Below are 52672 nucleotides of genomic sequence, written 5' to 3' on the forward strand. Positions count from 1 at the left end.
TGGATCCCCTATTGTTCACGGCTTCAATGACACCGGCGTCCCCCAGTTTTTTCCCTTGCAACTTTGGCACTTTTTTTTTTTTCCTCGTCTCTTCTCTTCCCTTTCCTTTCCCTTCCCCGTCTCTCTTGTCGTCCGTCGCCTACGCCCGTGTCGTGGCGCTACCTCATTCACGTTCCGTATCCATACACAGTACACCCGTCTGTCTATCTCGATCCATCAATTCCCATCCCTTTCCCTTTTTCCTTTTCCTTTTCCTTTTCTATCTTCCTTTCCACCTTGACGCTTTTCTTCCCTTTCCACACCCCCCAATACGTGGCAGAGACAGCACCACCAGCATCTGCACCTGCACCCAGCACCGGCAGCCATTTTCTCTCTCTCGCCCATCTCCAACTTTACCCGAGGGACAGAGAAAAATCCCAACCAACCCAAACCTCAACCCAAATTTTAATTTCATCGTGGCCACCACCATTCCTTCACCTTGACTAATTTTCTCCTTCTTGCATCATCAAACAGACCGCACGCGACCCCTACGGCAACTACTCCCAACCCGAGCCGGCATCTCGAGACTCGCACGCGTATTATAAGAACGGCAGCGCAGGATACACGTCGCCCTCAGCAGCCAACTTCCCCCCGAGAAGTCCGCGATCCCATTCACATTCGCACTCCAACTCCCACTCCCACTCTCATCAACCACCTGCCGGTTCCATCAGCCCATCCATCAGGGCAACGCCGCATATGACGTCTCCTAGTCTGCGGCATGCTGCCTCGCCCAGCATGCATGCATCTTCCAATGGTGGCGCCGTCGCGTCTCTGCCTCTGGGCAAAGCCGAGCCTTCTCCCTTGAAAGCTCCTGCAAGTGTCAGTATAACTCCAATTGACTACCCTGATAGAATGGGAACTAACTTTCCGCCACAGACTCCCAGCCGCGCCGACCCCATGTCGTTCTCCAACATTCTCTCGAGTGCCGAGCCCGTTGCAAAACCACAGTCGAAATCGCCGCCACCCGTCGAGGAAAAGGAAAAGGAGAAGGAGAAGGAGAAAGAGAAAGAGAAGACTGTCGAGCCGAAGCCCGACCGAGAGAAGCCCCGCTCCGTCGACCCTCCCGTCAAGACCGAGCGCAGCGAGCGCGAAGCCGAGATCGAGCTCCGACCGGAGCCTGCCAAGGAGAGATCAAGCACTCCCCTGGCCCGCAAGGAGAGAAAAGAGCGAGTACCTAGAAAGTCAAAGTCGAGAGCTTCCGATATCAGAGATGCCGAATCGACTCCCAAGAGCAGCCGTCGTGCTTCCTCCAAACTCGAGACACCAACGCCTCGCATCCCCTCCAAGCGTCAGGCCAATGGCCAGCCGAAGCAAAAAACCCTCCCTGCTGATAAGGAAAAGAAGGTTACGGATTTGATTGCTAAGCTCGATGCCGATGCTGAAGACCTTACCGACTCCGAATTCTCTGCGGATCGTGCTGAGTACCAAGAAAGCGGCAACAAGCGACGTCGCCTCTTGCAAGATAAGGACAGCAAGCGCAACGTTGAGCGACGCGACGAGTTTTCAAGAGAGATGGGCCGCCGGCTCGGTACTCATGCCCACCTCGGCAAACGCCGTTACGACGACATCTACTACGAGGAGGCCATGAATGAGGTCAGAGAACGTGAGCTCTTTGCCGAGAAGGAGCGCAAGAAGGACATGCAGCGGAAGCGTCGTCGTGAAAAGTCCATGGCCGTCACCATGGAACAGCAGAAGCTGGCCCTGGAGCGCGCACGATTGGCTGAAGACGAGACCGAAAAGGCGAAGCACCTGCGGGATGCCGAGCGTGCTAACAAAAAGGCTCTGCAAACGAAGCTGATTCTCCAAAAGGGTATCAAGGGCCCCGCCCGCAACCTTGTTGAACTCAATCACGACGGAGGCACCATGGCCACCTTCCAAGCATCCGACATGGAGCCCGGCACGAAGCCCAAGGGCAAGGGTCGCAGCGGTCCTCGGCCAAAGAAGTCAAAGGAGCAGAAGCAGGCCGAGAAGGACGCTGCAGAGGCTGCGCAGGCCGCCATCGACGCCGGCGAGGAGCTCCCGATCAAGGAAGAGGGCAAGATCCGCATCAAGTTTAACAAGAAGTCCAAGGATAAGGATAAAGAGAAGAATAAGGACAAGGATGTGGACCAGGACGAGCCCGACGTCGAGGTCGAAGGCGATGGCGACGTCGACATTGACGAAGACACCATTGTCGAGCCTGTCAAGGAGAAGAAGGAGCGGAAGAGCAAGAAAGAGAAGAAGGAAAAGAAGGAAGAGAAGCCCGAGGAGCCTCCCAACAAGGACGCCAAGTTCGAGACCAAGGGCTTCCTCCAGATTTACGACCAAATTTGGCGCGACCTCGCCCGCAAAGATGTCTCCAAGACCTACAAGATGGCAGCCGAGTCGTATCAGACCAAGGCGTCCAACCTTAAGAAGACAGCCATTCTCGCGTCCAAGGAGGCAAAGAGGTGGCAGCTGCGGACGAACAAGGGCACCAAGGACCAGCAGGCCCGTGCCAAGCGTGTCATGCGTGACATGATGGGCTTCTGGAAGCGCAACGAGCGCGAGGAGCGCGATCTCAGAAAGGCTGCTGAGAAGCAGGAGATTGAGAACGCTCGCAAGGAAGAAGCCGAGCGCGAAGCTGCCCGCCAGAAGAGAAAGCTCAACTTCCTCATCTCGCAGACTGAGCTGTACTCCCATTTCATCGGCAAGAAGATCAAGACGGACGAGGTCGAACGCAGTACCGATAACCCCGAGATTGCTGCCGAGAATAAGGACGAGACTGCGCACAACAAGCATCTCGACATCGCCGAACCGACAGGACCTCTGGGTGCCAAGGTCACCGACTTTGAAAACCTCACCTTTGAGGAGGAAGACGAGGAGAATCTCCGCGCAGCAGCTGTAGCCAATGCTCAGAACGCCATCGCCGAGGCGCAGAGAAAGGCCAGAGCTTTCAACGAGCCCGAGGGTCCCGATATGGACGACGAGGGCGAGATGAACTTCCAGAACCCTGCCGGCATGAGCGACGTCGCCATCGAGCAGCCCAAGCTCATCAACGCGCAGCTCAAGGAGTATCAGCTCAAGGGTCTCAACTGGCTCGCTAACCTGTACGAGCAAGGTATCAACGGCATTCTTGCCGACGAGATGGGTCTCGGAAAGACGGTTCAGTCTATCTCCGTCATGGCCTACCTCGCCGAGAAATACGATATCTGGGGTCCGTTCCTTGTCGTAGCGCCTGCGTCTACCCTTCACAACTGGGAACAGGAAATCCGAAAATTTGTCCCCGAGTTCAAGATTCTGCCGTACTGGGGCTCTGCCGGTGACCGAAAGGTGCTGCGAAAGTTCTGGGACCGCAAGCACACCACCTACAAGAAGGATGCGTCGTTCCATGTCTGTGTCACGTCGTACCAGCTTGTCGTCTCTGATGTGGCCTACTTCCAGAAGATGAAGTGGCAGTACATGATTCTCGACGAAGCGCAAGCCATCAAGAGCTCTCAAAGTTCGAGATGGAAGAGCTTGCTCAACTTCCATTGCCGTAACCGTCTTTTGCTTACTGGTACTCCCATCCAGAACAACATGCAGGAACTGTGGGCCTTGCTCCATTTCATCATGCCGTCACTTTTCGATTCTCACGATGAGTTCAGCGAGTGGTTCTCCAAGGATATCGAGTCGCATGCACAGAGTAACACGAAGCTCAACGAGGATCAGCTCAAACGTCTGCACATGATTCTGAAGCCATTTATGTTGCGTCGTGTCAAGAAGCATGTCCAGAAGGAGCTTGGAGACAAGATCGAGGAGGATGTCTACTGCGACCTCACCTACAGACAACGCGCCATCTACAGCAACCTCCGGAATCAGATCAGCATCATGGATCTCATCGAGAAGGCTACGACGGGTGACAATGACGACTCTGGAACCCTCATGAACCTCGTTATGCAGTTCCGAAAGGTTTGCAACCATCCCGACTTGTTTGAGAGAGCCGACACGACGTCTCCATTTTCTTTCGGCTATTTCGCGGAGACGGCTTCCTTCGTCAGAGAGGGCAACAACGTGGCAGTTGGCTACTCTACTCGCAACTTGATCGAGTACGAGCTGCCTCGTCTCCTCTGGAGACAGGATGGCAGGCTGTACAAGGCCGACCGCGGCAACTTGAAGGCTGGTTGGCGTAACAAGACTCTGCAGCACATGATGAACGTCTTCAGCCCAGAGCACGTCCGCGACAGTCTGGAGGGGTCCGACGCCTTCTCATTCCTGCGCTTCACTGATACCAGTCCGGCTGAAGTCTACAATGCTAGCCACCAGGACGTCTTTACTCGCGCCGTCGAGTTGTCGCAGAAGAAGGATCGCTTGCCAGTCATGAAGATAGCTTACGACGACCCCGAGGACTCCAACTTCACACCCGCTCATGCCATGTTCAAGATCGCTGTCCGCAACAACAGACAGCCCTTGGCTGACATCACTCAGGAGGGCATCATGGCCAACCTCATGAACGTGGCCCGAGAGGAGTATGTTGACAGCGGCTTGGGTCGCTTGGAACAGGCTGGTCGCCCGCGCGCCTCGGCGCCACCGATTGAGGTGAGCTGCTGCAGCCGTGGAACTGCTCTGGAGACGGAAGGCATCCTATTCAACAGGTCCATGCGCAAGAACCTGTTTGGCCCGACGGTTCAAGAGGAACGTGCAATGGTTACTGAGAAGCTTCCCTTTGACCGGTTCCCGCCGCGCAAGCTGCTGCCTGCGCCGGACAACGAGAAGAAGAAGTTCAACAACATTGCGACTCCGTCAATGCGCCGTTTTGTTACTGACAGCGGCAAATTGGCCACTCTCGACAAGTTGTTGACTAGACTCAAGGCCGAGGGCCATCGTGTGCTGCTCTACTTCCAGATGACTCGCATGATCGACCTGATGGAGGAGTACCTTACGTACCGCAACTACAAGTACTGCCGACTCGATGGTTCGACTAAGCTCGAGGACAGAAGAGATACTGTCGCCGACTTCCAGACTCGTCCCGAGATCTTTATCTTCCTTCTGTCGACCCGTGCTGGTGGTCTCGGTATCAACCTTACTTCTGCCGACACCGTCATCTTCTACGACTCGGATTGGAACCCTACGATTGATTCGCAGGCCATGGATCGAGCTCACAGACTGGGTCAGACTCGGCAAGTTACCGTGTATCGCCTCATCACTAAGGGCACGATTGAGGAGCGCATTCGGAAGCGTGCCATGCAGAAGGAAGAGGTGCAGCGCGTCGTCATCCAGGGAGGTGGTGCCAGTGTTGACTTCTCTGGCCGCCGTGCTCCTGAGAACCGCAACCGCGATATTGCCATGTGGCTCGCCGATGATGAGCAGGCTGAGATGATTGAGCAGCGTGAGAAGCAGATGCTCGAAGCCGGCGAGTTCGACAAGCCTGAAAAGAAGAAGAAGACGACGAAGCGCAAGCGGGTGGTTAACGAGGATGTCAGCCTCGACGAGATGTACCACGAGGGTAAGTTGTTCGCTAACCATCCTGAGCACAAAGATACTGACAGATTCACAGGCGAGGGTAACTTTGACGACAACCGCAACGGAGCCAACGGAACCTCGGGTACCGCCACGCCTGTAGCCGCCGAGCCCGAAGCGAAGGGAGCCAAGAAGCAACGCAAAGGCGGCGGCAAGAAGGCCAAGACACTGAAACAGAGACTCGCCCTTGCCGACGGACAAGTCTAGTCCCATCGTCAACAGGCCGTCTGATTCGAATAGAAGACGACGTTAGATAACGAGAGGTCACTCGTAGCGCACAGATGCGCGGAAAACGGAGGTATCGATTGTAGCAATATGGTTTATGGTTGGAACACGCTGGGCGCGCGTGAGATATGCCTGGCGTCGGAGTGGACACGCGATTTGCATCAAGACGACGGTCGCGGCTATTATTATGGATGGATGCCGCGACTCGTTTGTTAGACTTTACAAAAAAGCTTCAGTATGTTTGTATTCTTTCTATTTCTCGCGAGGTTGGGATGGTTCGTGGGGTCTGGTGGTTCGACTCTAGACAATCTTGGTCTCGCGTGGGGGGTTCCTCATAACGGCATTCCCGGAGACATAAGGTGGATGGCGGCATTCAGATTGAGTTGTACGAGGCCTCGGGTTGTTCGAACCCGATGAAGCGTGTATTAGTACTACCTTTAGACGAATAAAGTCGCTTCCGAGATGAAACTCGTATGATTTTGTTGATTGAAATGTCGGAACTGAAGGTGATGGGCTGCCCGGGGCCTTGCTGATGTCTCATGGGTCAACTGTCACAGATAATACCGGATAAGTACACAAGATTCAATGCCGTGATAAAGGAGCAAGTGAAACATGTCGCGACGGGATGTTTGCAGATTTCTCGTTGAAGAGATCCGCGATCGTGTGAGACAAGGCAAGATAAGCGGCCGTTTCGGCCCTCCAGTGGAGGGCTCCTAGAATTGAGACATCTGACGACGCCGTTGACTTGTGCGAGTCTGTTGCGGTCAATCGCATGCGGGTATTGGGATGATTTCATTGTGGAATTCAGGAAATTTTCGAGATTTCTCGATACGTGAAATAAGATGGGACACAAGTGCTGCGTTTGTTAAATCTCCTAGATCTGCGTGTCCCTTTTCTCCCGAGTTCTGCTGTGTGCACGAAGTTGATATTCACATGCTCGCCCATATATCGACACCGTCAATCCTTTACATATAGTCGAACCTGGCCCTGGGTAGACTGCATACATTCGCCACGAACTTATTATTTTACCCAGATATTGCAGCGATGCCGTCCGCTCCCTTCCCGGACCGCGGTGACGCGTCCCTGGAACCGATTGTATCGATGCTAGCGACGTACCTCTACCTCGCATCGCCCCCTTCCTCTCCTCCCTCCTTTTCGGCCAACGAAAACCACAACGACAACGAGAGTGAATCCAACAACAGCAGCGCCTTATCGCAAGCCGTCGCAGCGGCATACACCCAAATCCCCACCTTCATGTCCCGCTTCTCCATCCACGACGCGCCCTCGTTCCTCCGCTTCGCCAACGATTTGTTAACATGGGTTCCGAGCGAAGGGTGTGAAGGGCGTGATATTTACGATGTGTTGTGTATGTTTTACTTTGTGCTCGGCCAGGAGCCTCTGGGTTCGCTGCAGGCGAGGATCGTCCCAGGAGGGACTGGTGACGAGAAGGGATGTGGGAGGAAGAGACGTGCGAGTTGGTTGTCGGATTGGATCGTTGTATATGCGCAGATGATTGGATCATGGATGGATTCGAGTGAGTCTTTGACGGAGGAGAGTTTGGAGACGTTTTGGAGGTGTGGACGATATAATCTCCATGAGGCTGAGGTTCCTGAAGGGGGGTTTAGGAGCTTTAATGAGTTTTTTGGGAGGAGGTTGAAGGTTGGGGTTAGGAGTGTTGAAGGGGTTGGGGAGGAGGGGGTCGTTGTTTATCCTGCTGATTGTAAGCTTACTGGGAGTGAGGATGGGGATGGTGAAGGAGGAGCAGGTGGTGGTGGTGGTGGTGGGATTGTGGAGGTTGAGAGGGGGGGTATTGTGAGGATTAAGGGGCTGCCTTGGACCATTGGGGAGTTGCTGGGCGAAGGTGGAGAGGGGGGAAGAGGAAGAGGAGGGGGGGGGAATGAAGGGTTTGAGGGGGGCATATGGATGCATGCGTTCTTGAACTCGTATAATTACCATCACGTACATGCCCCTGTATCGGGGAGGGTTGTTGAAGCGAGGAAGGTTAGGGGGCTGGCTTGTTTCGAGGTTGTTGTTGAAGAGGGGGAGAAGGGGGCAACATGCCGCCGAGTTGAAGGCATCCCCCAGCGGAAGGAGGAAAGGGTATTGACGGCGCCCAACACGCCAGGTTACCAATTCCTTCAAACCCGAGGACTGGTTATCATTGAGAATCCCCTCCTGGGGAAGGTCGCGGTCTTGCCTATTGGTATGGCCATGGTTTCTTCCGTCAGGTTGAGTGTAAAGGTTGGCGATGTGGTGAAGAAGGGTGATGAGATTGCGGGGTTTGCGTTTGGGGGGAGTGATGTGGTTTGTGTTTTTGAGAGGAGGGCTGGGTTGAGGGCTGAGGATTTTGTGAGGAGTCCACCAGGGGAAGGAGAGTGGTCTAGGTATGGGACTGTTTTGGCGAGGGTTCCTGACGGTGGTACGGGAGGTTTGAGTTGATGGGTGGTAGTCTGAGGAGCTTGAAGAGCTGGGCCAACTTCTTCCTGTTCCAGGATAATTATGATCTACCGTAGATGCTAACAGTTGGAGCAAAGATCTGGTCCACTGGGGAAATCAGCTAGTAATCTTTGTTCATCTGATCAGTACAAAGCTTCAGTCCTTTGATGTTGACTCCAATTATTCCTGACTGCGGTCCTCAATACCATAGGTGATATTGAGGTAATAATCTAGACCATTGTTCGCTTCAGAAGCACAGAATGATGACGGTATCGAGTGGCAATGTGAGCTTTGTCGCTGATATGGTTTGTGTTCTAAGAACATTGAGGACGTCTATCAACACCTAGATTGAGTATTAGTATTCTGGCTTCGTAATATGCCCTTATCCTACCATAAAAGCATGGTTCCTGTCTACCGTTTGAACTCTCATACCTTCAACAGCTTCGGTTCCCACTGGATTGTGTTGACTGTCGTTTAGAGAGACCGCAACAATGCTATTCTGTGTCAACGCTGGTCTCTCTCCAAGAAGCATGTGTTGCTGATTAATCTCGACTTTGCGCAGAACCTCAGATATCAGGTTTAGGGAGATAGCGTGGTGTATTTGGCTAGCCATGGCTTCTATGCTCATTGTTAATCCACACATCGATCATTGTCTTACGGTCAATGCAATACAATACCATCTTGACGAGTTCTTAATGATCTGACCAGCTGATCGATCAACTCCATATCTCCCTCAGTGGTTCTTTGCCGTTCCTTAGCCTGACCATTTGGTGCGTGTAGGAATGATACCAGTACAGCCAAAAGTGGTCCTAGGAGAAGAAAGACGGGCAAGACCTGGCTGAAGCTCCAAGCGTCCTCGGAATCACCAATATCTACTTCAACTCGCGCAAGTACAAGCCGAAAAGTGCCCCATATCAAAGACATGATGAGCCAAAGAAGCTGCGTGAATTAGTCCACTGGGTAACTTAGGCAATAAGAACCAAATGGCACTACTTACATCGGCAAGTTCGGATGATACTGCATCCATGTAGACCTTCGCGACCAGATAAGTCGCAATTGTCAAGTCTAAGGGCCGGAATACGGCTAGTAGCGTTTTTCGAAATGGTGTAGTGCCGAATTTTCGACATCTGACTGCGGTGATCTGCAGACAGGAGACTGCCCAGTGTCCCAGGGTTTCTCTGAGAATGTTTTTGGCTAGTTGTGAGGTTTTACGGAACAATTTGGATGCTCGACCAAAAAAACTGAAAGTCAATATGAGAATAGACGTAGTGGAAGTCTCAAATGCTAAAGTCCACTCAATTGTGCTATTGTCCCGTCGACGGTAGATGGAGCGTGGTGGGGACGATGAGCTTCTGCCGTAGTAGTGTGAATTCGAGGAGTCATGTAAAGCTTGTGCCGTTTTTCGCCAAGAGAAACATCGAGCATTAGAGGGAGACAGACTTGCCGTTTTGCCAGGCGATAGAGAAGCCGACCAGTTGAAATAGCCGGTAGGTATCAATGCTGTGATCAAACCAGCTAAAAGAATAACGATGAGACCTAGTCGGTAATTGCGTTCAGTGCGATGCTGAAAGAAGTAGGTGCGAAGAGCTGATAAGCAGGCCACGTGTGTGATGCTCGAGAACCAGGCTAGATAGCAAATTATTTGCCAGTGATATGCTGACATGTAGCAATTGACATTGACAGAAAACTGCTGAACATTATGCCGAGTCCAGTGAGAAGTTGTATGTCGCACAAGTTCAAGAGAGCCTATTGAGGTACAGTCAGTCTTTGGCGTCAACTTCAATATCGAGCGCCTTGTGAGATCCCATGAGGCTGGGCATATGTACATGTAGGTAAATGAGAAAGAAGGTGTACCTTGGTGAAAGCTATGGCCCAGCCTGGGTGGTGACCAAGCCTTGGACGAAGGCCTGAGAACATGTTGGTAGTCTGGACGTCAATCACATTTGGCTTCCAAATATGCTTTCTTTTGCGCCTTTGTTATTGTTGCCGATCCTCCAGAGGATCAACATTGGGGTCAAAAGCCAAGCAATACTAAATGCACATCAGTATCACCACTGGCCACGCGGTCCCAACAAACCCGATCATTACCTAAGTTGCGGAAAAGGTTCTGTCAGCAAGAAAGCTTTTCATGAGTTCAGTAGTTCCAATGATGCCTCTGGTTCCATCGCTTACTCACCTCGATGCCGCCAACATCCGGATTGGGCTGCAATTGTTCTGGCTTTTCCAAGCAGCTCCGGTCGCAGATTGACACTGCGGTTTCGTCCCGCATGTGGACATGAGGAGGTGAAGTAGTACTCATCGAAACGCCGAGGGCATCCGATGATGCCGGAATAATAGGGGAAGAAGAGAATTATCAAGCGATGGAGATCATCTGCTGCGGATTGTGTTGTTGTTGTTGTTGTTGTTGTATTTAACGCCGTGGCGGCCGGGCTAGAGCCCTTACCGCAGACCTCCCGAAGGGTATATGGCGTGGAGGGCCGTGAGCCAAGGCTACCTACTCTACAGTACGTCGTCTCTTTACATCGTCCTCCAAATCATGCCTTGTGGCCACTACGCGTTCTGTCTGTCCCCGGTTCCCGCTGGTGCCCCAGTTTCATTCTTTCCCAAATCGTCCCTTGGAATCGGGAGGTTCTTTGTAGTCCGCACTCACATCTACGTAGGTGTGGATGCTGCTACCGCAGACAGATCTTCTGGAAGAAGTCCGTCACGCGGAGAAAGGCCTCGAAGCCTCGTGGGTCGGTGATTAATCTCTTGAAGTAGGCCTCGAGAGATCCCATAGGGCCTATGGGCTCGGGCATACTGCGAGAGTGGAGGGTCGGCCACCGTTGCCTCCTCGCCAGCGTTAGTCGACAGTAGACCAGGTGGTCCACGTCTTTCGCCTCTCCACAAGAGCACATCATTAGAGCGTCGTCGTGGTTGAAACGTCGGTGATATTGCTCGAAGTCCCCGTGACCCGATCGTGCCGCCAGCAGGTGATGTAACGTAGCCCGCGGCAAGGCCAGTTCAGGAGGGCTGGACAGAGCTGCCTCAAGCCCCAAGTCCGCGTACCGCGGCCTTCGCTCTTTATACCACCATCTCCTGTGCTGGCTTTGTAATTTTTCCCTTGCAAGCCGCTTGATGCCCGCTAGTGTTGCCATTTGACCCATCCGCGCCGGCAGTGTCGTTCCTTCTTTGGCCAGCCGGTCCGCGGCCTCGTTTCCTTCGATGCCCTGGTGTCCCGGGGACCAGTGCGTCCGTATATCAAATATCCTGGCCGCTTCTTGGATTTCGAGGAACGCGTCTTGTGACGAGTCCGGCGCCTTGCCGCGGATGCCTTGTATAACGCTGGTGTTGTCGATACATATGTGGATTGGATGACCGCGATTGGTGAGCAGAGCCCTTCTGAGGCCGGTTCGCGCCCCTTCGACCTCGGCGTCGAACACTTCTGCTAGTCCGAGTCGGCCGCACCCTTGTGCTATGCGTTTGGAGTCTCGGTAGATGACGAAGCCGTACCCCACGGCTCCGTTCGTCGCCCTGGAGCCGTCCGAGAAGACGATCATATGGCTTTCCGGTACTGTCTTTAGCCAGCGCTCGAAAGCTTTCGCAGCCTCTTCTTTGCATTGAACTACTATCTGATCCTGTGAGCTTGGCAGGTACTGTGATTGAAGGAACGCTGGTCTTCCGCATCTTGGCAGAAGTTCAGCCGTCCGTTGTAGTCTCGTCTGTTGCTGTCCCTGCTGGGAGAGCCGCGCGACTAGCGGGTGTCGGCGATCAATCCTCTGTAGTCGGACTGCGGCCCGTAAGCGGACGCCCTCTAAGGCGACTTTGGCTGACGGTAAGCCGGCGTCTCGGAGGAGGCTACTGGTTGGCGTTGTCCTCCAGACAGGCAGAACGGCCCTTGCTGCCGCTGTAATGACGCTGTCGATCTTCTGCACGAGCCCCTTTTGGCCTGTGTTGACGGGTCTTCCTTGGAGAGGCGGATTCGTGTCTGTCTCCGCTTGGCGTCTCGAAGCCGGCTTCGTGATACCTGCGTACCATGTTTCGGCGCCGAAGAGCGCGATCGGCAGTACGCAGGAGACGACGGCTTTTCGCACGGCGGCCGCTGGGAGTCCCCTCTTTGTGTTCGTAAGCTGTCTCAGATGTTGAGCTGCCCTCTTTGCTGCAGCTACTTTTGCGTCGACATGGTGCCGGAAGGACAGTCTCTTGTCGAACCAGACACCCAGCCAGCGTACAGGTTTCGTCGAGGCCTTGACCACCAAATCCCCCGCCCGGACCTCTGGCAGCTCCGCTGGCTGGCCGTGCTTCCTAGTAAAGTGGATGACCTCGCACTTGCTCGGGTCAAAGGAGACCTTGTTCTCCAAGCCCCATCTGAGAATGCCGGCTGCGCTTCGGTTGAGTATTGCGACGTTGCTCTCCAGGGAGGGGCTGATGGCCAGAGTGGCGATGTCGTCCGCGTACCCGAATCGCGCGTTCGGGTCGTCTTCAAGTATCTCTGCGATGTAGAGCAGAAAGGCAATGGGAGATAGTGGTGACCCCTGAGGCAGCCCGCATGACAGCGGGAAGTACTCCGTTGTGCTTTCTTCCAGTCGGACTCTAGCGGTGCGGTTGCAGCAGAAGCTAAAGATCAGTCTGGTCAGGCCATGTGGCCATCCCTGCTGACGCAGTCTAATGACGAGCCGGTTCCGAAGGACGGAGTCGAACGCCCCTTTTACGTCCATAGTCAGAAGTGTCGCCGTGAGTCCTTTTAGGAGGGCCATCTCGATGTCGTGGGTGAGGCAGGTCGTCAGATCGACGGCTGACCTGCCTTGTAGAGCCCCGATCTGTTGCGGACTGATGATGCGCTCGACAATCGCCAGGGACGCCATCCTTCTGGCTATCAGTCGCTCTAGTCCCTTGCCCAGGCACGAGAGGAGCGCGATCGGCCGCCAGGACCCGGGCTTGGAGGCATCCCTGCCGGCCTTCTGGATCATGACCACCTCAGCTCTGCGGAAGGGCAGAGGAAAGTGGCCGGCCCGCATACAGGACTGGAATAGCTGCCTGACCGGTTCCGAGATGACATCCCAGCATGCCTGGAGGAGGCGTGTTGTGATGCCGTCCACACCAGGGGTCGTTGTCTTTGTTAAGGTGGCCGTCTTCACTTCTTCTCCGCTAACATTGTCCTGCCAAGTAATCGCTCGCCTCGGGACGACGGGTACGTCAAACGGGTCACCCGGTGCGTCATCTTCCGCACTAAACCTGTCGAGAAGGGCTCCCCGAAGCGCTTGAGCCTTTTCGTTAGTATCCTCGATCGTCTGGTTGTCCACAACCAATGGGGGTGCTCTGGTCAGTAGGCTCGCCTTCCGCCAACCCATGATCTGGTACAGGTCCCGGTCTGAAGCGACTCCATCGATCTTTCCGGCCCAGTATGCTCGCTTAGCCTTCCTCACCGTGCTCAGGAACGCCTTTCGTTTCTCCATTAGATAAAGGTGCGCATCTTGCTCCGTCTCCCAGGCTTGTTGGTTGCGGGCAGCACGGTATGCTCTGTGGGCCTCTGCGCATTCCTCCGTCCACCAAGCCGCGCCTTTACCATGTTTTCCTCTCTTCTTGCCGACCGCCTCAATGGCTCGGGAGAAGAGCTCGACGATGTGACTTGCCTGCCCGTCCAGGTCTTCCGGAGTAGGTTGATCCCCCAGATTGGGCATCGCAGCTAGCCCCCTTCGATCAGGTCTCTCAGCCGAGGCAGCGCCGAGTCGGGCACTGACAGTGGCCGTGGCTGCGGGTGGCCCTCTCCCTGTGACACTGGGCGTTTGAGTAGTGGTATGACGGCCACGATGGCCTCGTGGTCAGCTCCCGGGTGTAGCTGTGGGCTGACCTGCGCGTGCGCAAAAGGGATATTAGAGAAAGCCAGGTCCAGGACATGTCCGCAATCCTGGGTTGCCACCCCAACTTCGCTGATAAGAGAGAGATTGTGGCCGTCTGCCCAGCCTGCGATGTCATCTCCCCGGTTCCCGTTCCTCGTCCCGGGCTCCCAAGAGTAGTGATGCGCGTTGAAGTCACCCGCGATCAAAGCTCGCTCCGGGGGTTTGAGTTCTAGCAGTATCCCTGTTGTGCGGCTGTGGGGGTCGCGGGGTTGTCTGTACACGTTGACGATAGTCGTCGTTTTGTCGACCACCAGCCACAGTACGTCTCTCGTGTGGACAGGCCTCTGCTGCTCCACCGTCATCCCTATCCCTTTGCGTGTGTAGGTCAATACTCTTGGTCTGGTTCCTTCGCTGTCCCAGAAGTCGACCGGGACGAAAGAGTCGAAACCCGGGTGCGTGTTCAGTTGCACGTTTCCGTCCTTCCAGCCCGTCCAGGGTTCCTGGACGAGGACCACATCTATCTGAGCCTCCCAGCAGAGCTGCAGGAAAGCCGTGTGCGCCGGGGAGATCTTTCCGACGTTGCCCTGCGCAACGCGTAGCATCCGTGGGGTCGCCGCTCTCGGCTTACGTCTCCGAGTCGAGTTCGAGGTGGGTGTAGGCATTCGCGACGTTGTAGTTTGGCTTCTGTGCTGCCCGTTGGCTCCTGCTTGGCATGGGTAGCACGGGACGGTCGATGGAGGTGTTGTCGGGGGAGTCTTCGCCTTCGCCTTCGTCCGCCTCGTCTTCATCCATGCTGCTGCTGTCAGTGCTTCCGTCACCGAGGCAAACGATCGAGCTTGCGGAGGGCGTTCTCGTGCGCGCGCGCTTGGCGCCGGGTTGCTGGTTCTGGCTGGTGGAGGTAGGGACGCCTGCCGCCTCCTGGCTACTGTCGGATCGAGTAGCCTTGTACAGAGTGTCCGATGCTTTCTGGCCGGCCTTCCGGATCCGAGCCCGCTCCTTTCGACCGGGAAGGGAGACGACGCCGTTTACGGCCGAGGGCCTCGCTGGGCAGTCTGTGTGGCTGGCTTGGAAGGGGCCGCAGCAGTTGGCACATTGGGGCCTGGCCATGCAGGGTCCCGTTTCGTGTGAATCGGAAGGTCTTCCGCAGTTGCTGCAGATCGGTCGTCGTCCGCAGAACCGGTTGGAGTGGTAGCCCTGGCAGCCGGGGTCGTGTCGGATGAGCGTCCTTCGTTTCTTGACGGGCAGAGATCTGCCGCTTTGGTTGAAGAGCCTGAAGGGCGTGACCTCTGATGTGAATGATATGAGCCAAGATATTTCGTTCGTGACTGGGTTGGGCCCAAGGCGGGACGGTCGAGCAAGGACAGGCTTCTGTCCTGTCTGTGCGAAGACCTCATCTTCAACGAGTGTGGCTGGGTCCAGGACGTCCCCGCCAATGCTGTGTAGTTTTGTTGGGCATCGCGGCACAACGTAAGTGTACCACTTGATAGGCGTCTCGACCTGGTGGGCGCCGAGGCATTCCGCCAGCTTTGCCTTACTTGCAAGTAGTCTTTCCTGTATTTGCTTGTTTCGCGGCTTCAGAGAGTAACCTGTGCTGATATGGTAGACGTGGGGAAGGTCCGCTAGCCCCAGGCCAACGGCCTTACAGACGATCTGTCGTACGGCGAACGGTGCGATCTTCCGAGCGGCCGCTAAGCTTTCTTCCGGGACGCGGGCAAAGATGCGGAGGTCCTCCTTCGGCTGCGCCTGCGGCTGATCCTCGGCGGGGAGTGTGGCCTTCGGGCGGGCAGAGCTCTGGCAGCTCTGGCCGCTCCGGGTCGCCGCAGTGGTGTTGCCCGCCATCGGTGCGACGACAGCCGCCCAACTCCGGGCCGCTATTGGGCTTGTCTCGTGATTGATCAGTCTCTTGAGGGTTTGAATGACATAGGCAGTGGCTTCTTTCGCGATCTGCTTTCTAGAACCGTCAAAGCTGGCGACAACGCTGTCGACGGACCGTGCAATGGTCAGAAAGACGTCTTTCCGTGCCTCGTACTGTCTAGCTTCTTCTGCAAGGGCTGTCAAGACGGACCCTGTGGCAGATCCGCTCGGAGCAGATGCGGTAGAGGCTGCGGGCCCCTCGGCCGAGGTAGGGGCGTCGGTGGTGGCATCAAGCTGGCTTCCCGTTAGGCTGGGCCGGGTCGGCTGTGCCTCGACGTCGCGGCGTCGCTTAGCTCTTGAGGTGGGGTTCGGCTCCGGAGGTGTCCCGGAGCCTGGTTCGGGGTCGGCTTGGTCGGCCGACATCAGTCCGGTGCCCGACGGCGGCTGTGAGGCCATCGCGGATGCGGGCTCCGGCAAGGGGAGGTGAAGAGTTTTCGGCTGTTAGTAATTTGGTGGTAGGCTCACTCATTCACTAACAGCAGATGCCAAGAAAAATTAGGCGAGAGGGAAGTTGCGGATTGTGTTGTGCGGAGAGAAGTATGAGAAAGTAAGGTAGTGAGCGGAGCTATTTGTGTCTATAGTACTCCGTAGTAAACAGATGAGCAAACAAAAAGCCACGTTTCGCACATGCTGATCTTGAACCGTCGTGTCCAATCTTGAGGCAGGCTGCATGTAGGGTCTCAGAGTATGTATGACAATAAGAAATCGTGTGTTCGTCTTGATTGGACAAGGACTTTGCTTGTGTGCCTGGTGTCTCGATTCCAAGCCACCAGCGACAGCGTCTCTGTGAAACTTGTTTGCGGATTCGTACAATGCCGCAAAGGTTTTTATACCTGTCCCACGGCTCTTTAAGCCCGCTCAAAGTGATCATACGACCTTGTCGATGTCTCTACTAAAAAGAGTTGCCCGTAAATGCGATTTGATCCAGTACCCTCGTTGCTGATCCTAGGGCCCAGCACAGTCTACATCAGGAACCAGCCTACTCACCCGATGCCCTTGATCCGTCCGTTTCCCCTCCTCTAATTCTCTGCCTCTTGGACATGTCTGTTTGGCTGACGCCGTCTACGAATGAAAGAGCAAGGAACTACTGCACCTACATCACTATCCTTCCACCTCCTCCGTCATCGTCCTTTAACTACCCGCTCTCCGCAGCACGTGAGTGGAAGCAGCTTACAGCTCTGTGAGTTTCACAGGCCTCGCAAGTATACAGGCACGACCATTCTCTGATTCACATCAACGGACTGAACGAAGTGAATATTATTTGAAATATATTCCGCGAAGGGTATCTAAGAATCGAACGATGACAAGCCATACGAGATCCCAAGTGGGACTCTCATAGCACAACCTCTACCTAAGTCACCAGGCCATCACTCGCAACTTTTTCCTGAAAATTTCCAGTCAAGGCAACTTGAACTCAGGAGCACCGCTCCTGAGTTTCCCATCATCGGGCATTTAGCACTTGGCGCCGGAGCCGGATGGAATGCCAGAGCACTCGGAAGAGGACTTGCCACCGGTGACGGAGACACCAGACCACTTCCAGTTGGAGCAGGCACCCTTGGCGCAAAGGATGTACACGTTGGTGCCCTTGGCGGCGACGGTACCCTTGACGTTCTTGACGGTGACATCGGTGATGGGGATACCAGCGGTGGGCTTGCCAGTAGGGCTGCCGTTCTCGTAGTCCTGCTGGATGACAATGCCCTTCTTGTTGATGTTCTTCAGGGTGATGTTCTCGAAGGTGATACCGTTGACCTTACCGGTCTTGTTGGCAATGGTCTTGATACGGATACCGTTGTCGGCCTTCTCGATGGTCGAGTCGCGGATAATGATGTTCTGGACGGTGTTGTCGGTACGTCCACCAACGGAGCCGATGGAGAGACCGTGGGAGCCGTAGCAGTATCCGTTCTCGAAAGTGATACCGGTACCGGAGTTGATGGCCAGGCAGTCGTCCTGGTTGTAGACCTTGGCGCCGGAGATGGTCACGTCAGAGGACTGACCGACATCGAAGGCATCGGTGTTGTGGCCTCCCTTGGAGTCACCATCCTTGTTGTCGAAAAGGATGTTGGAGCTAGAGAACAATGAGTTAGCGTGGATTTCATAAAGCTTGCATTGAGTTACGACTTACACCTTGAGGCCGGAGACGCTGTTGATGGAGAACCCGTGGGCCGGTGTGTTCTTGACGTTCAAGCCAGAGATGGAACCGTCGTTGATCTTGACCTTGAAGAACTTGGGCTTCTTCTTGCCACCGTTGCCTCCCTTGCCGTCCCACCAGCGCTCACCCTCGCAGGAGATGGAGTTGCCGGAAGCACCGACAACGCTGACCTTCTTACCGCCGATGGCGATGAGGGGGCCCTCCCACTCCTTGTAGCCAAAGGTGGTGGTGCCCTTGAAGGTAACCTTGGTTCCGTCCTTGAGGCCAGTGAGGTCGAGGGTCTCGCCGGCGGGGACCTTGATGCCGTTGAGGACGATATCGGTGCAGGAGGTCTTCTTGGACATGGCCGTCTTGGCGTCGGTGAAGGTGCATGAGGCACGGGTGTCGAGCTCGGCGGGGGCGGCGGCAGCCAGGGCGCTAAGGCCCGCGACAACGGAGAGGAACTTCATCGTTTCTTGATTTGTTTTGGTATGTGATCAACACGTGAGATACTTCCGAGTATGTACAGAAATGTCGAATGAAAGACTAGAGTCGGTAAAAAAAAAAAAGAATGTGGTTGAAAAGAGAGTGAATGAAGAAGCACGATGGGGTATCGAGAATAGAAGCAAAAGAGGTGGGCAGAAAAGACGATACTTATATGATGTTGTCGAACATGTAAATCTGTAGACCTCCTCTTCCCCTTTCATTTAGTTGCAGCTCGTTGGAGGCTCGTTGGATCTCCGCAACTGGATACGGTGCGGCTCCCACGCCGGATAGTCGGCATCACCGTTGTCTATCTCCCCGGTCTCTGGAAGGAGCTAAGAGGAGCCCATGATTTCAAAACCACCTTTAATCTGACCTTGCAGCGCCGGAGTGTTGCCCCGAAGGACCGAAAAGAGGAGGCGACTCCCCACACTGGCTTTGATCATCTAAGCTTCAAATCATGTAAGCCCGCGGCGCGAAGCTAGCACGTGGGGAGCAGTATATTAGGCGAATCGGTCGCCCAGTATCCGATGACCCAAGTCTGACGATGGGATCATACCCGGTCATTGTGGACTTGAGACGAACAGGGCTGAAGGGAACCTACACCCAAAGTCGGTGTAAGTCGCCCTACCAGCGAAATACCGAGACATGATCAGAGGTCACCTTCCAAGACTTCTAGACCGTCTGATCGAGTCGATTTCATCACCCCCGACGCGTGGCGGCAATGAAGAAACTGCCTCTTCAGGTAGTATCCCAATCTCAGTGGCATCTTGGCTTCCTCTTGGCATAGGCTTGACTTGCCGATCGATCCGATCATGGACTTCTTGGGATCCAGAAAGCCCCAGAAAATCACGGTCTTTTACCCACCAGCAATTGCGGCTGACCCAGTGTTTCCCTGTGTGAATCTGTTTGAAAGGGGAAGTTTCCATAGAAAATAAATGCCAAGAAGGGAGGTGAGGTAAGGATTCTGCAGGTGTGTGACAAGGCGACATGCATCTGCCAACTTACTCCAACAAGGCATGTTCCTTTCCAGCCAACAACATTGATCGTTGTAAGTAGTTACGAAAACCTGTCGAGAGTTGATTCCTGTCTTTCGTGAGGCTCATTCCGCCGTCGTCTCGTTAAGAACTTGATGACGAACGAGAACGGAGAGCCCGGGCTTTACCGAAAGTGGTGTGATTAACCTTAAAGCCCTAATTGCACTCCAAGCATGCGAGGACCGACGAGCCGCCTGCCTTGTGGGGACAGAGCCTCTCCTTTCGACGGATACGGACTTCCGCGTAAACTTGCCCTGTCAGCCGACGGGAAGCTGTTAGGGGCGAGCAGGCCTCCTATTATCGGTCCCGAATTAGGATTACCTCAAGACGGGCATGTTTGTGGGTGACAAGTTTAGACAAATGAATTTGGGTGAACTTCGGGCTTGATCCGACAGTGGACATTTCCGTCATCTACGTGGACCAGGGGGCCCTTGGTTCCTTTTTTATCGGGTTCCGAACTTTGCGACTCACCTGCTTTTAGCGTCGGATTATGCTGATTCATGGTGGGCTTATGGATTGGATCTAACCTACTCGAGTAGGTTTTGCCAACTCACGGCGCAATTTCGAACGGCAGCAAAAACCGACTTGGTAGTGGTTCATGCAGCAACATTCAAGCTTACACACTTTAGCCACCGGATTCTGGCCATGGAGATTCAACATACATGAAACTGCCGGTCCTTGGAACACTTTATTTCTGTCTCCGCATTACGCTAGAAGGAAAAAGAAAAACACGAAGTCCCTTCTTCGGTCACTGGTGGCACTGGTCTTTGTGAGTTGTCTCTTTCCTGCTCGGCCAGTTGCGGATATCCCGCTACAAATGACTCCGGAGTTCGTCTTCGGTCCATTTCCACAACTCCTCCCTCTTGTCCTTGTCATTGCTCAACCTCGTACCTTTACCGGTGACGCCAACTGGGAAGTAGAAAGTGCCGCTCTTGACGTCCGGGTTGAAGGACGCCCAGAGCTGATTGAGTGCGCCCTTTTGAGGACTGACGGCTACAATTTTAGTGCCGAGGTACACAATCGTGCCCAAGATGAAGTTGGACTTGTTGATAATGGACTGTGCCAGATTTGTGTCGACGACACCCGGGTGCACACTGACAATTTTGAGCTCGGGGTGCCGCTCGGCGAGGGCAGCAGCATAGTGAATGTTGGCCACCTTCGATATCCCGTAGCGATAACGGCTGGGAGTTTCGGGCATCTTGGTCTTGAGCTTGTCGAATTGGTAACTGTCTTTGGGCGCCCAGCCTTCCGCGCCCGAGGAGAGAAATACGACCCTCACGTCTGGGTTCTCGGTCGCCGTCTTCTTTAAGGTGGGCATCAGGAGTTGAGTGAAGAGTGCATGACCCATGTGGTTTGTGCCAAATTGGATCTCGTAACCCTCCTTTGTGAGCCCCTCGGGCGTCGCCATAATTCCAGCATTATTGACGAGCAGGTCCAGCCGAGAAGAAGTCTCATTAAACTGTTTCGCGGCAGCTTTGATGCTCTCGAAGGAGGACAACTCAAGCGGCAGATGAGAAATCGGCGCAACGCTGGAGCCTTCTTTCTTCAGTGCTTCGATTGCAGCCTCTCCCTTTTCCTTCGAGCGCCCTGCGAGGTAGATATGCGCGGGGTTGTGCTTTGCAATCTGCCGGATCGTCTCCAGTCCGAGGCCGGCATTACCACCGGTCACGAGGATGACCTTTCCTGTTAAGTCTGGGATATCAGAGTCGGGCTTGAAGTTGTACCCGCCCATCAAGAATGCCGTCGCCATCTTTGGGTTTGATTAGGTTTATGTCTACGTCGTTTAATACCTGACTGCGTCTATCGTTGGACGAGGTTGATCAGATCATGGGGACAGTTTTCCCGCGCAAACGCGTTAGTCCTTATATACCCTCATTTAGAGTTTCATGTTTCAAACTTGGCGTCCGACCGTCCCGAGCTCGACACCAGCTCACCGACGATATCGGTTGCAAATGTGGTATTGGTGGTTTCAGGGTTCAGGGTCCCCCGCTTTGACCGATAGTTCCAGAGGTCGTTAATGTTTGGGCGATAATAGTCCGATGCGTATTATAACGACATCGATGGACCTGCCGAGGTATGTCGGCGTGAAAATCTGTTTAGGAGGCCGATTAGGGGAGCTAGGAGCATTCAACTATTACAGTGTACGAGCCAGGCTGAGGGCCGTCGGTGGAACCTGGACTCCCAGGCCCTAGCAGCCGCCGCGATGTTACCCCGAGCGGGCAAACGGGTGGACATTACACCCGATGATGGCATTGATTTACTTCATATGTTGCGTCTTGATGATGGATTGCTTCGGAGAAATGGGTCTTAAGGTGGCTCCGGCTCCCACACGAATAGTTTGCAGGGTAACTCTTGGCAGGATCCATTGTCAAAGAAATAGTTTGAACAACACCTGACGGTAGTCTCGCGAGTGGTGAGGAGGATTCGATCATACCACTCTAAACCCCAGAGCTATCGGCATCATCAACATCCTTCTGGCTCCTGAGCTGTCTGATTCCAGTGTACCGCCAGTTGGAGATGTAAGTCTCGAAAGCCTGCTCTCCATGCTTCCCGTTAGATGTTGCGTAAATGCCTATAACAGAACCTAATAGTGTCTTCGTCAGTAAGAATCCACGTTATCTTCAGTTGGTGTGATTTCACCAGAGTAATAAGGGACCAGCTCAGTCCCCTTGCAATGCCCGAAAACTCTGACATTTGAGTCTTGCCTGGGGCCAGCAAGGCCAGCGGAGAATACGAAATGAGTGCTGTTTACAGCCTCAATCTGGAGAGAGATCTTCTGTCCGGCCCAGCCGTCGGGAAGAGGGTAAACCTCGTTCGGCGGATGTTCAGTTGCCCTGTACGGCGTTTCCGAAATGCCACGAAACCGAAGGTGCGGTCGGAGATCCTCGCGCCCCTCCGGCCTCAGCATGACGATGCCGAGATCAAAGTGCTGTGCTTGATCTTGTATGATCGATACACCGACCTCCATCTCTTCCTTTGTAAGTGACTTTGCCCAGTCGACGTCAACGCGGAATTTGAAGAGTGAGTGAGCCATCCGCCGTCCGACGAAAGTCTGACCACGTCCCAAGGCAAAGTCGGCGTCGAAAGCTGTGAGATTCAGGACGGAAGACTTCAGCGCTAATGTATTCCAATGACCCGGTGGCGAGACTATATAGTTTCTGGCCTTTGGAAGACGCCAGTGGATGAAGTGAATGGGCAAACTACTTCCCGGCGGAAAGGTGATGACATCGTCCGCGTTGCTGAGTTGACCTTCCCCCTTTTCTATTATAGCGTCCGTGGGTAGAGGCCAGCCAGAGACGTCGCCAGTGACCGGCGTGAAGACTGGGAACTCGCCCTCTTCCCAGGTGACGGGTGTAAGCACTGTCTCTCTTCCCATCGGCAGGTTGCCGAAGTATGCCCCAGGATCCTGGCCATAGGTGCCACCAGCCCGCGTTGCCAATGCGACTGACCACCAATTTCCATCCGCATCCTGGAATAGATCAGCGTGCCCGACAGCTTGGAAGTAGGAGCTGGTGTCGTTCGCAGAAGTCAACAGTGGATTTCCCGGCGCTGGATCGTATGGTCCCTTTAGACTCTTTGATCGAGCCATTGTGACCATATGGTTCTCGCGTGTGCCGCCTTCAGCGAGGAGCAGATAGTACCATCCATCACGTTTCCAGATATGAGGGGCCTCAGGAGAGCGCCCACCGGTACCGTTCCAGGGCATGATAACGTTTCCGATTTCGCCGGTTTCCAAGTCGAGCGGCGCGTGCATTATTCCTGGGTAGTATGCGGCCGTGTGCGCACCCGAGACGTATGTATTTCCATCATCGTCCCAGAATGGCGACGGGTCGAAACCAGGGAAGCTGAAGTGGACCGGATCTGACCAGGAATCTGAGCTGTAGGGATCTGTCGATGTGAGGATGAAGTTGTCCCAACGACTATCGTTGGTTCTCGGGAGTTGCTGGTTCACAAGAGTGCATAGAACATAAAACTTGCCCTCGTGGAAGCGCAACGTGGGGGCATACATGCCGCTGGTGGCCTTTGGCAGAAATGCTAGACCTGGCAGCTGATCTGCTCGACTTAATGCGTTGGAAACATGTTTCCAGTGAATCAAGTCTCGACTTGCGTAGATAGGTAAACCAGGGAAGGCGAGGAAACTAGATGTGGCACAGAAGAAGGTATTGCCCAATTCTGGAACAAAGATACAGCTCGGGTCCGGGTTGAAGCCGCTGATGATGGGGTTTTGGAAGGTTGAATTTTGAGCCCGGCCAAACCCGGAGAGGGCTAATGTTAGAAGTCCGAATCTCATCGTGAGATCACTGACTCCTGAGTAACATCCAAGCTACTGGCCCCTTTGACAGGTGGTTCCAAGCTGGCTTTCACCACCTTATTAAACTTTAGGGTGCCCCAAGACTCCAGTCAACCCCGCAGCACCGAAGGAAAACCTCCATCGTCTTGTGTCGATTTCCACACCGAGAAGAGATCTCAGCCGTAGTCGACAGCCGTTTACGAGACCACGGGGGAATGTGCGGCGCTTTTCCGAGAGACCGGCACCGTATGAGGCCTTACTCGGGGATTTGTGGTATTAGCCTAAAATCCCGAAGCACTGATCTTGTCCTATTAAGCTCCAATCCAACTGCGGGGGATATGCAGGATCGCTAAGGCCAAGACTGGGGAAGTTGGAGATATGACACATTTCCGTCAAATCCTTCGCTCGTAGTAGCAGCAAGCTATTCATTTGGCTAGAAAAGCAATTGCATATCCGGTGCAGTTTTTGACCAGCATGGGTTGCGCCGGAAACCTTGCCAACGTTATGACTCGTTTGCGGCTAATAAATGTTCACCGTTGCTACGGAGACTTGCTCTTGCCACTTCGTCTCCTTCACCCTGACTAGAGCTCCAAAGAACTCAGCTGAAAGGCCGTCTTGAAGACATTGCTTCATGCCTTCAATTCTTCTCGGCACTGCTTCAGGCCTTTGCGTTGTTTACCATCCTCATCAAAGTTTTCCTCGCCCAACCACGCTTCCAAGCCACCCTTGATAACTGGCCACTCATCATCTGTGATGCTGAGCCAAGCTGTATCTCTGCGCCTCCCCTTGACAACCATGTGTTTTCTGATAATTGTCAGTTGCCGACCGAGAATGAGCTCCATAGATGTCTTACCTGAAAATGCCTTCATACGTATACCCTAACCTCTCAGCAGCTGCGAGGCTCGGCGTGTTCAAATGATTCGCTTTCCATTCGAGCCTGTAGTTACCCAGGCAATCGAAAGCATTCTTCATGAGAAGGTACTGGGCCTCGGTGGCAGCACGCGTCTGCTTAAGTTGCTCACTGAAGATGATGCATCCGATTTCAATGCGTCTGTGGGTCGGAACAATGGAGAGGTACGCCATCACACCCACTGGCTCGGATGATGGATCCGATGCCGGGCCAGATAATATAGTGAAGTACAATGGGTCTTTGGAAACGCTCCACTCCTTGAACGCGGCCTCGCATTGTCCGAACTCGAGAAAAGGTTCATTGAAGAGGTATATCCAACGCCAAGCATTTTCTTCCCGGCCGAGATGCTTGAAGATGGCCTGCGCATGCGATGGTTGCAACGGGACCAGGGAGGTGTATCGGCCGTGGAGCGGGGTATGGGACGGGGCCGTTGCTGGATCGGCGGAGGCTACAAGAGGTCCAACGGGAGGGTCCATGATTTCGGCAGGTCTGTATTGATAGAAGAGAACCTATTGACAAGATTTTAACAATGTTAAAGACGATATCAATGTTCGCAACGAGTTTTAAACTATAAGTATGAGCTTCTGACGATGACTCAGGGGGTCACGGATGTAAATCCTTCAAAGCACGACAGCTTCGGCGCGAAGTGGGGCGACCGGCCCGGTCGCGGGCAAGACATGGATACCAAATACGCCAGACACGCGCAACTTCGGCGCAGCGTTTCCGGAGCAGATGATGTTCGGGTCGGTTAAGCCTTTGTACTAAGCTATGAACAGATTCCCTCGGTTTCATCACCTGGCTATTTTGCCGCGTCATACCACGATATTCTCTCCAGACTTGAAAAGGAGGCTGGCTGGCAATGAAGCTGTTGGCCTATTGAGTCACTAGTAGTGCCTGACTAGCTGGTCTATTTATTCACTCTCAACGTCAAAGTTCGCTCAGGGAATCCGGCGCGGTGATTACTTCCGCTTCAAAACTCACATGTATTGCAATCCCCCGCCTTTCTCCTTCCGTGTAGTAGCTAGGCACCGGGCGTTCAAACTCAGAAAAGAAACAGCGCGATGTAATAAAAGAGAGATATATAGATACTTCCGTCTTTCAGGGGACAGCAAGGAAAACCAATTCATGAACTGATCTCTGTTCCCTCAGCAATTCGCCAGTAACAATGAGCGATGCTACTGGGTTCTGCAGCCTTTCGGCACGGAAGTCGAATGCAACACTGCAAAGATTATTTGTGGATTTTCCAAAGTCCAATTAAGCTTGGTTACAGTTAGTTGCACTCCTCCATGCTTAGGTAGGGAATGGAAAGCGTAACGAGTCTTGGCACACACGTCTCCTCTCGGCGTCTTTACCTTACTAACAACGGCCCTTCTGTCATCCTGAAGGGCGTGGTTGGGCCGAGGCTCGGCATTTGTCCAAGTCTAATCTATGCAGATTTCACTTTGACTGGCCTAAATAATCAGACCCTAAAAGAAAGAAGATAGAACGGCGAGTAAAAGCCAAATCGTTCCATTAAGAACCCACCCTACTTCAACTTGTTATCACTGAACGACCTGGCCATACATTGATCTCGAAATTTCCGGCTTGTTCAAGTTTCACTGCTGACTTGGGCAGCTGCAACGGGGCCTCCTAAGATTCGGGACATTGAGGCCACAGACTGCCTGTGAGTTCTCACTCTCGTGTCCAGCCAGCGTCACAGCGGATGCTACCATTCCCAATGCTTGCATGCCGCCGGTAAAATGTCTGTCTGCCAGCTGGAGCTAAGAGGTAAACGATGGGACTTTGGTACGATGGTTCTTGGCTTCAACTCCTAGACTGATGTGCCGATCATTCTTCGCAGCCGACCGATCACATAGATATTTGACGCATAAGAAAGAAGGTCGCTAGAAGAGAACGCATGTGGGTTCTCCGGATCAGTCTCGCAGCCTCGTTTAGGCAAGTCCATGGCACAGTAAACTGTGTGGAGATGTAAGCTTACTTACATTCAATTGCAAAAGGGTAACAGCCGCTACAGCGATGCTGCACTGAACTGTTGTGCCAATGTCAACATCATAGGTATGGTGAGGAGGCAGGAGCTAAGACGGAAGATTCTATCATCAAGAATCAGATCCTCTGACGTTTTGGCAATCAATCATGAAGCTTGGTATTACTATACAAACTCGTACACTTCCTCCCTCGAGATATCATCTAACCTCCTTCGCGCACAGATTTCGAGACTCCGCTTTCAGACAAGTCTTCAGCAATGGCCCGAGTCACCCTGTCTTCCATCACTTTGTTCTTCCTGGTGGCTATCACAGCTGCGTCTCCTGCTCCTCTTGCAAGCTCTCGAGATACCGTTGCGGTCGGTGACTGGTCCTGGGAACAATGGGTCGAGACTATCATTGCCAACCCTGATAGTGCTCTATCCGTCGATGAGGCCCTTGAAGCCGCGGCTAAATCCGTCGCTGCCGATCTGGGTCAGTCTCTGATATTCTTCATCAGTCCCCAGTTGCTTGAAGTTGAACTGATTGCAGATCTGCTAATAAGGACATTGTGTTAGATGGCTCACTTGAAAAGAGACAGGAGCAGTTTCTCGTATGCAACGATGGCAAGCCTTCCGCATGGGTAAGCAAACAGCAAAACTCAATGGCCCTCCCTAAGTAAGAAGGCTTCGCTAACAGCACTACGCAGGCACCTGATGCCGTGACGTGTATCAATTACCTTGCCGATCTCAATGCCAACTGTGGTACTGTGACTGTCACGGCAATGTGTACGGCTGGTAATGCGCAGATTGTTGGAAGCGGCAGTGGTGCCGGAGAAGTGAGCACGCACTGGTATGCCGGACTCGCCCCTCCAGACTCGCATGAGCATCACATGAAGCTAATACCCTGCACTTCCCAGTAACAATGTTGCCCGTACTGCTGGACGCATCATGGATCGCTGCTGGAGATCCGACAACACCGTTCAGGGTGGCATGCCGGCTTATGAGCAAGGAGCGATGTGGGTTTATGTCTCAGCTCCCCTGATCTAAATCGGAAACGACATCAACTTGGGGATGTGGTAACCGGACAAGGTCAATCTCCAAGTAGTGGCATGGGTACTGTGACATATTTTAATTTTTGATCGAGTGTATGACCCTGCTTGAACGGGCACGATGGGCACGGAACTCCATTGTCCCTACTACTTCACTTGAGACTCCTGGTAATGAAACACAAACATTCTACCAAGCTATTGCCGACTTGATTCTATATCAAATGTCCAGCACAAAGTAATTCTACAGTAAGGCCCCTCAAATATGAGTGAGCCAGTGTACCTTTGACAGGCAGGTAACATTAATGTGGAAAGTCAAAGCGTTATCACACATCATCCAGGTGGACGTCCAGCTCAATACGCGGGTCTCCAATCCAGGAACCAGTTCGTGGGTTCCACCACGCCAGCTTTGTCCGAGATATGATCGAGATACCCCTTATAGTAGCTCAATGGAGCAAAGTCTTCCTCGAAGCTCAACTTGTAGATCTCGCCAGTGATATCAGTCATAGAACCGTCAGACTTGCACTTGAGTATGCATCTAAGTCGCGAGTTGAATCAGCTAGGGGAACCATGATGTTCTAGAGAGTGTCGGGGCAACCAGGTCCAGAACTCGAGAGTTTCGACTCACGCTTGCCATCTCCCCTTTCCCTTCAGGGCATTTCGCATGTGATATGTATTTCTCTCGCAGATCGCCATGCATATGGTTGTTCTGGTCCATGGGTATGTGCCTTGGGGGTTAAGACCTGCCCAGGGAAATGCTCCAAGTTTTGATCTGCCCTGGAGACTCCTGGAAGAGGGTGGAAGTGTCCTAGCATCTATCAGTGCCTCTTCATCATCATTAATCGAATTTCCGAGAAATGGACTCACCTAGAGTGAATTCTCGGCTTGTCCTCGTTAACTTCGTCGGCGTCTGCACCCGACCTTATGGTGGGGTTCCCAGCTACGGAAACCTCGACTCGTTTTTTGAGCGATTCTTGAGGTCGAGGAGAGATTGAGTCTCTAGTACCCGTCGAGATCTCAAATTTTCTCAAGCTTCCCGCAAGTAGAGTCCGGTTGATTGGCAGCGTGGTTCTGTAAGGGTCCAATCTGGAGCCAACGTAGGGCTTAGGGCCTCGAAACTCGGCTTTGGCGGGTGCTGTCTCTCCATGGCCAATGAATGCAACGAGAAAAAGGAACTTCGAAAATTGATACAGGTTCATCTTGAGGTCATAAGCAGTAGTTTTCTCCTAGTGCTGAAGAGACTAGAGATGCATTACACCTGAATGAAAGCTTAATATGAAATCGAGGTCGGCTGCTTCTGTTTCTCGGACTGAAAGATCTGGTTTCAATTGAGCGGGCTTATATCATTAATGTAGAAACGTACAGATTGAGGCAACTAAATTGAAAGCTCCGCTTCTGGAAATTCTCCTTCAGCCTCCAAACTTGGAAGAGCAAAGAAAATAAGGGCCGAGTCGTGTGGGTAGGAGAGATAAGGGAGAAATCCCGAACGGACACATGCACATACAGCTCCCATGTATGGCGCTCAGTGCCAAAACCGTATTACGCGGAGCAAATCGCAGGGAAAATTTTGTGGCACATCAACGTGCGTGATCTTGGCGTCATCCGAGGATCTTGTCGCCGAGGTCCCAAGCAAAGCGCAAAGAAACCTATCTCGGGAGGGAAAGTTTCCCTAGGGTGGCCCCGATGTGGTCAACTCACCCAATTGAGACAACATTGAAGGAAGCCGGACGGAGTACGAAGTTCTTGTCAGATCTACTGTGTAGGTGTGTCACACAATAGTGGCGAACATCTTTTAACACCCGAGCCCCTTGCTATCCGTGTGTAAAAGAATCCATCCGCCCAGCGCTGATTGCTGTTGTACCATCCTGAGTTTGGGGCTTTCCTAAGTTCCCTTGCAATTCGACACTAAAGCATTTGAGGCATCACAAGATGTCGAAGTCTAAGCGAAACCCGTTTCGAGCCCATTCTCAAGTACCTACCTTAGACAGGTGAAGGTCTATTCATCTCTGATATAAAGATGCGAAATGACTTGCATTGCCCACATTTACTTCAGACCGAATATCGTCTCCTTTTCAATCACTAACTCTTTCCGCTTCCCCAAACCGCCTTGATAATTCAACCACTCACTTAGTCGTTTCCTCATCGCCCGCTATGAAGTCCATACAGTCCCTGCTTATTGCAGCCATCATCGCCTTCGTCCCAACGGTATCCGCCGAATGCTTCAAGGACGGCATAACAGGTGAATACGACGTCAATAATAACGCACCCGTCGACCTTAGAATCGTGTGCGCTCAGTTATCGGGCAGCTACGTAAAGAATGAGTTCCGCAGAATCTGCATCATGGACACGAAGGGCAGAAAGTGGGACTTTGAGCTTTCGGTAAGTAAGGATTTACCATGATTCTTTTTTCCGGCATTCACCTTGTTATGATGCCGAAGGGTAGTTCATCTGGCGCGATTCAATTGCTAACAATACCATAGTACGTCGGGAACGGAGACAAACGCGACATTGATATAGAGGAATGCTACGACGGCATGAAAAATGAGGCAGGCTGCGCGCGAGGTGGTCGGAAGAAGTATTGGAACTGGGAATACTCGTGAGTTACTTCCAACCGGGCTCAAATCTTTGCTGGGAAGGCCCAAATTCCAAAAGGTTGCTGAACAGGTGTTGCAGGGCGGATCCAAATGTTGGGCAATGCGTGAATATGCATCCGTACGACTTTGCAAGACCATTCGATGGCCAGTAGGGAAGGAGAGATGGCCGGGTGCAAGGCTATAAAGGGCCTTCCAAGTCCATTCCCGTCACCAGCCAGGAGGCGCCTGTCTAGGTCGACGGGTCAGGTCAAACTGGCTAGGTGGTGGAGTGGTCTATGGCCAACAATAAATTACGCCCAGAGCCTACTCGACGACAGGCTACGAGTTCGAGTTCGATTCCCAGCATGAGCACCAAGAGAAGTAGCCCCACCTGGGGTAAACTCTTTTTTGTGTGGGGTCGTGATAGCATCAATTATCAGGGCCTTACTTGCCCGACACGTGACTTTGTGTATTTGTATTATATTTCTACGTAGCCGGCTTATAGAGTGGCTTGCTTTATCGATCGTAATCCAGGGCGGCATTTACCATTATACTCTGCTTCTAATAGATGCCCAATCTAGTCCATGTTTCTTGACGTGCAAAGTGTGATCACGTTAACTTGAAGATGCTTGGTGTGACACTGACGTAAAGTGAAGCCGCAGGCACGTCAGAGGTCTGGCTCATCGTCCTGCTGAACATGCCTCTATCATGAACAATCGAGGCGATCTGTCTGGTTGATGGGAAAGACCTGATCACTTATCGGTACGAAAGTGAATTATGAGGCTAAAACTCGTTCGATATTTGTTACATGCCCACTTCCCTTCACACTCAATAATTTAGTGACTATTTCGAAGACCTGACCAGCACAGCTGAAATCGCTTGAGCTCAATGTGGCGTAAAGTCGGATAACACTCTCTCCAGGCACAAATCTTGACTTTCTTTTAATCGCTTGCAACGGTACAGAAGGCTGGGTTTAAACAATTCAAATACCACGCAACGTCGTCCTCAGTGATGAACCCCCGGCCCGGCCCCTGTCCGCCTTCCCCGCCGCCGTCCAACGGAGCATCGGAACGACGACTCCGCAGTAGCAATTTACGCTCCCGATCCCCACTTGATTAAGCGCGGGGAGATTGGCACATTGGCTGAGAGATTGGGACATTCATGGGGGATGAACTACAGAGGGAAACGGTTGATTGCAACGTTGCCATTACACCAAGCACAAACCTAATGGTAGTTATGGTACACTGCGAAGCCAGGCTGGTGGTGCGCATTTCCTGCCGTTTCCCTCCAGTATCAACGGAATTGTACGCAGCATCAGGCTAGCCTCGTAACTCTCGGGCGCGTCGCCAGCAACCAAGTCCCACTCATACCACGACGAGCTCTCTCGTATCTCAGAGTGATGGAAACATCATTGGAGGGGTAAACCTCAATCCACGTAGATCCGGCTACTACCTTCTACAACCGCACAGCTCTCATCACAAAGTTATGCCACCATGGTTCGCGCACAAGCTGGGTTCCCCTCACCAAACATCCCATCCGGCTCCGAACCCCCGCGCGCCGAGGTCACGTCCCGTCGCGTCACACCTATGATGCTTGAATGATAAGATCGAATTGTAATAGATTGAACGTATTCTACCGTACTTATAGATGCTCCATTCCTGCAATTGGCGACATGAATCGCACCCCAACCCAAACATCGTGATCTCAAGACGCCAACCCTCACGATGCGGTTTTTCATTACCGCCCTCGTCTCCCTTGCGGCCACAGCGACAGCAGACTTCCTCCCAGGCCTGCCAACAACACCGTACACCTCGACCGGCGGGACCATCCCCTCCTCCTCCCTCTCCAAGATCATAGTCTCTTCCGCCTACGCAGAGTCCGTCGACGAGGCAGGCCAAACTCTCATCCCGCCGACCCTGCACGCCTTCGCAACAACCTTTGCAGAAGACCTCGCCTCGTCGCTGGGTCTCGACATCCCGATCCAGCTGGGCGACGCCCCGGAGCAAGGGTCCATCTTTTTGACGCTGGCAGATGACGCAAGCCTCTACAAAGACGCTGCCGGGCGCGAGACATCCGAGGGATACTCTCTGAATGTGACAATCGACGGCGTACTCATCACGGGCGCGAGCCCGCTCGGAGTGTGGTGGGGTACCCGGACGGTCCTACAGCAGCTCGTTCTCGGGGACGGGGGGCTGAAGTTGGGATACGGCACAGATAGCCCCGGATGGGGAACCCGGGGTCTGATGGTGAGATAATGCTTCCTCCCGAGCCGGAGCCCATCAATGACCCCCGGCCGGATACACGAGCCAATGGATCGCATGCTGACTGCCTGACCAACACATTAGCTCGACATCGCCCGACACTACTACCCACCTGAGTTCCTCATTGAAATGTGCGCCTACATGTCCTTCTTCAAGCAAAACACCTTCCAGCTGCACCTCTCGGATAATCTCTACAATAATGTTGCCATCTACTCACGCGAGCGCATGCTCTCACTCTACGCCGCCTTCCGGCTGAACTCCGACGATCCGGCCCTCGAGGGCCTCAACCGGCGCGCAAACGAGAGCTACACCCGCTCAGTCTTTGACGATGTCCAGGCAAAGTGCGCAGCGCGCGGCGTGACGATCCTCCCGGAGATTGAGGCTCCCGGACACGCCCTCGTGATTTCGCAGTGGAAGCCAGAGCTGGGGTTGTCGAGCGACTTGAGCTTGCTGAACATTTCGAACCCGGAGACGATCCCAATGGTGAAGAAGATTTGGGAGATCTTTCTACCCTGGTTCCATACCAAGACGGTCTCAATCGGTGCCGATGAGTACGTCGACCCGACGCTGAGTGAAGAGTAAGTCAAACCCAATCCCTGAAACTGGCGGTATCATAGTATGAGCTCATCAGCTAGCGCCCTGGTTGCCGAGTACACACGGTTTGTGGACGAGATGAACGAGTACATTACAGGCACGTCCGGCAAGAAGGTCAGAATCTGGGGAACCTTTGCGCCATCAGTGGGCGGAACCGTCAACAAGTCCGTTTCGATCCAGCACTGGGCCAACTTTGAGGCGAATCCGCTCTACGACTTTGTCAACAACGGCTACGAGGTGCTCAACTCAGGTGACTACATCTACACGGTTGGAAAGTGGAGCGAGTGGTATGGTGTAAGTAAACAGACCAAGTTGACCTGTGTCAAGGTGATAACCAAACTGACCTGGCAAAAAGCACGAGCTCAGCTTGGAGTTCATCTTCAACGGCTCGCCCGATGGATCGCCATTTTCGCCAAATATCTTCGATCGCACCAATGCATCAAACAACGCCGCAAGGGACAGTACATCGTTGCTGGGCCACATTGCGCCGCAATGGAACGATTTTGGCCCGAATGCAACGACGGTGACGGAGGGATACTACCAATGGAGGGATGGCCTGCCTGCTCTCGCGGATAAGCAGTGGGGAGGCGAGGTTGCTGAGGCTGACTACCAAGGCCTGTTCTCTGCGTTGCAGCCTCTTGCCCCGGGGCAGAACCTTGATCGGAGAATCGTGTCCACGGGATCGACGATCGTTGAATACGACTTCAAGCAGGGACGAGGTAGCAATGGAACGGCGGTTGAAGATTTGTCGGGCAACAACTACCATGCAACCTCGACGTGCGCAACGAGCGACGAGGGTGCCATTCTGGCGTCTTCGTGTAGTATCACCACTCCGCTGACGCAAAAAGGGAGGAATTACACTCTTTCATTCTCGATCAAGCCCACGTCGGACGCCAAGGGGGCCATCTTCAGCGGTGGAGACAGCGGTTTGTGGTTTGGCAATGGGACTGTGGACGCTGTCATGCTCTTTTCAGGGGAGAGCACGTACGCGCTCAACTACACGTTCCCCGTGGGGTCGTGGACGAATGCGAGCCTCATTGGCAGGGGCAGGCAGACGTTCCTAGACGTTGGGGATGGCGAGCCCAAGGAGTTTTTGACAATAATGGGCTGGAACGGAGCCCGGTTCGTGTGGCAGCCGATTGCGGTGGAGGCACCGTTAGCAACAGTCGGAGGCAGTGGGTTTGAGGGCGTCATCAGCGGGATGAAGCTGGTTGACCATGCCTAGAATAGCCTTTTAATCGGAGAGGCTTATGATTTTTTCTCTAAGCCCCAACGTCTTCGGACTGTTAACCTGCTTTGGATGCTGTGGTCCTTGGAGATGGAAATTCGATGTCATGCAGAACGGGGTTGACTGAGTCGTACACGACGTCGTGACGTGAATATCGCCCACACTTTGTTTGTATCCGAACAAAGCTGGGACTCTGCGTCTGGTCGTAGGGCTCAGGGCGTGCTAGTCAATATGGATGTGAAACTTGGCACCATTATCCGTACCATGTGCCAAAACACATTTAGCTAGTTTTAGCGTCCAATATGTCGGTCCGGATGGCGTGTAAACGGCGTCAAAGGCAGCCACCCTGCGAGCATTTGACAGATTGTGCCAGAAGATTCTTTTTTGCAACGGTTTTTGGTTGTTTTGGCGTGCAGATCTCTGTCGTTGTCTTGACCCCCGGCCAAAACACCAGACACAGAGCGATCCAATATAGTCGATGTCACATTCGAGGCTCGATGTAGTGGCATGGCCGACCCGGGTGACCGATCGGGGTCCTTCGGGGTTTTGCTTGGTACGTGACTGCCAGGGGCCAAAGGGTAGGATTGAGAGGTTTTGGGTGTTGAAAGCCCCGGCAACGGCAACGGGATGCTCGCCGCAGGGATGACCGACGGGCCAGGGGCTGAATCAGGGTCCAGGACGGGGGTTTCTAGTTGCTGTCGGTGGTAAGCTGCCCAACCGTTTAGCAGAGCTGTAGAAGCAGGGCATACGGTTCCGATTCTCTTTCAATAACGAGGGGTTTTCGAAATCTCCAAGGACCGGCGGATGCCCACTCCCTTTCATGCCTGGCACACTTGGGTTGCTGCTAATGCTGACATTGCTTTTTGCGGGAAAGGCTGAAGCGGAGGATGGGTTGGTGGCCAGGACACGGGATGACGATGGTTTCGGCTGATGTAGGATTGGATTTCATCGTCTCATTATCTGCTGAATTGTGGAGTGCGCATGATTGGGGCGACGCAAAGGGAACGGATGAGGGTGGAGGTCGTCTGAGCCAGCTGGCTCAGGTTGACTCCAGGTCAAGTCTCGAGTTGATGGTAGAGACCAGACTGTTGCTGCTGGGGTGGGATAGAAGGATACGAAGCCAAGGTCGATTACGTGTTGGACAGTTGGACAGTGTTCTTCGACTCTCAAACCGAAGACTGATGGGCCCCTCGAAGGATGGTCGTCAAACATGTGAGGCCATGATTTGTCCGTGATAAAATGAAGGGCGTGTCAGAGCTGCGATTGGAACTTGGAAGATGCATAGGAGGTCCGGAGAAACTGGAGTGTTTGAGTACGTACCGAGTAGCCTTCAAGGTGCCTGCCTGACTGTGTGTGCGCATTCACGTGCACAGTACGGGATTACAGCATACTTGCGGGGCTAAGCGGGGCAGCTGCCGGTTGGAAACTTGGAAATCGGAGAGCAGCAAGTTGAGAAGCAGCAGGGCCATTGACTCGGAGCCCCGCTCTTTCCCTTGTTTGGGTTCGAGTCCCTTGCAAACCATCTTGCCGCCCCACTCTTCCGCCCTTTCTCTTTCCCCGGCACCCGAGTACGTACTAAGTCGCGAGCTCCAGGGCGGATCCGCATCTCACACTGTACGTACCTGTCTCCTGTCCACGATACCACGCACAATTCTCACTTCTGCTGTATCTTCACAGTGTCTTGTCCATTCTGCCCATGCCTCCAGTCTCCAGAGTCCACCATCCCTTTTTTGCTGTGCAGATCTCGTCGCATGCCGTGCAGCAAAATACCAATTGTTGGTCCCTCACCGCTCACCTGGTGGCCCTCCCGAAATCTCCCAGGGCTATGGTTCATCGGTCTGCCCTCTCCGAATTTTTGTCGGTGATCGAGCTGCCCATTCCATTTCCTCCACTCATCGATTTTGGACAAGGGCAAGAGGGAGGATTGGCTTGAGTCTCGACTCTCAAAGAGGTCTGGACGTGTGGGGGCCAGGGCCAGCCTAAGTTCTCAAGGATTCCGGAGCCAGTCCCGTCATCGATTTTCCTTGCTGTGGTTGGCCTTCCTCTGTCTCGGTTTGCTGCTCACGAGCAAATGGGCGAGGTCTGTCCACGAGACTGTGAGCGAGGGTGCCAACAATATGGACGAGGAGGATGCCGATCAAGACAAGAATGAATAGTGTTGAGCGGTGACCGAGGGGAGCTTCCTGGCAACAATAGCCAAGGCAACGTCCATCCATTCTCCGTTGGTCAATGACAGTCAAGACTCAGACATCAGTCCATCGGCCCGTCGTCAGTGTTGCATGGCACACGACACTGGAAATCCCGAATCCAACCAGCCAGTCAATAGCGTAATAGTATACGAATACTCCAGTCCAGCTCGCAGACCAGACGATTACACTTTGCCCATCATCGTTACAGGCGCCCCTCAGGTCCCTCTGCTCAACTCTGTCTCTCCCGACCCGATTTCCTATTGTCTTCCAACAAAGGACAAAGGATCTAGGGTCGGTCTGGCCGCCGCCACCATCCCAAAACCATCTGCGCCGTCCCACCATCTCGCCTCGTTAGCCTCCGATCTCTCTTCAGGCGTCAACTTGCAAAACAGTTTTCTCGACCTAACCACCACCACCACCATCTCTACCCAGTAGACTTCCTACGGGTGGTCTGAGACCTTAGTGTAACGAACGGATGGGACACACACAAAATACTATCTAGAACACACGCGGAAACCGGAAACACACCACCGCCATTGGTTTTCCCATCCACGTGTGGCGTGCCATTGCGCTAAGGTCGCCTAGGTAGACCCCTAAAACATGCAACCGAACAGCAGTCTAGATTGCCACACGCACACCGGTTGGGCATGCATCTGAAGTTGACCTCTAGCTACCTTAGCTGAGGCTGCGAAATCCGGCTCAAATGTCGCCAAATTATTGCCCCTCTACTGCAGAGAGACAAACTACACACTTTCTTCGCCGGCCGCTAAAGTCTAGCGCATCTCAGAATCTCCGAGGGTCCCCCATCAACGCAAAACGGAGCCTAACGAGGGACGCCCCTCCATTCCACATTCCACCGCCAACTGCCCGCCAACACTCACACACACACACATGCACCCACGCGGCACGCCCTCCAGGCTCTAGGTCTCCAGTTGCCCTGTGGGAGCCAGGGGAAGGACTCTAGAAGAACGCCTCGAGGAGGATGCAGAAGCCTGGAACCCTGGTTCCCATGGGTTGCAATGGCCAATCTCCAAACCGCCCAAAGAACCGGTTTCCCATCTAGGGCAAGGATATGCGCCGCCTTGGCCCTGGGCCCTGCCTGCACTACCGTCACCCTCAAGTATTCTCGCTACTGCGCAGTGCGCCGTGGCCCCCCCCAACCCTCTCGAACAATGCTCATCCCGGCTTCCGGGATCCCTGCTCCACCTTAGCGGGGAGGGGCGGCATTTCAGTCATGCCCGCCGCCTCACCTTTGAAAGCAAGCATGCTTCTTCTCCTTGATTTGGGTACTTGGATCTGAACTTGATCTGACCTTGCTTACCTTACCTTGACCTGTTGACGACGAAGGACTACGGCTACGTTGTTGACAACGACAAACAGCATTTCTCGTCGTTTGTCGTCGCCGTAACTGACATCAAAACTCCTTGTATCATGGGCAGGGACACCTTCATCATCCCACTCTCCAACAACCTGCATGAAGTATGAACAGTATATCAGAAGGTGCCCGTGAATGGGAGACATTCAAGTGCGTATCCCTTTATCTTTCCTAGCTGTGCCTACGCCGTAAAGCTTTGGAGCATGACGCCTCTGGCGGTTCGACAACTGACAAACTCGACTTTCTAGATATGATTCTTTCCACATTCCCAATGCTGTGTTCAACAGCCCCGACCGACCGATCCCCTTCTCATCCATCTCGTCGTCTCCAGATACTGGCCTCACTTCTTTTGCGCAGCTAGGTGCCTTGCGACTAAACGCATCGCGCGCTCTGATCTCGTTATTTGATCGTCAGCATCAGTATATCGTCGCCGAGGCCACTCGGTCAATGCCCCTGTCGCCAAACACCAAGTACACAAAGCAAAACCATCTTTGGCTCTGCGGGACAGCCATCCCTCGCGACTTTGGAATTTGCGAACATGTTTTGATTGGAGCTACCCACGCGGCGCCCAGCAGCCTCCATCCGACAGCACGTATCACTGATGATAACGAACTTCCCGTGTCTGTAGTTCCGGATCTTGCTGCTGACCGACGATTTTGTAACCGCCCTTACATCGACGCAGCGCCGTACAACCGATTCTATGCCGGCGTTCCCATTCGGTCTCCCAAAGGCATCAACATCGGCGTGTACTGTATCTTTTCCGATACCCCGAGATCTGGCCTCGACATGGAGGAGTTGCAATTTTTGCGCGAAATCTCCCACACCGTAATGGAATATCTCGACGCCAGAAGAGTAAACGAGAGCTACCGCCGGAGCGAGCGCATGGTGCAAGGACTAGGAAATTTCATCGAAGGAAGAGACGACCCGGTGCCGACTGTGAGAACCACGCCTCGAGCGTCTTTGAATGGATTCGAGCCTCCGAGGCTCGCGGTATCGCTGCCCGATGCGGACCCGCCGTCACCTAGATCTTCCGAGTCCCCTGAGCCCGTCCGCCCGGGCATCAATCCCATCAGGGCAGACTCGAACGATTCCTCAACAAAGGTCGAATCGAGCGACTCGGTTGAGACAACTGCCACGACCGCGACAGTTGCTACCACCACCTCAAGTACGGCGCCACCCGACCCGCATTTGACAGAAACCATCAAGATTTTTTCGAGGGCGGCCAATGTAATCCGGAAATCTCTCGAAGTAGACGGCGCCTTGTTTCTAGATGCCAGCATCGGCTCTTTTGGTGGCCTTGTCACCGGTCCACGGAGGGCTAGTGAAGTGGCAGATCATACATTCTCCAGCAGCGAAGACAGTCTCTCCGAGAGGTCCGAAGACGTCAACGACAAATGGTGCAAGAGCTTTGGAAGGTCGTCGACGATGGACGACATTGCCAATGGCGTCAGTGCACCACAACTCGGCCGCTTAACTTTGCGCGAAAAGTTTCTCAGGAAATTGCTTCGTCGATACCCCAACGGCAAGGTTTTCAGCTTTGATGAGACGGGTCAATGGTTGTCCGCCGACTACGAGAGCGACGATGCCGACATTACCCCTACGGAAGAACACGATCTGCCCGCATCTCGCCCCGAACAAAAAGCGGCTCATTCTTACTTTACGAGGCGGAACGAGGCCAAGACGATTATTGATATCTTTCCGGGCGCGAGGAGCGTAGCCGTTGTGCCGCTGTGGGATCCTTCAAAAGAACGATGCTTTGCCGGAGGCTTCGTGTGGAGCAAGAGTGCGACTCGGATATTGACGCCTGCAGCGGACCTGCCTTTCTTGCGAGCGTTCGGTATGGTCACCATGTCTGAGGTCATCAGGCTGGATGCGGTATTAGCGGAGAAGGCAAAGACAGACATTTTGGGCTCCCTTAGCCACGAGCTTCGGTCGCCGCTCCATGGTGTAGTCGCCGCTGCAGAACTTCTCCACGATACCCAGTTGGATGCTTTCCAGGTTGACGTCATCCACACCATTGAGATTTCGGGCAAGACTCTTCTCGACACAATTGACCATGTAGGTTTTCCATGACCCTTTCCCAAGTCTGTGTTGACATACTTACCCGTAACAGTTGCTTGACTATAGCAAGGTAAACACATATCTCCGAGCTTCCAAGTCTCAGCGGAAGAACAACGGCCCAGGGCGCGGGCTGCGACAGGAAGCATCGACATCGATCGAAGCTGGTATGATGAGCTTGGTTTCCGACGTTCATCTTGACTTGCTTGTAGAAGAGGTCATTGAGAGTGTGTTCATCGGTTACAGCTTCCACCATATGGTCGCCAACTCTTTAGCGCGCCACGGTTCATCTTCAGGCCCCCCCACACCGGCCCAAGAAAAGCTTGATGCCATTGCGACGTCCGATGGGCTGGGCCACAGGCGGAAACCATCAGATGCGCCCGCTGCCGCTCTCAAGGACGTCAAGATTCTGGTCGACATCGATCCCAATTGCGCGTGGGTGGTCCACACGAACCCGGGGGCTATTCGTCGGATTGTCATGAACTTGTTCGGAAACGCCCTCAAGTACACAGCCAAGGGATTTATCAAAGTCCACTTGAGGCAAGAGGAGGTCGTACACAAGACATCTCGGTCTGCGTCGATGGTTGTACTCACCGTAACCGACTCGGGCAAAGGCATCACCGAAGAGTTCCTACACAACAAGCTGTTTACGCCATTCTCCCAGGAAGACGCTCTCGCACCAGGTACTGGTTTGGGTCTCAGCCTTGTCAGACAGATTGTGGCAGGCCTCGGTGGAACTATCAGCGTGAAGAGCCAGGTCGGCCACGGGACAAGCATCACGGTATCGATGCCACTAGTGCTGTCGCGTAAAGCGAGCAGTCGGGGACGCAAATTCTCGGCCGACTTGAATGCCTTGGCCGGAACGCGACTATCGGTTTGTGGTTTCAGTAGGGGACTTGAAGATTCGGAAGAGCTTCGCGCCGGTGGACTGGATCTTCCTGTGGAAAGTTTGCCATTCAAGTGGATGGATCTGAAGCTCAGCGAAGACAGTCGAAGTTCGTCCAAGACGGATCTGATGGTTTGCAGCGAGGAGGCGTTTAGACGTCTGGGTCTCTCGGAGACTGGAGGTGTCGAAACTCCGCTCGTTGTGGTCTGTGGTAATGCCGAATCTGCCCAGAAGCTGGCAACCTCATACAGGCGCTCCCTTCGCCACGAGTCCGTCATGGAGTTTATAGCCCAGCCGTAAGTCGTCTGCTTCTCTCCGAAGTGGCTTGAGCTGACTATTATTTAGTACTGGTCCCAGAAAGGTTGCAAAGGCTCTGGCTTGTGCACTTGACCGCTGGAAGCAAAGACAGCCTACGAAGACAATACCCGTCAGTCCTCTGTCGGATGCCTTTCCAGGACCTGTTCCGTCGCCCCGCGCCCTGAAGTCGGATGCCCTCTTGACGAGGCCGCGAGCGCAATCCGAGTCGGTCAAAATGGTGCGGGTCGCCTCGCCTACTCCTGAGATCGTATCTCAGTCACCAGGAGACAGCTGGATCGCCAATACCAACGATTCCAACTTCACTCTGACGCTCCCCTTCCGCCCGGCCGCGTCCGCAGCGGCGCCAGCTACTTCAACAGCTTCAGCCAGGGGCAGTATGAACTCCAGCATTAGCCCCTCTCCCGGAACCGTGAAGTCCCCGCTGGAGTTCCTTTTGGTGGACGACAATCCTATCAATCTCAAGGTTTGTTCATCCATGACAAACGACGCTGAGAAATGAGGCTAACGGACACAGATTCTATCGGCATACATGAAGAGGCTACAAAAAAGGCATGCAACTGCTTCCAACGGCCTCGAGGCCCTCCAGACCTATACGTCTAATCCGCAGAGGTTTTGCTGCATTCTCATAGGTACGAATCGGTGTGGGAGGCGATAGATATCGGCCATGACTAACGACTCATAGATATAACAATGCCGGTAATGGACGGGCTCGAAGCTACAAGGCGCATTCGGAAATTTGAACGAGCACACAACCTTCCACCCGTGACGGTTATTGCCATCACGAGTCTGGGATCGGCCGGCGCTCGGCAGGAGGGTTTCGCGAGCGGAATGGATCTATTTTTGACACGACCAGTGACCATGACAGAACTGGTCAAAATATTGAAACAGAGGAAACTAGTGGATGAGGCGGCGGAAAAAGAGGTTCTATCCTAAGCAAAAAAGGGCCTCAGGCGTTGTAGACGGGTGTGAATTGCGCATTGGGGCGGCAATATGTTTGTTGCATGGGCTTCTTTTTTTCATGTTATTTGGTCGAGTTTCGCAAGGCGTTTGGGAGGGATACGATTTGATGGATCGGTCCTGCATAGGACCTAGAAGCGCTCGAAAACGGGGTTTGTTTCTTTTTCTTATACGGCCATTGGTACGAACAAATTTGATGAAGGGTATGGCGCCGTTGAGAGGTATTACAGATGACGATCGGTGCCGAGACAGTACAGCAGTGCTTAGTACGGGGTCGAAATGAAAAGCTGGCTCAGTGCAGTCGGTATGAAGATACTATATTTTGGCATATTGGACTCGTGATACAATGTGACTGGTGTGAATGGCCACTGTACCCCGGGCGGCTCCGGGGTGGACGACATCGCGGGTCATGTTTCGTGCGCTGCACCGCAGGCGATACTTTTATTGTGGTTCAGGAACCCCAATAAGGTATTGCTCTAGATGAAACGACAGTTTAGTAGCGCGTAAGTAGCCCGTGAAGTGAAGGATCGAGACGTGAACATCTAGGAGCGTTCTTGAACATTCTTTTTGCCCTGGCGTTTTCGGGTGATTTGGGACTCGGATTCAGGCTAGGACCATTGACAAGTATCGGAAGGTGCCGATGGCTTTTTTGGCAGCTGGCTTGTCCGTTATTATCCGTAGAGTCGAGCGAAATAAGAAGATAAGAATAGGAACAGGGGGGGCTGAGCGTTAGTGAATTGGATGTGCGGGACCTCGGCTTTTGCCCGGCATTTTGGGGCTTTTGGGTTTGCCTGTTTGGATGCGATTCATTGTAAAGGATCCGACATTGGAATTGGGATTGGGACAGTTTAGACAGGAGGTTCAGATGGCCTTGGACACTTCATTCTAAGGAGTGATCCACAGAGAATACCAATGTTGCAGGAGAGATTTTCAGCACTCGCGAAAGGGTGCGCAATGCAGAATATGTCTGTCCAGCGATGAGAGAGAGAGAGAGAAAGAGCGAACATGGTGTCAAAGATCAAGCAATCAATGGCTTTGAATCCGACACAAGAATCGGACCGACGATTTCTCGAGGCCTCTCCCAATGTTCCCATTTGCCATGTTCATCGCAGTCCGCAATCCATCACTTGGCAAGGGGGAAGAGCGAGTCCACTGATAAGGCTTCACTCGCCCAGGACGGGCACGGGTTGACCCCTACGCGTCCACGTCGGGCCTCTGTTATCTTTGGTGGGTGTGGTCAGGGGCGCATGATGAACGGTCGCTCCGGGATGCAGAGATAGCTACCCGGGCTCTTGTCTGCAAGTCTGCACCGAAGTGGTTGCAGTGGTTCGTTGTTGGACGGACAGAGGCTGACTGGTCAGCTCACTTATTACGACTATATGTTTTTGCTCTTGACGTGAACCGCCATCACGTTTTTCGCGATGTTGCGGTTTTTCTGCTGTTTCATTCATGACCACACTCCCTTCCGAAACCCAGATTCCCACTTCCGAGAAGAGCCGTCTCTTATCAGAGAGACGAGTGGATTCTGGTAGCCATTTCTCCACTGCGATTGTATGTGTCAGCGGGGAGGGGGAAGGGGGGGCCTGTGGGCTGTGGGTGAGCCCAATCTTGCGGGGCTGGATTTCCATGTCAAGGAGCATGGCCGGTGTGGATGTTGGCGAACATCGTGAGGAATCCAAGGTGAGCTTCTAAGGATAGAGAGAGTACTTTGTGTTTCAAGACTGGTATGGGACAATGGTACGCAGGCAGGTAGGACGACATTAGAACACTGGAGCCATGGCAATCTAAACCGTGTGCCCGGGTAGTCCGACCTGCGTTGTCCAAAAAGGGCATCGTTCTAATGCCGGGGGAGGCATCGTTTCACAGGCAATGGTTCGACAGCCAGCTGATAAGATTTGGGGGATTGAAGACGACGACGACGAGATGAAAGTGAACGCGGTAAGGGTCGTGATAGGACAAGATAGCGGGTGGCACGACACCCTCTTCCATCTCCTCACTACTGGCGTTCTACTGCGTACGCGAAATGCATGAGCACCGCTGCACCACGTGGGCCACGTCTATCTCCAGCGCGCTCCCTCAGCCCAGTACCATCCAAAGCACCCATCGACGCCGCCAAGCCCTTTTTCCCCAAAGTGATCGGCCTCTTCGTTCTGTTGCAGCGAGTGTTCTATTGCAGCCAACGCTTCCAATGGGCTACCCAGCAGAAGGAGGGCGAAGAGGTGCATGATAGGGTGGGCAATGACATCACGAGCTACACGAGCTGGAGAAACAAGCCTTTTTGGCGAGGTGACCTTTCCTCTTACTTTATGGTTTTACCGCGCTGTAGGCTATGGTTTCCCTGTAACCGATCAATTCCTGGGGAAAGACGGACTGGCTTGGGACGTGGAAAGACGGAGTTTCATAGATCATAGGACGCCAACACCGCGGTCCCGATAGGAGGAGTGTTTAACCCCCTCTACGCTTCTCCGAGTTGCCCGAAATCTAGTGGTTCTTCACGAACAGACAAACGCGGACGGTTATCTTCATCCTCACGATGAAGTTGACGAGAGGCTCACTAGGTGGGAGATAGAGATGGCGAAGTCACTGATACACAGAGTCTACACACCGCGGTTAAACATGATTCAGCATCCCAGCCGTCAGGCAAGGCGAGACTATCACAAATGGGTGTGTCCTGGTGCTGTCTGGGTTATGTCCTGATACGCACGAACCAACGGACAAAGCGGCGCCTCAAAGTGGTGGTGGTGGTGGTGGCTTGACACGCACAAGGCTAGGGAACACGCTTACCACACCCCAGGGACCAAACTGGCCTGTCATCGTAATCAATCATCGAAGGCCGCCCCGAGCTGCCAGCCTGCCAGAGATAATCGCGGTCCCGGAGGTGGGTGGTCCCCTTGTCCGGGTTCTCCCTTCGAGGCTCGTTACCGGCTGGCTGCACCCAAAACCGCCCCCGTCTGTCAAGGCGCCACAATCGGGTTTCCCACTTTAGACGGTGGGTACGCAGATAAAGACGATCATCATAGTGAAGCATCAATTCATGCCATAGGCAGAGAGACAAGACTAGGGTTTAGACGCTGTTGTATGTTCTTGGAAATGGACATTCCTTGAACAGACAGAACCACGAATTCGAAGACAACAAATAGCCCAGACAACTCGGCTTCAGCCCAAGAGGCTTGGGCAAGCTGAGAGATCCACTGATCGTGAGCTGTGCATCTCGGCGAGTTTCCACTTTCTCTCCTCACTTCCGTCAGGTCCTTGCGGGGCGTGGGGGAAAAGAGGAGGCGGACAATTCGTCTGTCTCTTTCAGGCCCTCTCGGCTTTCTTACTGGCAGTTTGGCAATTGGCAAATGGAAGTGAAGAGGAGCAAAAGATTAGCGCATCGTCTTGAACGAGAGAACTCCATGCCCAGGCCGGGGTCCCCCCTCACCAGCTATCCTACCACCACCCCGGCCGCAGCCAGGCCCTCCCGTCCGTTTCTTGTCGCATTGGACGTAGCCGCGCTTCTGTGTCATTTGAATGTGTGTGTGACTCGCCCCGTCTCCGTAGATGGCACTGGGCCGGGCTTGCTTCAAGCCTGACTGCCGGATAGACTAGTCTAGTCTGTACCCTGGACCGAGACCACTCTTCTTGCGTGTGTTGAACGTGGTTTAGTCCTAGCCCGTAAGAAAGCTGATGGAGATTATTGGAGAGAGTCTGGGCTACTAAAGAATGGCTTAGTCCCCTTTTCTTACCACACACCTCGGTTCCCATGTAACGCACGCGGTCTTTTTCTTCACTGCCAAAAAGACGCGGTTCTACCCTTTTCTCATGTAGTGTGTGTGTGTCTGTGCCAATATTTTCAACATTTTCATTACGTTCGTTTAATACTCCCTCCTCCATTGACCCATCCTCCTCCCCCGCAAACTCGTCCGTCTACCCCGTCCCCGGCGAGAAACGTCACCGAACAAGGCTGTCCGAATCCGGGGTTCTACAACCACCACCAACAAAAGCATTGAGCGACGTCTACATACTCCAATCGACTCCCTACGGTTCGATTGAGTCTTCCGCCACCCGGGGACTGACACCACACGATATCTTCAGCTGAATACTCACGATCACCACTGACTTAACACCATAAACATGGAGGAAGCGGCCCCCCGCGTCTCCGCCGACCAGGCCCTCGCCCGCCTGGGCTACAAGGCCGAACTCCCGCGCAACCTGTCCATGATGTCCATTCTCGGCCTCTCCTTCGCTATCATGGCCGTGCCCTTCGGTCTCAGCACCACAATGTACATCACCCTGACCAACGGCCAGGCCGTCACCGTCCTCTGGGGCTGGGTCCTCGTCTCCATCATCTCCCTCTGCATCGCCGCCTCTCTCGCCGAGATCTGCGCCGTCTACCCGACCGCTGGCGGCGTCTACTACTGGTCCGCCATGCTCGCACCCGCCGGTTGGGCGCCGCTCGTCAGCTTCGTCGACGGGTGGCTTACGCTCGTCGGTAACTGGACTGTCACCCTGAGTATCAACTTCAGCGGTGCGCAGTTGATTCTCAGCGCGATTAGTGTTTTCAACGAGGACTTTGTCGCCAATGAGTGGCAGACTGTGCTTTGCTTCTGGGCTGTCATGTTGATTTGCGCTGGAGTGAATGCGTTTGGATCGCGGTACCTGGATCTGATCAACAAGGTAAGCTTCGCCTGAACTGATTTATTAGGACCGGAGCAAGCGTGCTGACGATGTATCGACTAGGTCTGTATCTATTGGACTGGTGCTTCCGTCCTCATCATCATGATCACCATCCTGGTCATGGCCCCGAGCAAGAGATCTGCCGAGTTCGTCTTCACCCACTACGACGCCTCTGCGAGTGGATGGGCTCCCGGCTGGTCGTTCTTCGTTGGTCTTCTCCAAGGTACGTTCACAAATAATTTTACCACAAGGAACAACCCAATTGACTCTGTTCTCAGCTGCCTACACCCTCACCGGCTACGGCATGGTCGCCTCCATGTGCGAGGAAGTCCAGAACCCCGAACGCGAAGTCCCCCGCGCCATCGTCCTCTCCGTCGCCGCCGCCGGCGTCACCGGTGTAATCTACCTCATCCCCATCCTCTTCGTCCTCCCCGACGTCACCATGCTCCTCGAGGTCGCAAACTCCCAGCCTATTGGCCTCCTCTTCAAGACCGTCACCGGCTCCGCCGCCGGCGGCTTCGGTCTCCTCTTCCTCATCCTCGGCATTCTCATGTTCGCCGGCATCGGTGCCCTGACCGCCGCCTCCCGCTGCACCTACGCCTTTGCCCGCGACGGTGCGATCCCCGGCTACAAGCTCTGGGCCCGCGTCAACCACAAGCTCGACATGCCCCTCTGGGCCCTTGGTCTGTCTACTGGTGTCGACATGATCCTCGGCTGCATCTACTTCGGCTCCAGCGCCGCCTTCAACTCCTTTACCGGTGTTGCCACCATCTGCCTGTCCACCAGCTACGGCGTTCCCGTCCTCGTGAACCTCATCCAGCGCCGCCGCGCCGTCGCCAACTCGCCCTACCCGCTCGGCAAGTTCGGCACCGCCATTAACTGCATCTGCATTGTCTGGATCTGCTTCGCCGTCATCATCTTCTGCATGCCTGTCAGCTTGCCCGTCGACGCCTCGACCATGAACTACGCCTCTGTCGTGTTTGCCGGGTTCGCCTTCATTGCCATTACGTGGTACTTTGCCTACGCGAGAAAGAACTTCCACGGGCCCCCGGTCGCCAAGGAGGAGTTTCAGCCTGGACCGGAGGGCACGCTGGAGGGAAAGATTCCGGGAAATGTTGACTCGGAGACGACGGCGAGTACGGAAAAGAAATGATTCTTTTGGCTTTCTTTGTTCTGAGATTTGAGTGGAAGCTGATTGGTTTGTGGGATCAGTTGCGTGTACGTAGAAGTTGAATTGTCTTTTGTTATGATACCAATTCGGAATGGCTCTTGAGGGTTCGTTCTAACCAAATTCTATTGAGACCGCATTCATTGCATCGCTTCGCTGCTTCTATCAGGCTCCAGAAATTAAACTGCATGAAACGCGCCATGGCGTGAATAATCAAGCTTTATGAGTCGATCCCATCAGCCCCCAATGTACTTCCCATGGGCGTCAAAAGGCTGGGTTCCTGGCAAGAACTTCATGTTCGGCAATCGAGCTGTTTGATCTACCCATGCCAATGTGAAGTCATTCACCGATGTCGTCAGCCCTTCTTGACGCGTCAAGGGGGCTGGAGTGAGAAGAGGGGGTAGGTAGAAGAGTCGGTGCCCGTTCCAAGCAATCCAAGTCCCCGTTGAGTCGAGTGTAAAGCCATGCCACTTTCCTGATCTAAGAACCGGCGTCGAATCTTCTGAAAGTGGGAGCTTAATCGAGTTCAGCAATCTCAATTTCCCCTTGTTCGTCGATAATAACCGCTTGTCTTGGGGAAAGATGACCTCCTCGGTACCGGTGCCAGTCGCGATGACGTTGAGACAAGCCCCTGAAGACGTTCTCCAAATGCGAATCGTACCATGCTTATCAAGACATGCGAGCCTTCTGGAGTCGGGAGAGAAAGATATGAATTAATTTCCCGGTATGTAGGTGTAGACTTTATTATAAGAGCCATCTCGTCTCGTCAGAAATCTTTTTTTCTTTCTACCCCATATCGTGATCGCGAGCGAATTTTCAGTCGATGAAGCGATGTACCTCGAGTTGGGTGAAGCTAGGAGCCTTTTGATCGATCCTTCCCCCCTGTCATGAGGGCATGTTGCATCAGATTCGTCGCCAGAGGGCGTCGAAACTCTTATCAGACCAAATGTATCCGTGTCACAGGAAACAACATGGCCAGAATCCATCAGGGAATGCGGCGAGCAGCAATTCTCGAAGACCTGGCCCCGAGAGAGTCCATAAGTCGAGAAGAACCAAACCTCACTGTTGTAGCGAGTGCTAAGTAACAGGTATGTGGAGTCGAGTGAAATTGTAAAGCTCATTCCTGCTGTGTGATCCGGAGGGAGATTCGTGCCCAAGCCCCAATGTCCGTCATCGTCACGTACCCAGTATCGCAACCCCGACTTATGTTGCTGGACCAATCTCCTCCCATCGCCTGACAGTTTAGCCAGTGATGCCCCGACGTTGGAACAAAAGGTCCACGTCGCACCAATGTAATGAGTCGGGCGACGGGAGTTTGGGGCCAACCACAAACGCAGATGTTCACCAGCGCCACCGACCTCGGAATGTAGAGAAATGATGAGGTCTTCAGGCAAGATACGACACGCCACGGCGCTGTCTGTTGACGTTGTTGAGGCTTTCTCCCACACATTCGTGGCTGGCCGTTCGAGTTGCTCGACGGACCACAGAGTACATGTAGCAATTTGGATGTCTGCTACAGCGAGGAAATTGCCATCTGGCGACAGTGCTAGAGTAAGCTCGTTCGCACGCGTATCGTGTAGGTATCTTGTGTAGAAGACTTCCCGGAAGGTCTGGTTCGACTCGAAAGACCGGATCTCAATACGATGGTGTTTCTGACAAAGTGCTACCAGTCCTGATGCGGGCGAGAAAGCGCTGTGTATATACGGAAGAGAGTCCATCTTGACGGTCTGAGTGTAGACGCCTTTTGACTACAGCACCAGAACCTGATGGTTCCATCGCAAATTCGAGACAAAAAGATTCCAGATGGTAGGAATAACACCAATGGCACATTGTGAGAATCCCCCAGTGCCTGGAGACACGTGCCGCCATGAATCGACCAGATTTTGATATAGCGTCCGGCAGACCCAGCCACTAGCTTTGAATCTTGCGACACTGTGATTGATGGACGAAGCGAGTCTTTGCCGTCAATGGTTCCGAGGAGCCTGAAAGCTTTCCCTTCAAGAGATATCAGCCCATGTTCGACAGCTAAACCCCAGGACGCGATAGCCACCGTGGCCGAGCATCGAGATATGTCCAATGATACGAGCTTTTGTCCCATCGAAGCAGTTTCCTCGATCAATTCGCCTGATTCCGCAAGATGGATCATCAATGAATACATGGATGAAGATGCAACCCGCCTTGAGTCGCTGAAGAGAGCTAGAGCGATGACAGCATCCTTATGTGCACGTATGACCTGCAACAAGGTACCAGTGAGAATTGTGCGAATTACGATTGCGCCATCCGATAGTCCCAGTGCCAGGAGCTTTTCGTTAGGCGAAAAACATAGCGAGTAAAGATATGTAGACGTCTTATCCGCGATACGGAATGAATGCAGTCGTGATGTCCAGTTTGAGCCCACAGCGGGCTGCGTCGTAATGAATTTCGGAATCCACTTCTTGAATGTCTTACGGACCACACTACCGCTAGGAGCAAAGAGAAGTGCAAAAAAGTAGACTTGACGAGGAAAGGCTTCGAAAGACAAAATTTGGCTCGTTAAAAAGCTCTTGATGTCTTGTATCAGGTCCCGAAGTAAACCGGAGTCGTCATCCTAAGCAAGGAACGTCAATGTCTACCCAAATGAGAAGTCGAGATCGAGCATACCATTTTGAGAGACAGTAACGCATTGGTGAATTGTATGGATTTTGTTGCAGATCCCAGAATAGCCAGTGCCTCGATCCAGTGGAGAAAGTGAACTTCGAGAAATTGGTGGACATGGTCGTCAGCTCGCAGTGCGTACTGAGCTTGAGTAAGATGTCCGACCCAGTGGAGACAAGCATATTGAACTTGAGATGGTAAGCGATCATTGATCAGCTGTGTCGGTATTTCTCTCAATTCAGTGCCCGGAGATAAGTCACAACAGTTCCCCCGCAGGGGCTCTCTACTGTGAAGCAGCTCTAAACTGGCGAAACCGAGTCTCCTGTGGCATGCCACCCTGTTGATGCGAAAGACTCCTGCTCCTGCACTTAGCAGAAAATCTCGGAACGACGTGTGAAACAATTTCAATGATTGATGCTTCTCTCTCCTTGCGTCGATGATTGACCGCAAAGGCGCGAGAAAAGAAGTAATGGCATCTGGTTCGACGGCAAGCATTGCCCCTAAGTGTCGGATTGGAAGTCCAATTCGACCTCGAGGCAAGGGGCCCGCGCAGGGGCCACTTACAGACCATACTTACGAGATCTACGGTCTACCCAACCTCCGGTTAGAACCTCCTTTTTACACCTTACGCAGAAGTTAAATATATATAGATTTTGACCTCTTCGTCACCCACGGTTCGAACCATCCCTGTGATAGGAATACCAACACTGATCAGTGGTTAAATCCCACTATCGCAGATCAGCAAGGCATCTCGCAAGCAGAAGAGACGACCTCCTCGAACGGAACGCGACAGGAGAATCGTGCTACCTACCCGACGGAAAGCAGGCGACAAGACGCGAATCTCTACGACGGAACGAAGTAGAGGAATCGCAGCCCTTGACTGCCCACGAAAGGTCGACGTCCATCACGTCAAAAACAAACCGCAATTGAAGGAATCGCGAGAAGGCGACCAAGCTACCTACGTCGCCCTCACGCGATTTGTCCTACTCAACAATCCACGGGCGGCCCGTACGCCAACAGAGGAAAACAAGCGAAATCACCAGATTCGCCAGATTGGCAAATCCACCGCAGATCTCGACCGTACGACGAAACAGGCCCAATTGGAGGATATAAAAAGGCACCTCAGGACCACAGAAACAAACTTTCAAGGCAATAGGGTGTTCAGGTAGGAACCAGACCCCGCCGGTAGCTCCAGGCGTATTTCTTGGTCGAATCCGAGGAGGCTACCGGGATCGACGGCGATATCGCCATCATCAAGACCGACTTCGAGATTCCAAGGTCAAGCTTCCCCTTCTCACCTACACCCACCACCCCTCGGCTGTTCCGAAGGAATAAGAGCCAGGCGGAGTTGAGACGAGGAAGGAAGGGATTCAGAAGCATCACAACGCTCACCCCGTAAAGGGGTGTGAGGTACCCAATTCTTCAGACTACACATCCTCGCCGAGCTACGAAGGCAAAGAAAGAGCCTGTTGCCCCAGTTGGCACGGGAGAAAGCCAAGAAGACGTCTGAGGAGAGAACACGAAGAGAGGGCCACCGGAAGACCTCTCTTATACGATAGGGTACGCCACAGGAAGAGAAAACCGTCAACAAGAAACATGGCGGCCAATTCAGAAGACCAAGAGCAGATGGTGACGAGGCTCGCCGCAAGGAGGTTGGAGGCCGCGGGAAGCTCCCAGACCCCGACAAACACGGCGAGCGACGACAGTGCGCTGCTACCACGACCAACAAGCGGATCTGACACATCCCCATCAAGATCAAACACGCCGGCCCCTACAAACAGAAGCACAAGCCAAGGGACGACAGGGGGCGAGTCAGCACGCAGAACGCGCGGAAGGACTCCCATCCCAGAAGATTGGGTTGAGATTAATCCGGAGTACTGGGGGAAATGGTCATATCGAGACTCAGACCACCCCAATGGCGAGCAAATTGATGCGGCGTTAGTCTTCATTATGGAGATGTACGCCCGCAAGGGGCTCGAAGGGCAACCCCTGTTCTACAGAGTCGTAGACGACCTATCCTTTCT

At 53.5% G+C, this 52672-nt stretch overlaps 15 protein-coding genes across 15 annotated transcripts; 7 read left to right on the top strand and 8 right to left on the bottom strand.

Moving 5' to 3' along the window:
- Window positions 1-774: 774 nt before the first annotated feature.
- On the top strand, window positions 775-5703 carry BDP55DRAFT_735366 (SNF2 family N-terminal domain-containing protein; the record flags this gene model as incomplete). Its single annotated transcript, XM_060580309.1, has 3 exons — window positions 775-858; window positions 916-5482; window positions 5534-5703. The coding sequence occupies 3 exons, from the start codon at window positions 775-777 to the stop codon at window positions 5701-5703; spliced, it is 4821 nt and encodes a 1606-aa protein (XP_060421604.1).
- Window positions 5704-6930: 1227 nt separating this feature from the next.
- On the top strand, window positions 6931-8133 carry BDP55DRAFT_510800 (phosphatidylserine decarboxylase-domain-containing protein; the record flags this gene model as incomplete). Its single annotated transcript, XM_060567710.1, has 1 exon — window positions 6931-8133. A coding segment is annotated over one exon (1203 nt), but the record flags the coding sequence as incomplete, so codon positions are not given.
- Window positions 8134-8817: 684 nt separating this feature from the next.
- BDP55DRAFT_639266 (uncharacterized protein) lies at window positions 8818-9820 on the bottom strand (the record flags this gene model as incomplete). The annotated part of the gene is made up of 2 exons (XM_060573227.1): window positions 8818-9096; window positions 9155-9820. 2 exons carry the CDS (start codon window positions 9818-9820, stop codon window positions 8818-8820), a joined length of 945 nt encoding a protein of 314 aa, XP_060421606.1.
- Window positions 9821-17342: 7522 nt separating this feature from the next.
- BDP55DRAFT_568486 (endopolygalacturonase) lies at window positions 17343-18488 on the bottom strand (the record flags this gene model as incomplete). The annotated part of the gene is made up of 2 exons (XM_060570688.1): window positions 17343-17955; window positions 18013-18488. The coding sequence occupies 2 exons, from the start codon at window positions 18486-18488 to the stop codon at window positions 17343-17345; spliced, it is 1089 nt and encodes a 362-aa protein (XP_060421607.1).
- Window positions 18489-20145: 1657 nt separating this feature from the next.
- Window positions 20146-21372, bottom strand: BDP55DRAFT_687719 (short chain dehydrogenase). Its single transcript, XM_060576593.1, has one exon. It carries the CDS (start codon window positions 21286-21288, stop codon window positions 20350-20352), a length of 939 nt encoding a protein of 312 aa, XP_060421608.1. The 5' UTR covers window positions 21289-21372; the 3' UTR covers window positions 20146-20349.
- A 604-nt stretch (window positions 21373-21976) lies between these two features.
- BDP55DRAFT_735372 (beta-xylosidase) lies at window positions 21977-23829 on the bottom strand (the record flags this gene model as incomplete). The annotated part of the gene is made up of 2 exons (XM_060580310.1): window positions 21977-22122; window positions 22179-23829. 2 exons carry the CDS (start codon window positions 23827-23829, stop codon window positions 21977-21979), a joined length of 1797 nt encoding a protein of 598 aa, XP_060421609.1.
- Window positions 23830-24458: 629 nt separating this feature from the next.
- Window positions 24459-25215, bottom strand: BDP55DRAFT_568467 (acetyltransferase; the record flags this gene model as incomplete). Its single annotated transcript, XM_060570687.1, has 2 exons — window positions 24459-24633; window positions 24683-25215. 2 exons carry the CDS (start codon window positions 25213-25215, stop codon window positions 24459-24461), a joined length of 708 nt encoding a protein of 235 aa, XP_060421610.1.
- A 1766-nt stretch (window positions 25216-26981) lies between these two features.
- Window positions 26982-27749, top strand: BDP55DRAFT_721873 (uncharacterized protein; the record flags this gene model as incomplete). The annotated part of the gene is made up of 4 exons (XM_060578532.1): window positions 26982-27195; window positions 27279-27343; window positions 27410-27552; window positions 27620-27749. 4 exons carry the CDS (start codon window positions 26982-26984, stop codon window positions 27747-27749), a joined length of 552 nt encoding a protein of 183 aa, XP_060421611.1.
- Window positions 27750-28102: 353 nt separating this feature from the next.
- Window positions 28103-28947, bottom strand: BDP55DRAFT_639272 (uncharacterized protein; the record flags this gene model as incomplete). Its single annotated transcript, XM_060573228.1, has 3 exons — window positions 28103-28286; window positions 28377-28535; window positions 28616-28947. 3 exons carry the CDS (start codon window positions 28945-28947, stop codon window positions 28103-28105), a joined length of 675 nt encoding a protein of 224 aa, XP_060421612.1.
- A 952-nt stretch (window positions 28948-29899) lies between these two features.
- BDP55DRAFT_735375 (uncharacterized protein) lies at window positions 29900-30348 on the top strand (the record flags this gene model as incomplete). The annotated part of the gene is made up of 2 exons (XM_060580311.1): window positions 29900-30127; window positions 30229-30348. The coding sequence occupies 2 exons, from the start codon at window positions 29900-29902 to the stop codon at window positions 30346-30348; spliced, it is 348 nt and encodes a 115-aa protein (XP_060421613.1).
- Window positions 30349-32045: 1697 nt separating this feature from the next.
- On the top strand, window positions 32046-34401 carry BDP55DRAFT_735376 (family 20 glycosyl hydrolase; the record flags this gene model as incomplete). Its single annotated transcript, XM_060580312.1, has 4 exons — window positions 32046-32567; window positions 32667-33160; window positions 33218-33470; window positions 33532-34401. 4 exons carry the CDS (start codon window positions 32046-32048, stop codon window positions 34399-34401), a joined length of 2139 nt encoding a protein of 712 aa, XP_060421614.1.
- Window positions 34402-34547: 146 nt separating this feature from the next.
- BDP55DRAFT_56620 (uncharacterized protein) lies at window positions 34548-35398 on the bottom strand. The gene is made up of 2 exons (XM_060570490.1): window positions 35154-35398; window positions 34548-35092 (listed from the first exon to the last, which is right to left on the bottom strand). The coding sequence occupies exons 1-2, from the start codon at window positions 35224-35226 to the stop codon at window positions 34695-34697; spliced, it is 471 nt and encodes a 156-aa protein (XP_060421615.1). The 5' UTR covers window positions 35227-35398; the 3' UTR covers window positions 34548-34694.
- Window positions 35399-38074: 2676 nt separating this feature from the next.
- BDP55DRAFT_639275 (hsp90-like protein) lies at window positions 38075-42163 on the top strand (the record flags this gene model as incomplete). Its single annotated transcript, XM_060573229.1, has 6 exons — window positions 38075-38118; window positions 38217-40026; window positions 40082-41208; window positions 41258-41693; window positions 41745-41859; window positions 41913-42163. The coding sequence occupies 6 exons, from the start codon at window positions 38075-38077 to the stop codon at window positions 42161-42163; spliced, it is 3783 nt and encodes a 1260-aa protein (XP_060421616.1).
- A 4140-nt stretch (window positions 42164-46303) lies between these two features.
- BDP55DRAFT_568492 (amino acid permease) lies at window positions 46304-47999 on the top strand (the record flags this gene model as incomplete). The annotated part of the gene is made up of 3 exons (XM_060570689.1): window positions 46304-46846; window positions 46910-47069; window positions 47125-47999. The coding sequence occupies 3 exons, from the start codon at window positions 46304-46306 to the stop codon at window positions 47997-47999; spliced, it is 1578 nt and encodes a 525-aa protein (XP_060421617.1).
- Window positions 48000-49584: 1585 nt separating this feature from the next.
- BDP55DRAFT_687741 (WD40-repeat-containing domain protein) lies at window positions 49585-51236 on the bottom strand. The gene is made up of 2 exons (XM_060576594.1): window positions 50655-51236; window positions 49585-50601 (listed from the first exon to the last, which is right to left on the bottom strand). Exons 1-2 carry the CDS (start codon window positions 51141-51143, stop codon window positions 49678-49680), a joined length of 1413 nt encoding a protein of 470 aa, XP_060421618.1. The 5' UTR covers window positions 51144-51236; the 3' UTR covers window positions 49585-49677.
- Window positions 51237-52672: the final 1436 nt, after the last annotated feature.

This window comes from Colletotrichum godetiae, assembly GCF_030913485.1.
Source record: "Colletotrichum godetiae strain CBS 193.32 chromosome Unknown BDP55scaffold_116, whole genome shotgun sequence".
In the NCBI taxonomy this organism is placed as follows: domain Eukaryota; kingdom Fungi; phylum Ascomycota; class Sordariomycetes; order Glomerellales; family Glomerellaceae; genus Colletotrichum; species Colletotrichum godetiae.

What these genes read in the sequence shown, in the direction of transcription:
- BDP55DRAFT_56620 (XM_060570490.1), bottom strand. Translation starts at nt 35,226, where the DNA reads ATGAAAGGGAGTGGGCATCCGCCGGTCCTTGGAGATTTCGAAAACCCC. An exon ending in ATTGAAAGAGAATCGGAACC is followed by an intron (nt 35,093 to 35,153) that starts GTATGCCCTGCT and finishes GACAGCAACTAG; the next exon opens with AAACCCCCGTCCTGGACCCT.
- BDP55DRAFT_687719 (XM_060576593.1), bottom strand. Translation starts at nt 21,288, where the DNA reads ATGGCGACGGCATTCTTGATGGGCGGGTACAACTTCAAGCCCGACTCT.
- BDP55DRAFT_687741 (XM_060576594.1), bottom strand. Translation starts at nt 51,143, where the DNA reads ATGCTTGCCGTCGAACCAGATGCCATTACTTCTTTTCTCGCGCCTTTG. An exon ending in CGTTACTGTCTCTCAAAATG is followed by an intron (nt 50,602 to 50,654) that starts GTATGCTCGATC and finishes TTCCTTGCTTAG; the next exon opens with GATGACGACTCCGGTTTACT.